General features: G+C 41.4%; 2 protein-coding genes across 2 annotated transcripts; both read right to left on the reverse strand.

Moving 5' to 3' along the window:
- Positions 1-24944: 24944 nt before the first annotated feature.
- LOC110502797 (inward rectifier potassium channel 2) lies at positions 24945-34081 on the reverse strand. Its single transcript, XM_021581081.3, has 2 exons — positions 33893-34081; positions 24945-28723 (listed from the first exon to the last, which is right to left on the reverse strand). Exon 2 carries the CDS (start codon positions 28442-28444, stop codon positions 27167-27169), a length of 1278 nt encoding a protein of 425 aa, XP_021436756.1. The 5' UTR covers positions 28445-28723; positions 33893-34081; the 3' UTR covers positions 24945-27166.
- Positions 34082-36921: 2840 nt separating this feature from the next.
- Positions 36922-60711, reverse strand: LOC110502798 (inward rectifier potassium channel 16). Its single transcript, XM_021581082.3, has 2 exons — positions 60564-60711; positions 36922-40447 (listed from the first exon to the last, which is right to left on the reverse strand). The coding sequence occupies exon 2, from the start codon at positions 40435-40437 to the stop codon at positions 39199-39201; it is 1239 nt and encodes a 412-aa protein (XP_021436757.3). The 5' UTR covers positions 40438-40447; positions 60564-60711; the 3' UTR covers positions 36922-39198.
- Between the last annotated feature and the right edge of the window lie 237 nt (positions 60712-60948).

Below are 60948 nucleotides of genomic sequence, written 5' to 3' on the forward strand. Positions count from 1 at the left end.
CCAGGATCTGCCGGATCTAACCACCTGCCTGAGCTTCTTCTCAGTGCTGAGCTTCTTCTCAGTGCTGAGCTTCCTCTCAGGGCTGAGCTACCCATCTGTCCCGAGTTACCTCTGTCCCGAGCTGTCCCTCTGTCCCATGTTATCATTGTGGTGGGTAACCTATTTAGGGACGTTTAGGAGGGGGATTAAAACTGTCATGGAGTGGGGTCCACGTCCAGCGCCAGAGCCGCCACCGCGGACAGATGCCCACCCAGACCCTCCCCTATAGGTTCAGGTTTTGCGGCCGGAGTCCGCACCTTGGGGGGGGGGTACTGTCACGCCCTGACCATAGTTTACTTTGTATTTTCTATGTTTTGATTGGTCAGGGTGTGATCTGAGTGGGCATTCTATGTTTCATGTCTTGTTTGTCTATTTCTATGTTCAGCCTGATATGGTTCTCAGTCAGAGGCAGGTGTTCATCATTGTCTCTGATTGGGAACCATATTTAGGTAGCCTGGGGTTCACTGTGTGTTTGTGGGTGATTGTTCCTGTCTATGTGTTTTTCACCAGATAGGCTGTTTTAGCTTTTCGTTACGTTCATCACGTTCTTTATCTTGTAGTGTTTGCATTGATTCGTGTTTTACGTTTGTTCATTAAAACATGGATCGCAATCTACACGCTGCATTTTGGTCCGACTCTCCTTCACATACAGAAAACCGTTACACAGATACCCACGTGCCATCTCCTCATTCATTATACCCACGTGGGTGATTGGAAGATTAACTGAGTTTGGTTGGTCGTTGTGGTAACGGCAATTGCCATATAAAGTCCAAAGAAGAAAAAGCCTGGAAGGAGGAGAGATGACTAGAAATGATTTGGTTGACCGTTTTGTGTGGATTAATTGTGCATTTCAGGTAAAATACCTCAACGTTTATATCCCAGGACAAATTTGCTAGCAACAGCAAGCTAGCAAAATAGGACAAATTAGCTATCAACTGCAAGCTAGCTGGCTAAATTGCCATAAATGTTTAATGATTTTTGACCTGTCCCCAAATTAATAAACTAAAAAAGAAGAGTCCTCTCACTGTCAAATGTGTTTATTTTCAGCAAACTTAACATCTGTAAATATTTGTATGAACATAACAAGATTCAACAACTGAGACATAAACCGAACAGGTTCCACAGACATGTGACTAACAGAAATGGAACAATGTTTCCCTGAACAAAGGGGGGGTCAAAGGTGACAGTCAGTATCTGGTGTGGCCACCAGCTGCATTATGTACTGCAGTGCATCTCCTCCTCATGGACTGCATCAGATTTGCCAGTTCTTGCTGTGAGATGTTACCCCACTCTTCCACCAAGGCACCTGAATGTTCCCAAACATATCTGGGGGGAATGGCCCTAGCCCTCACACTCTGATCCAACAGGTCCCAGACGTGCTCAATGGGATTGAGATCCGAGCTCTTCGCTGGCCATGGCAGAACACTGACATTCCTGTCTTGCAGGAAATCACACACAGAACGAGCAGTATGGCTGGTGGCATTGTCATGCTGGAGGGTCATGTCAGGATGAGCCTGGAGAAAGGCTACCACATGGGAGAGGAGGAGGTCTTCCCTGTAACACACAGCGTTGGGATTGCCTGCAATGACAACAAGCTCAGTCCGATGATGCTGTGACATACTGCCCCAGACCATGATGAACCCTCCACCTCCAAATCAATCCCGCTCCAGAGCACAGGCCTCGGTGTAACACTCAATCCTTCGATGAGAAACGCGAATCTGACCATCACCAATGGTGAGACAAAACCACGACTCAGTGAAGATAACTTTTTGCCAGTCTTGTCTGGTTCAGGGACGGTGGGTTTGTGCCCATAGGCGACGTTGTTGCCGGTGATGTCTGGTGAGGACCTGCCTTACAACAGGCCTACAAGCCCTCAGTTCAGCCTCTCTCAGCTTATTGCGGAGAGTCTGAGCACTGATGGAGGGTTTGTGCGTTCCTGGTGTAACTCGGGCAGTTGTTGTTGCCATCCTGTACCTAATCCGAGGTGTGATGTTCGGATGTACCGATCCTGTGCAGGTGTTGTTACACGTGGTCTGCCACTGCGAGGACGATCAGCTGTCCGTCCTGTCTCCCTGTAGCACTGTCTTAGGCGTCTCACAGTACGGACATTAAAATGTATTGCCCTGGCCACATCTGCAGTCAGCATGCCTCCTTGCAGCATGCCTAAGGCATGTTCACGCAGATGAGCAGGGACACTGGGCATCTTTTTTTGTGGTGTTTTTCAGTGTCAGTAGAAAAGCCTCTTTAGTGTCCTAAGTTTTTATAATGGTTACCTTAAGCTGTTTGTGTCTTAATGACTGTTCCACAGGTGCATGTTCATTAATTGTTTATGGTTCATTGAATAAGCATGGGAAACAGTTTTTAAACCCTTTACAATGAAGATCTAAAGTGAAGTAAAGTAAAGTGATTTGGATTTTTACGAATTATCTTTGAAAGACAGGGTCCTGAAAAGTTGATAATTGGTTCAGAGTGTGTTTTGATTTTTTAACCTGGGTGTCGTGATCACATTTGGTGTGGGGGGACGAAATCCATTCATGCATGATAGCACACGTGCGCTGCCGGTTTGGAGATCACTGGAGATCACTTTGTCATGCTGACTGAGTTCGAATAACAGATTGGAAGCTTCAAAAGGAGGGTGGTGCTTGGAATCATTGTTCTTCCTCTGTCAACCATGGTTACCTGCAAGGGAACACGTGCCATCATCATTGCTTTGCACAAAAAGGGCTTCACAGGAAAGGATATAAGATTGCGCCTAAATCAACCATTTATCGGATCATCAAGAACTTCAAGGAGAGTGGTTCAATTGTTGTGAAGAAGGCTTCAGGGCACCCAAGAAAGTCCAGCAAGCAAAAGGACCGTCTCCTAAGGTTGATTCAACTGCGGGATCGGGGCACCACCAGTACAGGGCTTGCTCAGGAATGGCAGCAGGCAGGTGTGAGTGCACAGTGAGGCAATGACTTTTGGACATGGCCTGGTGTCAAGAAGGGCAGCAAAGAAGCCCCCTTCTCTCCAGGAAAAACATTAGGGACAGACTGATATTCTGCAAAAGGTACACGGATTGGACTGCTGAGGACTGGGGTAAAGTCATTTTCTCTGATGAATTCCCTTTCCGATTTTTTTGTTGCATCCGAAGAAAAAGCTTGTCTGGAGAAGACAATGTGAGCTCTACCATCAGTCCTGTGACTTGCCAACAGTAAAGCATCCTGAGACCATTCATGTTTGGGGTTGCTTCTCAGCCAAGGGAGTGGGCTCACTCACAATTTTGCCTAAGTACACAGCCATGAATAAAGAATGGTATCAACACATCTTCTGGGAGCAACTTCTCCCAACCATGCAGGAACAGTTTGGTGATAAACAATGCATTTTCCAGCATGATGGAGCACCTTCCCATAAGGTAAAAGTGATAACTAAGTGGCTCGGTGAAAAAAGCCTCATAAAGAAGGGCATTGATTGGTAGATGGGTAACAATATCAAATCAAACATTGAGTATCTCTTTAAGCGTGGTCAATTTCTGAACTGAGCTGCAGACAGGAATGAAACTAGTCAGGGATGTTACCATGAGGCCAAATGTGATTTTAAAACAGTTACAGAGTTAAATGTTTGATGGGAGAAAACTGAGGATGGATCGACAACATTGCAGTGACTCCACAATAATGACTTGAATGACAGAGTGAAAAGAGGAATACAAACATACAGAATACAAATATTTCTAAACATGCGTCTTGTATGCAACAAGGCACTAAAGTAATACTGGAAGAAGGCAAAGCCTTATGATTGGGGCAAATCCAACACAACACATCACTGATTAACTGCCTCCTTATTTTCAAGCATGGTGGTGGCTGCATAATGCTATGGGTATGCTTGACATCGTAAATTTTGGGGATTTTTTCAGGATAAAAAGAAACTGGAGCTAAGCACAGGCAAAATCCTAGAGGAAAACCTGCTTCAGGCTGCTTTACACCAGACACTGGGAGATGAATTCACCTTTCAGCAGGACAAAAACCTACAACACAAGGCCAAATCTACACTGGTTGCTTACCAAGAAGACATGGAATGTTCCTGAGTGGCCAAGTTACAGTTTTGACTCAAATCTTCTTGTAAATATATGGCAAGACTTGAAAATTGCTGTCAAGCCATGATCCCCAACATCTTGACAGAGCTTGAACAATTATGAAAAGAGTAATGGGCTAATATTGCACAATCTACGTGTGTAAAGCTCTTAGAGATTTACATTAGATGTCTCAATGCTGTAATCGTTGCCAAAGGTGTTACTAACGTGTATTGACTTAGGGAGCTGAACATGTATGCAACAACAATATTTTATTTATTGACTTATAGCAATCTTATAACAATGTTAAAAATGGTCTTACACTTTGACATTAGAGTATTTTGTGTAGATTGTTGACCAAAAAAGTACACGTAAATTCATTTTAATAAATACAATAACATTTGAAGAAATCCAAGGGGTATGAATACTTTTGCAAGGCACTATAGTTTGAGTGCCAAAAATGACTTTTGAAGTACTTTCTGAATTTCTATTCAGAAGAATGTAGAGACAGTTGACAATGATAATTATTATTTCCACATAAGGAAACATGCGCAGCTGAGAAACATGCTTTAAGAGACTGTAATTTTTCTCAAGAAAATATACTTTTAAGTATACTTTCAAGAAAGTATATTTAACTTAAATGTCCACAAAATGTATTTAAAGTGTACTTTCAAATAATCATGTGCCAAAAATGTGCACATTATCCAGCATCCTTTTCTGCAGCTGAAGTTTTTATCTTTAATATATTGTTCCTCACGTTTAGCTTATTTCTACATTTTGATGTTCATGTTCAAACTGAATAATGTTGTAATTATAATTACACATTACGTATTGCACATTTTTTTTAAAATGTGAATTTGTCACAGTAATGAGAACAACTAAAGTGTGAATTGCCAATGGTGCACAGTTAACAAATACATCACTTGTAAATTGCTGTTCCAGCCACACCTGCTTTATAAATGGTGTACTAACATTGGCGGAGAAGAAGCCTTGGTCGATCAAGGTAACTTCTACATGATTACAATATCAAATGTGGATAATGAGTAGAAGTCTATTTGTAAAAGTAGAATCGGAATACATTATAAATGCACTTTAAAAAAAAAATAAAATACAGGAATTCTAATTCAAATACCATTTTAGTATACTTCAAATATGAGGAATATACATACGGTGCCTTGCGAAAGTATTCGGCCCCCTTGAACTTTGCGACCTTTTGACACATTTCAGGCTTCAAACATAAAGATATAAAACTGTATTTTTTTTGTGAAGAATCAACAACAAGTGGGACACAATCATGAAGTGGAACGACATTTATTGGATATTTCAAACTTTTTTAACAAATCAAAAACTGAAAAATTGGGCGTGCAAAATTATTCAGCCCCTTTACTTTCAGTGCAGCAAACTCTCTCCAGAAGTTCAGTGAGGATCTCTGAATGATCCAATGTTGACCTAAATGACTAATGATGATAAATACAATCCACCTGTGTGTAATCAAGTCTCCGTATAAATGCACCTGCACTGTGATAGTCTCAGAGGTCCGTTAAAAGCGCAGAGCATCATGAAGAACAAGGAACACACCAGGCAGGTCCTGGCCATTTTGTTTGTGTTCAGCCTATGTTTTTTGCCACACACATGCCAGCACCCACACACAACCCACCTGTTAATGAATATTTGTTAGTGGTTAATACTCTGTTTGATTTAGATGTGTGGGGTCTTTTTATTTTGTTTCAATGGATTTTTCACGGGTTAGAAATGATGCTGTACACAAATTAAAGTTTCCATTCTCAGATGTTTTATTTGCACACATGTAAATTCTCTTCATTAGAATAAATGTACTGAAAAACCCAATGTAAACCTGATACACAAAATGTTTAACATTTTTGAAATATCTTAAAATACTCTCTGAGGTACAGGAAAACAAACAGTCACTTAATAGGGCTGACTGACCTCTGACCTCTGTTCTGACTTCCTGGTGAGGCCTGTTCACCCTTAATAGGAAGACAGGAGACATTATTTTTTTATATGTAATATAAAAAATATATGTAACATAATGTATATGTAATATAATGTATATGTAAAAACAAATAATTAAGAAGAAGTTTATTATTTATCAATAGTCCTATGTGTGATTTGGACCACGAGAAGGACAGAGAGTGAGAGCTGTCTCTAGTCTATTTTACCATTACCTTATGCGATACAATTATTTCCTTATGGAGTTATCAAGAGATCATGTAATTTGATTTATTCTAATTTGTTTATTTTTGATTTAAGGCAGTTTTGTTGTTTTTTCAGATGTATGAATCACAATGTGAGTCCAAAGGGGGAATTACCAGTCCCCTGGGGCCCTTTGGTAAATATGCAAATTGATTTCTTCATGTCTGCCTGCAAAAGGAAAAAATAGATGATAGTAATGGATGACAGCTACTCCAAATGAATGGAAGTTTTCCCTACTTCGAGTGATATATGTGTATTGCTGTTGTTGTTTTGTTTTGTTTGTATTGCTGTTGTTTTCTTTTCTTTGTTTTTGTCCTGCTTCAATAACATATCTCACCAGATTGGGTCTGCTGGATGGTTGGGACTTCTCCCTAAGGATTAGCCCTCTGACTCCCTGACCTGTAACTCTGCAGTGAGATCGCCAAGATGATAGGGGAGTATAAGTTAATTTGGCGGGTGGGATGGTTTCAATGGTGTGTTGTTATTTTAAACTAAACTGTTGTTCTGGTCTGTCCTCTCTCGAGGTAATGGCAAAGATGGTATATAGATGCATGGAAGATGATTCGGCCGATGAACAGCCAGCAACAAGTACACAACAGTCGAAGCTATCAACTGCCTTTTCTCTCATGCTTTTTCTCTCAGGAGTGCGACATTGGGTCCATGTGGAGTGAGCATGGAGAGAGATCCAGTCCAAGCTTCTCTCATGCTGCTGGTTTACTGGTAGGAAAATGGACAAAGACATTATGACTGTAAAGGTAAAATACATTATCAAGAGCCATCCACTTTGAACATGTGCCATTAAAAGGACAAACTGAAACATTACCTGAAGAAGAACATGAAACGCCAGGAAAGAAAGAATGAGTGCCGTGAAGGGGGTGGTCAACCGTGCCTGTAATTTATTTAAGCTTATCCAAAATTGTTTATTTGATGTATCAGGTTGATTGTGAAGGTCTGCACACTGCAAAAATGATAGTAAATTTAGACCAAGAAGGCATTGGTATTTCAATCTGTCATTACCACATGTGATGAGAAAAGTGAAGGTCTTAAATTTAAATGATAGAACCAGCGTGAAGCACTAAGAACTGTCATTCTACATTTGGGTTAGATAATTTATCAATAGTTATAATTATGATATGGAAAGGCAAGGCTTCTAGAGACAGAGCTGTCCCCCCCAAAAAGGAGGAGAGACACAAGATTATAGTTTGGGCTAACCTTGCAGCAATCTCATTCTTAGCAAGGTTGGTGTGAAACTATTATAACATGTGTTCACTTTCTCCTCCCTGTGAAATGTTATTAACATGCTGTAAGGCAATGTGCCTCTCTGGCTGATTTCAGCAGCTAACTTGTTTTCTACTCCTCCAGAAGATGGTGAAACAGATGTCAACTCTGGATGAGCCCCCATTGCCCCCTGTAGTTACAGACGATAAGTAATGATTAAAGGTTGATTTCTGTTAACAACTTGAGGTTCGGTCATCTAAACCCTTAAAAACTTCTTGCGACTATCAAACCCGGATCCGGGAGCGTAATCATAGCCTCAAACGAATTAGCATAACGCAGCGGACATAAATCTTCCTACAAAATCTTCCTATTCATGAAAATCACAAATAAAATATATTGAGACACAGCTTAGCCTTTTGTTAATCACACTGTCATCTCAGATTTTCAAAATATGCTTTACAGCCAACGCTAGACAAGCATTTGTGTAAGTTTATCATGGCATAATGCTATGCTAGGCTCTGCTGGCAGCAGGCAACATTTTCCCGAAAATAAGAAAAGCAATGAAATGAAATTAAATAATTTCCCTTTGAAGAACTTCGGATGTTTTCACTCAGGAGACTCCCAGTTAGATAGCAAATGTTCCTTTTTTCCAAAAATATTAATTTTGTAGGCGAAATAGCTCACGTTTGTTTGTCACGTTTGGCTGAGAAATCGACTGGAAAATGCGGTCACTACAACGCCAAACCTTTTTCCAAATTACCTCCATAATATCGACAGAAACATGGCAAACGTTGTTTAGAATCAATCCTAAAGGTGTTTTTCACATATCTATTTGATAATATATCCGTCGGGACAATTGGTTTCTCATAAGAAGCGATTGGAAAAATGGCTACCTCAGTACTTTACGCAAGATTTTCTGCGGGAGCCATCATGTGACCACTTGCTCAATGTGGTCCCTTACGGCTATTCTTCAACATAAATGCGTAAAAAGACGTCACAATGCTGTAGACACCGTGGGGAATACGTAGAAAACGTAAACTCATTCATAGCTCATTCACAGCCATATAAGGAGACATTGGCATGAAGCGGTTTCAAAAAATGCGGCACTTCCTGATTGGATTTTTATCTGGGTTTCGCCTGTAACATCAGTTCTGTTGCACTCACAGACAATATCTTTGCAGTTTTGGAAACGTCAGAGTGTTTTCTATCCAAAGCTGTCAATTATATGCATAGTCGAGCATCTTGTCGTGACAAAATATCCCGTTTAAAACTGGAACCTTTTTTTATCAAAAAATTTAAATACTGCCCCCTAGTCGTAAAAGGTTACATTATGTGGAACACTGAGCTCATGAGCAAGCACCAACCTTTTGAAGGTCTTAGCAGAATTGTTAAACAACAGAGTTTTATATTTTGACTACGTTGATGTCCCAGGGACAGTTAGTGAAAACATAGGTCAATGCAACCCGACTGTGGTAAGAAATATGGAAACAATGGTTAACATTGATAGATCTATTCACCTCTGAATCTATATAATCTAAATGCTTACATTAAAATGTTATGATTATAATCACACATAGTGATAAGAGGATGGAATGTAATGGGAATTTTAATAGTTGTGCTGTTCTATAAACCAATTTATGTCTTTGTGCAAGTGGTTGACTGAACAAATCCTTCTCTTATCAGTAACTGCAATTTGGCAGCACGCCCAGACCTTGTTTTGCGAACAAACAAAATATATCTCAGTTTCAAGGTCTCAGCTTAAAGGGTAGAAGCCTCGTGAGGTGTTGGTCTGTCACATGTTATGAAACAGTATTGGTCAGTCACATGAATAAACAAAACGGTAATGATGAATTAATTATTCTAAATCATGCAAATATAACTTGTCTGTGTATAGCCGTATATAAGACAACTACTGAGTCTACCCAGGGAGAGCTCCTGATTGACATGTGTACTATGATGCATTGAGTTGGTTGGAACATCTCCAGCGTGCTGACAAATATACAATGATTCATTTAAGATTGACTTCGAGTGTCCCTGTGTAAGAATTTCCACGGCAACCATATAATGTGTTCCCTACAGGCTATAGAAAAGAGCAGAAGACCCCAGTTCCATTTACAGTTTATGAGAAATTTGCTCTTTTAGTATTTTCTCAGTAGGTTTCCTGGAGGTGAAAGCCTTCACTTTGATGTCAAAGATAATAAACCACTACAGTAAATACTAAGGTATACTAGTCTGCAACACTACATTTTAATTTTATTACTGGAGTTATACTATAGTTAACTGTAAATACTACAGTATACTACAGTAAATACTACAGTCCACAAAAACAGACTTTAGTCTACAAAAACACTACAGTGAATACTACAGTAAAGTCATCAAAACACTACAGTGACTACCGTACATTACTATTACTATGCTATTGTATTTTTTCATGTCGCTAAGAAGTACAGGGATATTTATTTCTCCAGCATTAATTGTTTATTTCTATCTTTCATTACAAACCCTGCATCATAATGCTTTTCATTTATACCCAATCTCCACATACAGCATACCACACAACACAGTGCAGTAAGCAATCTGAAATGGTGCTATTCTATCCCTTACATTCAGAAACATTATCAGGTGCTTAATGAAAAACAAAACAACAACATATGGCCTGATGAATGAAGGAATTGTTTTAACAGGTCAAGTAAGGTAATGTCAGCAGCAGCTGTAGTAGTAGTCTAGTCGGCATCTGAAAATTCTGTCGGGTGAGTTTCAGGCAACTGTATTAGGGTAAAATAAGGCCTCATGAGATATGTAATGTATTGTTAGAAAGAGGTTAACTTTTTATGATAATATTAGCTTAGGAACTTACTTGGTGAAGGCCACAGAACTGAAAATGAAGGAATTCAATGACCATGTCTCTGTCACTAACAAATACAGTCATTGGTGGTAACTCTACAATTCACGCAAAAAGGCAAGGCACACTGGGAAATTATATTGGATGGCTTAGTGGGGGTGTGGCTTTCAGTTAGCTATTTTTGGTCAACCGTGGGTCAGTCGCTGGACCAGGTTCAAGTCCAAGGTGGGGTTACCTACCAAGTTCCTTATATTGGTGTCAGGAGTGGGATGTTAAAAAGCTGTGTACACGTGAGGGACTTAATATATAGAGAAAGGGTACATTTTTGCCACTAAAAAGGAACAAATGGCTTTGTCACTGTGGTGGTAAAAAGGCACATTTGTACCTTTTCTAAAGGTATGCTTTTGTATCTGTGGAATATATGTAACTAAGGTACTATCGCTGCACTTCTAACTAAAGCTACAATTGATGTACCTTACTGGGTGCCACTACAGTGACAAGTGTTTGTACCCTTTTAAGTACAATTCACAACTTTTTTTTTGAAGAGTGCACACACTTGACCTCCCACACGTGGCCACACCACACATTGATTGTGAAAGCTCTTGTGAGGTCTAAGGCAAACGCTGTCACTAAATTCCGTATGGATATCAAGCTTGGTCCCATTTATCATAGGAACCGGAAACTGTCATAACACCCCATGGCTGTGAGACGATGTGGTGCGGGAGCTGTTGTCATAGGACATGTGAAACAGATCGATACAGGGGGAGAACATCCCCTGTGTGTGTGCATGAGTGTGTGTAAACATCACAGTCGGTCGGTCGGGGTGAAGGATGTGGATCTGCCAGCAGTGTGCACTCAGCACAGCACGCTGCAGTAGGGTTGGTAGGTGTGTGTGTGCCTTGGTAGAGCATGCCATGGCATGTGACAGCCAGCCACCTACTCCCCCTATAGCCCTCCCAGTTGCTCCCTCCAAGTCTCCCCAGCCCCCCTTCAGCCCCTCTCCAATCCCCCATGGAAAGTCTGACAGGTTCAGGTCAAGGCCTCTCTGTAAAGCATCTAATGTGTTAGAATGCCACTGGACTGCATCCCTGTGTTCCCATGGATCTTCCCCTACTCTATTTATATGCTTTATTGGGTTTCCATTGTATTGCTTTATTGGGTTTCCACGTGCCTATATTACTTCAAAGCTTAATGGCGTGATTTTCACAACCCTATTCTATTCTTCTTTCTCGTGTGGAACAAGACATACTGTACGTTAGCCAGTCCATCTCTGACATGGTGGATCTGGGATTCGAACACATGCATGACACAATGATCTCCAATAGCACCCCTAACACCACTGACCTACAAAAAGCATTTCTGAATCTGGGAAAGTGGTACACTATTCCCTATATAGTGCAATACTTTTGAGCAGAGCCCTATACCATTTTAAGAATGGACATGAGTCTTTGGCACTAGCACAGCCACAACAACCACAACAATTGCTGTGGTAAACAGTAACACATCAGCATACTATTACATTTTATTCACAGACAGACAGGACAAGCTCCTGATGATGGAAAAATCCCAGGCTAATGTGTCTGACATTCCTAACCTTTCATATCCGTCTGTACCTCTTCTTCTTTTGGTCCTGGCACCTCTACTCACCCCTACTCTGTCTAAGCTGGACGCTAACAGCTGTCCGAGCCCTGGGTGCTGCTTTTGGGAATGTTGCTGGCTTTAGATGGATGGTATTGGGTAACAAAGTCTGCCACCTGGAGAGCTAATGGGAAGAGTGGATATTTTCAACCACAGCCCTGCTCGTCAAATCTCTAAGGTCTCCTAGGAAACATTCAACAAGGCTTGGTAAATATTTAGTCAATTAAGGAAGAAGACAGGTACTGTTGTATAATAACCTGCTTTGCTTTTTTTACTCTGAGCCATCGATATTGCATAATTGTATTTATCTGTCTAATAGGTGCCTTCCCTATAGGCCTGATAGCCCTCTCAGATTTGAAAACAAAATTCAATAACACACACAAAAAATATATATATAGTGCCAAATAAGGGTTATTTGGCTTGTAACTATAGCAGAACCCTTTTTGGTGCTACAGAGAACCCTTTTTTGAAGGTTCTATCAAGAAACATGCTCACAAAATTCTAAATTGAACCTTTATGGTGCTATAAATAAACATTTCCTAAGGTTCTACAAAGGAACGTAAAAAAGGTTCTATATAGCACCAAAAAGGGTTCAGTTATGGTAGCAACCCATTTTTGGTGCTGTATGGAACACTTTCTTTTGGTTTTTAATATAATCTTTACAGAGAATGTTTCTACAAAGAACTTCTCTCAATCGCAAATGTTCAAGAAACAACCTTTTGAAGAACAGTTTTTTAAAATTCTGGTTAGCCATATTGTAAAAATTATAATTGTATTAATTCACAAGTTGAATCAGGTGTGCTAGCTCTGGAACGGCTGGGGTCCCTGATGAGAGAATTGAGAACTACTGATTTAGTCAACAGTTCTCAACTGACACAATGCCTCACACACTGCCATAGCTATATTTGACAAGTAATGACATAACACAAAAGATTAGATAAACTGTAATGACACTCACTCACAGTTCCACAAAAAGAGCTGTGAGCAAACCAGACCCCTTTTCTGAATGGTAAAGAACCATTTAATAAGGGCTCAAAGGGTTATTTGAGTCATTATGGTTCTGAAAAGAACCATCATACTTCCGAAAGAACCCTCGAGGAATCCTATTTTCTTAGTGTGTAGACTAAAACAATATTATGTAGGCCTATTATTTTTACTCTTTGCACTAGTATCAAATATGCAACTAGGCCTACATGAGTGTGCAGCACTCGCCAACCAGGCTATGTTGTTTTCTCTGTTGTTGCTATTACTCTCTTGCTCCTTTCTAGATTTACATGGTAGAAATGACAGAAGGAAAACATTACATTAGATTTGCAGACTAATCACTCATGTTTGTAGTGGCTATGTCATGTTTCTAAGAAAAGGGTGAGTGAGATAAGATTGAATTAACCAGAGGATCTAGCCGTGTAATGATGATGATGATGACGACGATATGAATGCTTCCTAATTAGGTGTTATTGTTTACGGTTGTCAGTGAGGAGAGGCAACGTATCCTGGTATCCAGACCAGTATTTGTTTCCTTTTAAACACTTTTCAGCCTTTTATTGAGCCTGCCTGATGGGTGGGGGTTGCACTTTTGGTATTATTCTAATGATTTCATCGCATCAGGCATCTCAATCAAGCGCAGATAAAGTATTGGAAGTGAAAACAAATGCTATTTTAAAACAGAGGGGTGTACTACAAAGCAGGATTAATGAGTTAGTCAGCTAACATCTAAATATTCTGAAATATATATATTTGAAGATAAGCTTGAAATGGGTATGATCTAATTGACTCAACAACCAAAAACATATACTTAAGTTCAGCTTTCTTAATTAACTTAAATAAATAGTTATTTTTGGTTGTTTATCAAAGTTAGCTGGCTAACTCATTGATCCTCCTTTATACTATACCCCTCTGGTCTGATTCAGACCACGAAGCAGCTAGGCACAAACCATGGACTCGTCACCCTCCCTGATGCAATGTCATTTAGATGTGGTACTCCACATTAAACCACATAATTATTTTGTTATTACAGCGCTGCATTGCAATCCCTTTTTCACATTGATGTACTGTCTATTATGCTAATGAGAGTATAATTAGAATAGAATCGGTATCATTAATCCAAGATTATGATTACAGTTAACCATAGCACTTTCTTCAACAGCTAGTTTATTGTGCACATTGCTGATAACATTATGATATATTTACTCAAGGTAATTTTACTCAAGGTAATTTGAATGTACAGGATCAGCCATAGCCTTTTGGGGGCCCTAAGCGAGATTTGGTTTCCCCCGCCTCACAGGAAAATATTTTAAGTGGACCCCTCTTGATGACGGATAGAACGTTTTTAGTTGTAATCTTAATTTCCTGCAATTCTACACATTTTGTCATGGGGTGGAGATAAATGTTAGCAGTTTTAAAGCAAATTTTCTGAAATTCTACCCGTTTTGCAAAGAGTAATGTCATGTTAATTGGTAGAGGCTAATTGGAGGAGCTATAGGAGAATGGGCTCATTGTAATGGCTGGAATGGAATTAATGGAAAGGGATCAAACACATCAAACATATGGAAACCACACGTTTGACTCTGTTCCATTTATTCCATTCCATTCATTACAATGAGCCCATTCTCCTTTTGCTCCTCCGACCAGACTCCACTGATGTTAATAATGATATCTGAGTGAGAGTGTCTAACACAATCAATGGGGCCCCCCAAAGGTCAGAGCACATGGACACATGCCCAGCATGCCGGTCGGTATTCGGCCATGATTACCACAAGTTTAGATAGCTGGCTAGACTAACTTACAAATCTAATAATCGTTAGCTGATATTGCTAATTGAGTGAATGTCAGTAACTGACATAATAACATAATAATTGCTGATGCACAACCAAATTGTTAAATTGCACCTTGTGTATTTTAGTGTTCTAACTCTCAAAAGTAAGTTGAGACCCAGAATGATTTTGGACGGGGGCTCTAAACGAACGCTTATGTCGCTTATGCCTGGAGCCGGCTCTGTGACTGTATTTTCTTACAAAGCCAGGAATTCAGGGATGCGCCTGCCCCTGAACATTTTGTTTGTGTTCCAATTGGCACCCTATTCCCTTTATAGGTCTAAAGTAGTGCGAATAGGGTGCCATGGGACGCATGCATTGAATTAACTAGACTAGAGTGTTTGAAATTTGTTTTGTCAATTGTAGTTCATGGTGTTGTAATGGAAGGTTGGTAGGTCTGGGGTTTAACTTCAGACTGGACTCCAGTCTAGAATGGCTAGAAGAAGAGATCTCAGTGACTTTGAAAGTTGGGTCTCAAAGGAGCATAGGGGGTTTAAAGTGTGTGTGTGTGTGCTCAACCCAATTTAACACTTATGGGAGATTCTGAAGCGGCACAAGAGACAGCATTTCTAACCCCATCAATAAAACACTGAATTGTGGAATTTCTCGTGTTGCATCCCTCTGAGTTCCAGACACTTGTAGAAGGTATGCCAAGGCACATTGAAGCTGTTCTGGTGGCTCTCTCGGCTGGTGGTGGCCCAACGCCCTAGACACTTTATGTTGCTGTTATTTTGGAAGTTACCTGTGTATACAGTGCCTTCGGGAAGTATTCAGACCCCTTTACTTTTCCATATTTTGTTAGGTTACAGCCTTATTCTCAAAAGGATGAAAAACATTTTTTCCCTCATCACAATACCCCATAATGACAAAGCAAAAACTCCACCAAAAAATTCCCCAAATGCAGGTGTGCAAAATTTTATTTTTTGTTTTAAACCTTTTTTAGAATAAGGCTGTAAAGTAACAAAATGTGGAGAAGTCAAGGGTTCTGGATACTTTCCGAAGGCACTGAATGTAATGTGCCCAGACTTCCCCCTGTAAAGTTTCCACTGAAATTGTTCAAGATGAACTGGCTAGCTAGCTTGATAAACAGTGCTGACAATTCCCTTTGAGCTAGCTAGCTAAGATATGCAGCCAACATTTTGTTTATATTGATGCTGTCACAATAACCAAACAGTTGAATAAACAAATAATTTGTGACCATGATGAGATGTATGACAGTTTCCTGTCAAAGACGTGGACGTCGATTAAGGCAGTCCCCCGCACCTTTCCGATTCAGAGGAGTTGGGTTTAATGCAGGAGACACGTTTCAGTTGAATACATTCAGTTGGACAATTGACTAGATATTCCCCTTTCTCTTCCCTTTCCCTCCACGTGCCATTTGGTGTGGTGCAATGGAACACTAGGGTGTTGGGTCATTTTTCTCTCATTGACCAAAGAGAGGAAAGAGGCCACCCTCTCTGTATCTATTTGACTGAAATGTTTGTATAATCCTTTCAGTCTGATGATTCATTCATCCCATTTTTACCAGATGCTCTTATCCAGAGTGATTTTATAAATGCTCCTACTGGACCCTCATTGGAAGTGAACCCACAACCATTACATTGTTGTGCCACAGACTACCAACTGAGCCACACGGGAACACCATCTCTCATTAGACATATACAGGCTTCAGAAGCTTTTTAAAAAGTTGTACTAAAATGGCCTTTCCAATAAATACAGCATCAGTCATTCAGTAGCTGGTGTTGTTCCTCAGTCGTTCAGTAGCTGGTGTTGTTCCTCAGTTGTTCAGTAGCTGGTGTTGTTCCTCAGTCGCTCAGTAGCTGGTGTTGTTCCTCAGTCGTTCAGTAGCTGGTGTTGTTCCTCAGTCGTTCAGTAGCTGGTGTTGTTCCTCCGTCGTTCAGTAGCTGATGTTTTTCCTCAGTCGTTCAGTAGCTGGTGTTGTTCCTCAGTTTCATTAGCTGGTGTTGTTCCTCAGTCGTTCAGTAGCTGATGTTGTTCCTCAGTCGTTCAGTAGCTGATGTTTTTCCTCAGTCGTTCAGTAGCTGGTGTTGTTCCTCAGTCGTTCAATAGCTGGTGTTGTTCCTCAGTTTCAGTAGCTGATGTTTTTCCTCAGTCGTTCAGTAGCTGGTGTTGTTCCTCAGTCGTTCAGTAGCTGATGTTTTTCCTCAGTCGTTCAGTAGCTGATGTTGTTCCTCAGTCGTTCAGTAGCTGATGTTTTTCCTCAGTCGTTCAGTAGCTAGTGTTGTTCCTCAGTCGTTCAATAGCTGGTGTTGTTCCTCAGTTTCAGTAGCTGATGTTTTTCCTCAGTCGTTCAGTAGCTGGTGTTGTTCCTCAGTCGTTCAGTAGCTGATGTTTTTCCTCAGTCGTTCAGTAGCTGGTTTTGTTCCTCAGTCATTCAGTAGCCGGAGTTGTTCCTCAGTTTTTCAGTAGCTTCCTCATTTATGGGTCATCACCCTGCTACCAATTTATTTTCTTGTTTATTACTTGCGGCTGCATGGTCTAAAACAAAATCCAGTGTGTTGTCCATTCAGATTTTGCCTGATGGCTTTCTCTCTTGCTTGACCCTGAAGTACATACTGTAGAAGTAATTGTATCACCCAGCACCACCGTCTTTTCTATGTGCAGTAACTTTAGCAGAATGCCCTATGAGGAAAATTAGTTGCTCCTTATTCTCTGTAATCAGTGTGGAGTGTAGAGGGTAAGAGAGAGCGAGAGAGAGAGAGAGAGAGAGAGAGAGAGAGAACTTCTTTGAGTGTAATTTATTATGTTTATTATCTACTTCACTTGCTTTGGCAATGTTAACATATGTTTCCCATGCCAATAAAGCCCTTGAATTTAATTTAGAGAGAGAGAGAGAGAGAGAAAGAGAGAGAGAGAGAGAGAGAGAGAGAGAGAGAGAGAGAGAGAGAGAGAGAGGAGGGATAGAGAGAGAGAAGGAAAGGAGAGAGAGAGAGAGAGAGAGAGAGAGAGAGAGAGAGAGAGAGAGAGGAGGGATAGAGAGAGAGAAAAAGGTATTAGGTGAACAATAGGTAAGTAAAGAAATAAAAAACAACAGTAAAAAGACAGTCAAAAATAACAGTAGCGAGGCTATATACAGTAGCGAGGCTATAACAGTAGCGAGGCTACATACAGGCACCGGTTAGTTGGGCTGATAAAGATAAAGAGGGGGGGAGAGGGGGGAGAAGGAAGGAGAGAGAAAGGGAGAGAGAGGGGGGGATATAAATGGTGAGCAGACCATTTGTCACTCCTCTACGGGCTCAGGTTTCTGTGACCAGCTGCAGTGCCACCCTGGACCCTGTACCTAACCCTCCCTTAACCCCTATATCTGGCCCCTCACCACTGTCTGGTCTAGGTTGTGCCTGTATGTCTGCCTGCATGTGCCAGGTTGAGTGTATCTTTATCCTTTAATCCAGGTCCTTTGCAGGACAAAGGAGAGGAGAGGACATGAACCAAATATATACCATGTTTACAATACCTTCCCTTACGTGTATAATGATTGCATTAAAAAACAAAACCACATTTGTCTTTAACACTGCATTGTTGGAAAGGGACCCGTAAGTAAGCATTTCATTGTTAGTCTACACCTGCTGTTTACCACACATGTGACAAATTTGATTTGTGATTTGATTTGAGGGTTGATTGTTCAGACTCAAAGAAAAAGCTATCTAGTTTCAACTAGTCTTCTCTTATACTTTTTGCCAGCTGATAGTACCTTATACATACTGTAGGACAAGAGTACCAAGATCTTACAAGATCCTCTAAGATCTTGAACAAGATTGCTACCAGGGTAGTGGCTTATTCGCTCATTCAGGTCTGGGTAGAGTTACCATCAAGACATACTTGGGATTTTCGGTTTTACACAGGGGCATGTGCTGTAGTGCTATGCGGTTTGAGTCTTATGTCTCTGTGTGTGTGTGTGTGTCTGTTGCCTGGGGCCGCTGTCAAACAGCAGATGCAGGAAATGGAAACAAGTCTTTTGGGTATTAAGAAAAGTATTCAGCTGGTCTGCTCCACAGTACCGGATAGTTATTTCAGCCAATAGAGGATAACTAACTCAATGGGAAGAGAGATAATTATTAATTATGCAGTGTGATACAATAGCAGTAAAACTATTTAAAAAATGTATTCACTGATTTTGCCCAGTTATAGAAGTACAAAGCTACAAGTATCTAACACATTACCCTGTTATGTGAAAAGTATTATGTAACATTATGCATAATTCATGGTGCAAGCCATTCATTTCAATACTTTTGAAGTTAAGTTAGCTTTGTACAATACAAGACATAATGGATTATTTTCCACCAGGTACAACCATGGTGTGCACATTCCTATTTGAAATGAATGCATTACACAGATCATATCTCTGGAGCTATAAATGTCATGACTTGCTCTATAACTTATTGCTCCCAATCGACAATGGCAATCAATGACCGACCCATTGAAAGATGGAATGATGTGGGTGGCGTAAAGGTTTCTGGGACACAAGCTCAATTTCACTCTGAAAGTGGACTCCCTAAACGTGGGCATTGTGCGGCTGTTCGGCCATGGAAACCCATTTCATGAAGCTCCAGACAAACAGTTTTTGTGTTGACTTGCTTCCAGAGGGAGTTTGGACGTGTTACGACCTTCAACACTCTGTGGTCCGTTCTGTGAGCTTGTGTGGCCTACCACTTTGCGGCTGAGCCATTGTTGCTTCTAGATGTTTCCACTTCACAATAACTTACTGTTGACGGGGTAGCTCTAGCAGGGCAAGAATTTGACAAACTGACTTGTTGGAAAGGTGATACTGCCACATTGAAAGTCACTGAGCTATTCAGTAAGGCCATTATACTGCCAATGTTTGTCTAGGGAGATTGCATGGCTGTGTGCTCAATTTTTTTTTTTACACCTGTCAGCAATGGGTGTGGCGGAAATAGCCGAATCCACTAATTTGAAAGTGTGTCCACATACTTTTGTATATATAGTGTAGCTAGATGAGCCAACCACATATCCACATATGACAGTCGTAGTAAGTACATTTAGCAACTTAAGTGCTAGTACGAAAAGAACAAGACTTTGTGATGTGGTTTGTCATGTTTCTGACTGCTGCTCTACAATTTGAAAGAAAAAAAGTTTTTAGCGCACTCTTGTTACAGAGTGGCTTGTCTCTGATGGTGACTGTGCTTGGCATGACACCAAAGAGAAGTCAACTGTATCTGGCAAAGCTTCAAAGTCGGCATTGAGGAGTCAGAGCTAGTTAGGCTTTTGAAGCCCCTGGACTGTCCGGTTCTTGAAAATGTCCTCTATCACCTTGCTAAGTTGTCTGAATGGCTCTGATAGGTAGCATCACAAAACAGTGTATTATCGACCGCTGGTATGAGCAGGCGTATTTCACACATTTGATCATCAAGATCAAATATACAGACATCTATGTCCACATATAAAACATTTTTAATGCTAGATGCCAAAGGATAAACAAAGTTATCCACTGCGTGTAGTTGACCGACCCAGTTGCCCAACTATCATCTTGTTGTTGTCTATCATTGTGAGGTACATACAGTATTTACTTGCCCCATCTCCCTCTTCGGTAGACCCTGAGATATCCTCATACTTGGAGGTGCAGTTATTTTTCAACTGGGTAGGTATTTTCTAACCCCTATTTTCTAACATCCGTCATTCAACTGTATTATAAATCACTGCAACCTTCGACACTGTCACATACTGTCAACACGTTCAGACAGAACAGGTCAGGAACTCTGGTCCAAGACCATGAGCACTAACTGAACTGACCATTGGGGCATACCAATGATACATGGTTAAAACTGGTTAAAATTACATCATTATACATTTAAAACCAGTTTTTGGTGCATTTGTAATCTGGTTGTAAGGGCATCACATTGTCTTTTAAAAACAAATCTGCCAAAAAGTATTTCGATTTGACCCTGACGTCCCCAAAGCAAAAGGGAACCTAGCTAACCCTGCTGCTCTTCTGAGGCAGGTTTTGTCTGGCAGATTCAATCCAGCAAACACCGGAGGGATCACAGGTCTGGAAGAGAGCTGGATCTGTCTGAAAAGCTAAGTTCCCATTCAGGTTCAATAGCAAGAAAGGGTGTTTCCGGTCATATTTTGCTTGGGGAGGGAGGTGGATTGTTTTGTGTTGTTGCCTCCATTTTATAGCTCTAAATTGTTGTCCTTTGATTCAGATTTTGGAAAATCACAAATATTCAAAACATTGATAAATGGTTGAGCAAAAAAAGGGTCCAATTTTGTTAGATTAAAGATTATCGAACTATAAACTGCTGCTAACACCTGGTCTCTGTCTCTTATGGGTTTGCATAATGAAAGTTAGTCCAACATTTCTTATTGGGATGTTTGTTTGCTCATATACAACTTTGTTGTTTGCATAAACAGGTGAGGTGCGGAGGTGGAGAGTGGAGGGTTGAAAGGCACAATAGAAGAACAGAAGCTCACCAACAGTAGCCAGAACCGCTACTCTGCTACACTGCAACACTGCAAGGCACTTAACAATATTGGACTATTATTTCCTTTTGAACAGGAAGTAGCCTCAATGTGCCTTTCCTAGTCACTACTTTTAAATTAATAATTCAATGAATAAATGGATTATTAAATGGTGTAACCAGAAATGGATTGACTCCTTACTCCATACTTTCTCACCAATGTCCCCTTCTGTGTCTCACTTTTATTGCCCTCCTCCCTTAGCGGTACATACCCAGCCAACATGACATTGGCATGATGTGGGCCCAATATGGGCTAAAATATTGGCCCCACGTAGGCTTCCCACATTGGGCCGATGCACCTTTGCTCGTACGGCTCCACATTGGCCCCCAAGGCATTGGCCCAGTGTGGCACATTGTGGCATTACATTGCATCAGAAAGAAAAAAGAGATGTTGCTATATACATATTTTTACCACTTAAACGTTTATCTTATTTGACATGCACTTATCTAAGTCTTTTTACAGACTTCATCAATGGCAGTGTTTATCCTCTTCGGTGGAGTTTAACGGCGTTTGGCATCCAATATTAAAACCCAGCACCTTATTACACTACTTTAACCCTATCTGATCCTACCCCAGGCCAATGGCCTGAGAGGACGGAACACTACCACTCCACACACCATGTAACTCTTCTGAAGTCAAATATCGTACACCTAAGTACTTCTCTGCAGCTGCCACCACAACATCTATTTTCTGTGACATACATTCCATCTCTGCAGTACAGTTGATAACCATTGCTATGAACAAGAAGAAGCTAACCTTACTGAAACATATATCATTCATTGGCCTATCCCTCTATTCTGGCACAGATCTACTATTCACAGGGATCCTCTCAGAGTCCCTCAACTTTGATCCACCCTCCTCTACTTTCTTCACTGCCTCAGCATAAGATATCTTCTGCACTACTCTGACCCTGGCCACCTCAACCTGCCTCTCTCGCACCAGACACTTCCGATCTCCAGCAACATTGGCACCCCTATAGTTGACACACACAACTTTTCCCACCGAAACTACACATTCCTCTGTCCCATGTCCTCCTGCACACTTCCCACATCTTGGAATCTACCTCCAACACACTCCTGCGACATGACCATAAACATGACACCTATAATACCGCAGTGTATTCGGTACAAAAGCTCTAACAGCATAACTCATATAGAGACTCTGAATAGAAGCTCAAAATAACAGACTGTCATCTCGGTTTCACCATGCTCCCCACCGGATATGCGTTGGACCAAATAGCGGGCATCACAAACACCAGGAATTTCAGCTTAAATTGCTCCTCCTCCACACACGCTACCACTAAAATCACTCCCTTCAACAGAGCAAAGCAAGAAACAGGTATTTCCCCAAGTTGAGTCACACATTGTCTTCTCCCTCTGATCTGAAGAAACAAACAAACATCACAAGTCCACTTTGGGTTTTAAATTATTGTTATTATTATATGTTTTTTGACATCACACAACAAAACACTTAAACTGGAACGACACTCCAAGAGATGTTCACACAAAAATTGCTTGTGACCTTAGCTACAAGGTCATATCTAAAAAATACGATTCCAAGATAATTTGGAACGCTCATTGGCTTGAATGGTTGGAGTATATGTTGAAACCACGGCCTCAAATTTTCGAATGAGAACCCGCCTCTACATTATGACGTAGCTGGGCTGTGCTGGGCTTGGTGTGGGCTAGCCAGTGCTGGGCTTGGTGTAGGCTTGGTGTTTTTGGCGCCCACCAAATACCCACATGTGGCCAATAGCTTCATGTTTGCTGGGCAGTGTCTTCATCCCAAATAGCATCCAAATTGCTATATAGTGCACTACTTTTGACCAGGGCCCATAGGGTTTTTGAATAATTCTTGACAAATTAGTCGATTCTTAGAACAGAACTGGAGTTATTATCAAACTCCATTTCTCTCTCTTCTGCCAGTTTGATAGGAAGTTAATCAGATCACTAAGCTGCCAGAATACATCAAACACAAACACACACACACACACACACACACATACACAAGCACACACGCACACACGCACACACACACACACACACACACATCCACACACATCCACACACATCCACAGCACTGACTCCAGAGTCAAGACTCCAGAAGTTGACATTAGTGTCAATCTTCATGAACTGTACACTTAGGAATTTTCCATGGAGCTCGGTTTTCTCCTGTTTTTCTCCATCATCCCTCTTCTCTCTTGAACACACGTGCAGGGATGGAGGGTTATTGTCATCCGTTTCTTTTTGCTCTCTTCCAATACTGGATTTTGTCTTTGTGACATGATGACATGGCAATTACACAAGACACTGTTAAAAAGTGTCAAACCATGTTTTTTTTCTCTCATTCATTTTGTATTCAGAGCAGACCTGTGATTTAGAGCACTCCTATAGATTCCCGGTTTAACCATAATATCTGTCACTAATGAAATATTGCTTTGTATCATTGCACATTTCCCTGACACTATAATACTGTCTGTTGTGCAGAGATCATTGAAAGAAATGGACTATGTTAGAAACTTAAATTATATACATTTGTTAAATATCTTGGAGAATAAAACCACATTTTCACTCAATGTCACAGTTGAGATACATGTAAATGACGGGATGTAGAGATAAATCAGTGATAAAAACACTCAAAACCGTGGAGGATTGAAAAGTAGCCCAAAGTCTGACCATACTCTGGTTATACTTGAAATACAGCAATCCATTCTCATGGTCTGGGGAGTTACAGTAGCTGAAGTTGATTGGAAACCACAGATTGACACTCATCTATGAATAATAGACTAATTGTGAAGAATTGGAACACTCATTATGAGCAGCACAAAGATCAATACAATTACAGTGGACTGGAAGACAAGATGAGCGATGTACAGAGCAGGAAAGTGCCGGGGAAAGTGTGTCGAAGCAAGAGAAACTGAAATAGATGGATATACTGTAGGTGGAGTGTGTCAGAGTGAGAGAAATAGAAAGGGGTGCTGCTAATCCCTATTGGCTTAATAATAATCCCTAATGCGTTCTAGGAAGTCGACAAGACGTAGGACAGGGGTGCTGCTTAGTATCGCAAGCTAAACCACTACTGTAGAAGGTAAGACTTCTGACGCACATGTACAGGGTCCCTTCAAAACATACTCTACCAGAGCTGATCCACTGGCCCTTGGCCAATTCTGTATTTTTCCATATTGCATCCCAAATGGTACCCTACTCCCTATATAGTGTACTACATTTGACCATGGAGCAGAGCTCTGGTCAAAAGTAGTGCATTATGTAGGGAATAGGGTGCCATTTGGCAAAGACATATCTGTCTTGAGGATTGTTCATATTCTCAAAGAGGGACACTGAGATGTTCTCATAAATATATCACAAACTTTGTCTGGTTTATTCAATGGCTTGTTGCCTTAGTACTAGATACAAGATAAGGGGGGAGTTTCACAACATCCTACAGTAACCCCAGAAGCCTGATGATAGATATTTAACATATTATTTCCCTGATGGAAGATAATACTTTTGTTTTTACGTGACCTCAATAACAGATTTTTAGGTAACTTTAAATCATTGGTGGTTTACTGTGTTACTGTATGTCAATATCTTAAATTATTATAATCATTATTACAATGGCAATGAACACAACATCATTTGATCATTCATTGAGGTTTTATTGAAAAAAGTAACAATATAATAGCATGTACAATAACAATAATAACATTATTAATAATATAAAATCTTTACATTCCATTGTTTTGCAGTAAAACTGGAAGACTCTGATACAAAATTACTGCAACAGGGAGGGAGGGGGTCTATGTACAAGAACGGGAACATTTTAGCCGAATGGCCTTCAGTCAAAGAAATAGGAGATAGATTTGCCGTAATGCAAATTCTATAGGCTTTCAATATATCTTATTAATATGCCTAGGTTACAGTACTGTTGGCTTAGTTTAAACCATGTTTTCCAATCCAAGATACCCAAGTAAAACAATAAACAACTTAAAATGAAAAATAAAATCATATTTGATATCAAGGCATGGTAATCCTTAGGCATACTCTGGATATAAGTACACGTTCATGAACAGCAAAGACATTGATAGGGTATGATAGAGGGGTAGTTGCATTGTATTTTATACTCTCCTTATTTAAAGAGAATTTAGGAGAAGATATTCTCTTTTTGTGATGGCAGAATTGTGGACGACCTAAGTACTAAGACGAAACTGATGTTTTGTTGTTTTGCTTAAACATATCTTTTACTGAAAAATAACTATTGTAACACTGCACTTGAGTTATTTTCTGAGCATGTGCTAAAACCTAAGAAAAACTGTTAAAACATGTTGCTGATCTAGTCTAGTCTGGCTTAGATCTTTGGCTTTGAATATGAAAATGACGGTAACACTTTACTGAAAGCCTCTCATCATAACTTTGCGTATCATGACTGTATCACAGTGAGATTGATTACGTCTTATGCTGAATGAGTTCCAATTAAGTGCTGTGAACACATCTAAAAGGAGTGTTGGAAAATAAATATTTCCTCTACATTTTTTTTTACTTTTGAAAAATGCTCTACTTCTACCATTAACAAATGGATGAGACACTCAACAATTATTATGATGATAATAATACTCTTTGGCTTCATCTGTTATCAAACCCTACAAAATGCAACAACATAGCAGCACTTTTTCAGAACATCTGTATGCTCATTTTCACTCCCCCTTGTCTTGTAGGCATTAATTCAGTTATGCTAAATTTCAATACTAATACCACCCTGCTCATTTCCTTCACACAAAACAGAAAACAGGCATGTTTCTATTGAATTGACCAGCATTGAACGGCCCTTACATGTACAGTATGTTATGTTGTATGTCTGTTATGAGACCAGCTCAAATAACAAAAGTCCATACAGGTTCAAATATCTGCTTTGGATAAGTACTGTATTGAAGTAGCAGTTCATATAAAAAGGTATCAAATTGATAATTTAGTTGTTGTTTTTTTTAAGGATTTGTTCCGCTACTTTACAACAGCTGCATAGTATTTTCTCCAATAGGTTAAAGCTACATTTCCTTTGGTGCAATTCACTAAAGCCTTCAAAGATCGCCCAGTTCACTGCAACATGAGGCTCTAGTCAAAGCCAAAATCAGTTGTGCATTCACTGGAAAATTGGTGATAAATTCCAATCTCATTATAAAGAAAAAGGGCTGAATTACAGCTTAATTGTTTGGATAAACATTAAATAACTTTATAGTACTTTGGAGATGGTTGCCCATGATCAATTAAAAAGTGCAAATTAGCTAAATAAAAACATATTTGGTTTTCACTCTGAAAGAGCAGAACTTTCAAAATGTCTCTCTTACTCTGTGGGTGGACATCTTTGTTTGTTTTTCCCCAGTTCCTCTGAAACGAGAAAGTAGAGAATTTGCATATAGCAGCATTTTTCTTTTCAACTTAAGGGCAGTGAATAGAAATCAAAACTATAGTTCTTAAAACCATCTTGTTCATTATTTGCTGGACAGATACACAGAGACATGTCTGCTAATTTCAAGTCATTATATCTAACATCCCTTCCAATATTATATAGATGCTAAAGAGATGTATACTTTTAATTTTCTTGTGGGGACCATTTTTCAAGAACATTTTCCTTCATCTATGCACATTTCATAGTGCTGTTTTTGTTGTAATATGCAATTACATTGTTTTAAGAAACTATTACATACAAGTCCCCGGCTACCCCGTTCCCACAGCAGTACCTTCGCGCATGAATCTGTCCTTTACACAAGGCCCAGCTCAGCTCAATGTGCCTTTTGGAACAACAAGACGTGATTCTAGAATCAGAAACTTCTTCTCTGTGAGGTGGTTTGAAGTCTCTGCACAGTTATATTTCAGATTCTCGCCTCAGGGGCCTGGGCTCTAGTGGCACAGTGGCCTGGTGACGTGCAGAGTCTGAGATATTGTCTGTGTGAGTTACGTCTGGGCCCACGCTACCCCCGTTCCCCTCGTCCGTCTCCTCTTTGTTAGTCAGCGCCACCTCGTTCTCGTAACAGAAGGAGTTGGAGCTGGACAGGATGTATTTTTTCTCTGCCAGGTCTCTGGCACTGCACAGCGGAGTGCTGGGCACCTCGTAAGTCTTATGAAAGCGAGAGTAGTCCACCTTGTAGTAGCTCTTCTCCTCGAAGAGCACCGGGTCAAAGCGGTGGCCCCAGAGGATCTCGCTGGCCAGGTAGGAGCTGCGGCACTGGGTGGTCATGGCCGTGGCCTCCACCATCCCCTCCAGGATCACCACGATCTCAAACTCGGACGTCTCCAGCTGTTGCTTGCTCATGTCATAGAATGGGCTGTCCTCGCTGATCTCGTGGACGATGGTGATGGGGGACACCAGGAAGATACGGTCGACTCCACTGTCGAAGCCCACGTCGATGTCCACTTGGTCCAGAGGGATGAACTCCCCCTCTGCAGTGGTGCGCGACTTGAGGAGCTGTGCCCGAACGTGGGCCTCCACCAGGTGGCTTTTCCTCAGGTTCCCCACGCGCCACATTAGACACAGCTTGTTGTCCCTCATGGCCACTGTAGCGTTGTGGCTGAACACCAGCGTCTCGTTCCTCTTCTTGGGCTTGGCCATCTTGGCCATGACGGCGCCGATGATGAAGGCATCAATGATGCAGCCCACAATGCTCTGGAAGACCACCATGAAGACCGCCACAGGACACTCGTCGGTTACGTAGCGGTAGCCATAGCCGATGGTGGTCTGGGTCTCGATGGAGAAGAGGAAGGCTGCAGTAAAACTACTAACGTTGGAGACACACTTCTGGGCGTCGTTCTCCAGGTCCCCATGGAAGATGGCGACCAGCCAGAAGACACAGCCGAAGAACAGCCACGACAGGAGGAACGCCAGGCAGAAGATGACGAACATCCACCGCCAGCGGATGTCCACACAGGTCGTAAAGATGTCGGCGAGATAACGCTGGCCCTTCTCAGAGACATTGATGAACTGCACGTTGCAGTGACCGTCCTTCTTGACAAAGCGGCTCTGGGGCTGGTGCCTCGTGTGCACCTTGCCCTTGCCGTACCCGTTGGGCACTGCCACAGTGGCCAACTTCATGCCGTGCTCCTCGGTTGACACTATGCTGTAGCGGTTGGCTCGCACACTTCCCATCACCTCGTTCTGGTGGGAGGGCTGTGGCGCTGCTTCTGCTTTGGAAAACAGTCTGAGTTTTTGGAAAAAGCGTTGGAGAAACAGTTTTGAAACGCTAAGGGGGACCAACTCAAGCAGGAAATGGGGTGGTGAAGTGAGGCGGACAGAGGGACGGAGGGAGGAGGAGACAAAGCCTCTCTCTCTCTCGGTCCTTGACAGCCTCTGGTATCCACAGGGCTGAGGATGATGAGTTGATCAGCGCTCTCTCATCGGGCGACCGGACCCCAGCAATGACGTATGCTGAGGGAAAAAGAGAGAGAGAAAGGTGTTAGACTTACTGACGGTGTCAAAGAACGGATACAGAGGTAAAAATCTGTTAGTAATGATACGAGTCATGATAAAAGCAATATGAATTCAATGTCCTTATTTAATGGTAACAGCTTCCAATCTGAACTCTGTACATGAAATAGTCACCAACTGCCATGAATTATTATATAATTATCCATTCGATTACCATGTAGTGTGTGCAGCCAGAGAATACCATCAAATGCTGTATACCCAAGAGCAAGAACAAGTACGTCTCCTCAAGCCAACAATATTTCATTCAGTTATGACAAAATAACAACCGTATTCACAACCCCGATCCTGGCTTTTCCACTCTCCACTGAGAGAGGTCACAGAGTAATAGGAGTAAGGTCCCACTGATGGTCATTCACAAAGCATACTTGTTTTTGTTGGCCTCAGTGTCGACAAGATAATTTCTTGTTGGATTGTGGGTTACAGTGTTTCTACGGGATCCCATGGATGGGATTCTTTGGACTTTTTTCAAGTTCTTGACCTACCGTTACTGTTAACTGATGACTGATCATCGTCGGATGCACATGTACCTTCAAAATGTTATATTTACCAGCACTTTTGTTGCAACATGGAAGAGGAAATAACAGTCTTGTTAAAGCAGAAAATGAATGATTGGTTTAATATTGCTTAACAAGCAGGCCCGTCACTTCCACTCTGTGAAGTAGGGTTGTCAGTAGGCCCGTCACCTGTCAAGTAGGCCCGTCACTTCCACTCTGTGAAGTAGGGTTGTCAGTAGGCCCGTCACCTGTCAAGTAGGCCCGTCACTTCCACTCTGTGAAGTAGGGTTGTCAGTAGGCCCGTCACCTGTCAAGTAGGCCCGTCACTTCCACTCTGTGAAGTAGGGTTGTCAGTAGGCCCGTCACCTGTCAAGTAGGCCCGTCACTTCCACTCTGTGAAGTAGGGTTGTCAGTAGGCCCGTCACCTGTCAAGTAGGCCCGTCACTTCCACTCTGTGAAGTAGGGTTGTCAGTAGGCCCGTCACCTGTCAAGTAGGCCCGTCACTTCCACTCTGTGAAGTAGGGTTGTCAGTAGGCCCGTCACCTGTCAAGTAGGCCCGTCACTTCCACTCTGTGAAGTAGGGTTGTCAGTAGGCCCGTCACCTGTCAAGTAGGCCCGTCACTTCCACTCTGTGAAGTAGGGTTGTCAGTAGGCCCGTCACCTGTCAAGTAGGCCCGTCACTTCCACTCTGTGAAGTAGGGTTGTCAGTAGGCCCGTCACCTGTCAAGTAGACCCGTCACTTCCACTCTGTGAAGTAGGGTTGTCACGACAGTAGGGTTGTCTCAATAACAGTATCGCGATACTACGAAACCTAATTTTCCATGGATAAAACTCTTTGGTCCTTTAAGAAACCTACTGTAGGTAACATATTGTGTGCTATAGCTTGGAAAATAAACATGATTCTGGTTGGCAACATAAGGCTGCTCGTTTCCATCATTAGAACATTTTCCTTGCCACGATACCTCTGAGTATCGCAATTCTTTTACTGTGACAACCCTACCGTGAAGACGGCCACACCAGCCTGTTTGTCACGTTGCACGGTGCATGCACCACTCTTCCTGACTCATTGCCCACTGGTGCATTCTTAATGTCCATTTTCACATACCTTGCTAATCACAACCATACCCATTAAAACCAGTAGATGTCGATAGCGCTGACTTCATCCATGCATTCCAACTGAAAACTCCCAACGGCTCATGAAGCCGGAAGTATTTGAATTTGAAGTGCTCCATATTGCTGAATGGGGCTGAGTGGCACCAACAAAAACAAAAAAAATTGCTAAGGATCATGGAGAAAGTGGCCGTAACTAACAATGGATCATGGTCGATGTAATCGTTTTCATCATGCCTGAGAGTCAACTCAACGCTGCTAGATGACGTTGGCGTCAATAACGGAAGTCCCATAGACATTGGTTAGCCCCTCCATCTCTACTTGACAGGCTCGTTGAATCTGCGCTCTCACCGGGAAAGCACATCACAACCCCTGAGTTGCACGTGCAACGAGTGTGCATAAGGGCACAAGCCTCCTCGTAGCCTGTCAGTCTGTGATTGGTCTGTGCCAGCACGTGATCCTGAGTGACAACAAGTGTAGTCAGAATGGATCACCATTTAATTAAATATGTTGATTTGTAGCAAACGTTTTAATAATTAACTGTGTGGATTGAACTTGATCATAATAAACAAATTTTACAGGCCAAAATGGCCGTCAACATTTTTTATTGTTTGGCTGTTCCGGCTATCATAATTTACACAGGCTTTCTAGGGCAGACCAGGGCTTTTGGCACCGTGTAGTGGTGCTTGGTGTTTTCAGGTAGTAATGATGCGTTTTTAAATGGGGTGTCAGTGGTACAGAAATAACAGTTATTCCATTTGCTGTGTGACTTGACTACACAAATGTTTGTGGAAACTTTCCTGATTAGTGGGGAAATGTGAACATGAAAGTGTACACAGTATCCCTCTTTCTCTGGCTCATGTGTGCATTTGAGGGCATCAACGTAACTTGTTGACACAGAGTCCTCTGGGACTTCATCTTCTCTCAGCAGCAAAATGGCTGTCCTGTGAGGGCTCTAACTCTGGCACTACTGTAACACCACTCATTAAAAGAGAGCCCTTCCTGCCTGTGTCTGCTCTGTTATACATGTCCTAGCCATGGTTGCAACGGACATTGTGAACGCTTTTGTTTTGTTTGGTAGGGGTTTTTCCATTTACAAGAAATGTATTGAATTTAGTAAAGACTTTTGGGAGATTTTATGATATGAGAGTCAATTATGAAAAGGAACATGAGTGCGTCAGGAAAATATATATTTTCTTTGTGTTCCCTTGCAATACTTAAATCCCCAAATATAATTACTTTTACTCAGAGTAAACACATCAGAGATGATTAGCTATGATTAAACTGCAGTCTCTCTTTAGTTAATTTACAAAAGTTTCTGTAGTGTGTAGACTGACTTCAGATATTTATTTTCATGTTTCTAAGTAAGTTTAAAGATAGAATCCGCACTAGGGGAAACAGCACCACTGTTCGCCCCATGGATGTTATTGTTTTTGTTGACGAAACAGAGGTGGGGGGCATTGTGCATCAAGAAAAAAAATGGCAGTACATATGCTTATCCAGCAGCATACCACTGCTGGCTTGCTTCTGAAGCTAAGCAGGGCTGGTCCTGGTCAGGTCCTGGATGGGATACCAGATGCTGCTGGAAGTGGTGTTGGAGGGCCAGTAGGAGGCACACTTTCCTCTGGTCTAAAAAAATATCCCAATACCCCAGGGCAGTGATTGGGGAAACTGCCCTGTGTAGGGTGCTGTCTTTCGAATGGGACGTTAAATGGGTGTCTTGACTCTCTGAGGTCATTAAAGATCCCATGGCACTTATCGCAAGAGTAGGGGTGTTAACCCAGGTGTCCTGGCTAAATTCCCAATCTGGCCCTCAAACCATCATGGTCACCTAATAATCCCCAGTTTACAATTGGCTCATTCATCCCCCTCCTCTCCCCTGTAACTATTCCCCAGGTCGTTGCTGCAAATGAGAGTGTGTTCTCAGTCAACTTACCTGGTAAAATAACAAATAAATAAAAATGCTGCTGTTCTATAACACTTGCAATGACTGTTTGAGGGGAAAAAATATTGTTCACTGTTTGCAGTAACCTCTTTGTTGTTGTAATATCACAAAAGGACGTGGACGTTTCACTATTAAGGATTCGATCTTTAAAGTGTGATATCTGCAGTATCAGCTCCTAGAATTAGTCCTAAAATATCGTATTAAATTGGATCTCAAATAGCATGTTGGTGATGAGTGGAGTTAAGAGCACCTCATTCATCAAACTTGGGCATTATTTGGGGAAGTTTGCATTGTTGGCAGTAATCAGTAATATGACATGCAAAGTCAGTCAGCATTACAACCTCTCCTCAATGAATATCAATTAGGTTGATTGTCTGGTTTACACAGTACTTGAGTAATAGGAAGTTTAGTGTCGAAATTGAATAGATAAGGCTGTTTTGTTTCCTTTGTTTATTTAGATTTTGTGGTTTGACAGGATCCTTAATTTTGTGTTGCTTTTAGGAAGATCAATAGATTCTAAACAGCGATATTCCTATCTGTTTCTATGGGACCATGGTAACAGAATGGAAAAGTATAACTGTCTATTATTCTATTATTACAGACCCTTTTTGATCAGTGGGATAATTATGCTCTGCGGCAAACGGAATCACAGTACTCATGGACTGGCCTAATCTGAGAGATTTATATATAGTGCCAACATTCACTGGAAACAATGTCATGGTTGAAGTTTCTCTGCAGACACAGAATTTACAGAATTTACGGTAACCCTGACCTACTGCCAGCGCACAGTTGTTCACGAGTGCCTAAGGGATGGTCTTGCAATTGTTACAGTGCTACTATACTTCTGCAGCCACACACACAAAAAAATATATTTTACAATGTTTAATTTACGACTACCATTTTAACATACAATAAAATATGTATCTACAGCCAGGCTCCAAGCGGCACTCAAAATAAGGCAAATGCCATCTACAAATACGAACAGGTGCGGCCTAAAAAATGGGAACCAACTGCGTCTTTCAAACATTCAATTCAGACAAGTTAGAACTGTAGGCCTACAAGCATATATGTTTACATTGATAATATAGGGCCTATGACTTACAATGATTGCATGGCAAATGTAAAATGTTTGTATTGCATATATTTGCAAGAAGTGTAGCCTATTGCATCATACATGCATGAATCAGCCCACGCATAAACATGACATGTTTATCGCACTTAAACGTATTATGCTGGGTTTAAATAGTTTGATCAAATGATTTAAATTCATAAACAATGATGAATAGCAGTTATATTCTCTGCAAGCTATCAGCCACAGTGGATATGACTTTGTCGTGTAAATCGCCCGTATCCCTACTCTCCTGCGCCGCGCATCCATTCAAGTGCCACTGTTCCACGCTTTTCAAATAGGCCTAGAGATCAAATAAAATAAAACGGAGTCTATTGAGTTGGCTAATAGTTATGTAATAGACTCCATTATTCTTCCATGTCATGCATTCAGCATCATCAACTTCCCCAAAAGTTTGATACGAATTGCTAGAAAGAGGTTTTTAAACCTACCAGTTGCTCATTTGTAGACCGGATCAACGGACAGTTTAAATTATATTCCAGAAGTTATGTTCTCTGGTATCCACACTTTTTAAACCGTTTGTTTCTGTTTGTAAGTAGTTGCCTTGTTATGATGACAGCGATAACCGACAGTCCCTCATGTCACTAAAATGACTGGTCTTGACAATGTGGTTCGCAAATAGTTCGCCAGAGCAATTTAAATAGCGTATACCGCCATGCTCCGCCTTCTGGTCCATACCCAGCCAATAGTATTACAGAGACGAAAACGCGCTAATATAGTCGGTTGATACACTGACACTGCTGTTTGAAACTTGTGAGAAATTCCATAGACTATAGAATGAAAGTGGTGTTTGGGGAGACATGTCAGGGGTTTGGATAAGGACGGTCGTGCTTAACACCAATTTGGTAGTTTAGTGGTGTTAATTAATATTGATTATCGATAATTCGTTTTAGAGTTGCCGGGGATGGTGGGTTCATTTTAAGCAGAACACAGGAACATAATTTCACCGAAAGGGTATATTTTTATACTCTAAACCCCTCCGCCGGGACAAGTTATAAAACTCTCCTAAATGTTCTACAATGTTCAGGCAATAATGTTAGGCTACTGTCAAAGAATAAAGAGTTGTTAGAAATTAAAAGAATGAATCAAACTTTTTATGCACTGTTGGCTTCAAAAGTGCCCATTACCTATACACAAGTTGAAACAGTTTATCTATTTGCCTGCTGCTTCACATTATCCCATCTGAAGATATTCCCCTAAATCTGACCCTCTCAATAAAATACACTTACATATACATTATTCTTGATCTGTTTATCTAGGATATTTCCATGGTATCTAGAGCCTATGGTAAAATGCAAATGTATTTAGTAGGAAAAAGTTGTTCTAACTTCCAATGTTATATTTTGGTTATCTTCCTCCACTATAAAAGTTCTGAGGATGTTTATGCCTCAAAAGTTTAATTTTAGGTCAAGATCTGTCTGTCTTGCTCCACAGCTGTTTCAGTTGGATGCCATAAGAGCAGGATGCTTACTAATGATAAGCTCTGACCCTTATCCTACCTCCTTTTCTGCACATATTGAACTGTTTATTTGTGCTATATGTCAGTGGCTCTATTAATAGCAGGTCATATATTTAGCTACCCGAACTTGCTGTGTGAGTTCTGAGTTGGCCATCTGCACTCAGCGCATGTTTGCTTTTCATGCCCAATTTACAACTACAGGAGTCAGAAGAAATAGTCATGCTGCTCAGGGCCACAAGGTGGAGAGCACGAGACTGATGTTGGAACATGATTGGTCCCCACATGAGCTCTCCTGTGACGCTGTGGGGAGGAAGTATGAGTGAGAAACATGGAGAGATGTCCATCAACTTACATTCACTCTATATTAACATGGTGCCATATCTGTGTTCATGTTTGTACCTCTCATATGATTGTATTATGACTTAAAGAAGATATTGGCTAAGTAGGCCTATTAATCTCAATGTTCCGCTTGCTGTATATGAGCCATCATGACAGTGTAGTTACAGTAACTGTTGTAAATGTTACACCACATGTTTTGTATATCTTGGATAATATTATAGTTGTTTGATAGATTTATTATCCTCTTAAAAAACATTATACTGCCTTAATGACATTATGGCTTTAAACATCCCTGTAAAATCAAAGCAACTGAAAGGCACTTACAGAGACAGTGTAATCTGCTTCCTTCACATCAAAGTTCCCTTGTCGTTCCTCACCTTTGTACTTACAGACATGGACCAGATTCATCAGATGCCAGGTGCTGCTCTGCCACCAATGACACGGAGGTGGACACTATAAATGGCAGGTATTGTGCAGGGCATTGGGCTGCAGTGTGGGTCCAGTGGAAATAGGCATGCCAGACTAACAAGTGTTTACACCACAGTGACCACAATATGTCTCCAAATAAAAATATACCCACTCAATTCCAAGTTAAATAACACTGATGATTCTTCAGTAACGTATTAAGAGACAAGGTAACACGAGTCATGATTATTACTACTTTCTGCATATTCAAGGAAATATATTTAGTCACTCATGATTGATTTGTCAATGATGAAACTACCAACAACAAAACACCCCCACCTTCTAGTAAAAATAAAAATAGAGAGTGTTCAATTTAACAATGTTCCAGAGTCTATACAGGTCCACACTTTCCAGTGTTAAATTACCACACTGCTTAGTGTAAAGCCTTATTTATTTTTACCTTTATTTAACTAGGCAAGTCAGTTAAGAATAAATTCTTATTTTCAATGATGGCCTTTCAGTGGGTTAATTGCCTTGTTCAGGGGCAGAACGACAGATTGTTAGCTCAGGGATTCGATCTAGCAACCTTTTGGTTACTAGTCCAATGCTCTAACCACTAGGCTACCTGCCGCCCATATATTTGCCTTTCGAGTGAAATGTAGAGTTTACCACCCATTACTATATTTGTTAGTGACAGAGACATGGTTGTTGCGTTCATTCATTTTCAGTCCTGTGGCTTTCATCAAGTGACGTCCTAAGCAAATATGTTATCATTCCAATTTTATTTTTAAGACAATACATATTTCATAGAGCCTTATTTGGAGGGCCTAGTTTTACCCTAATACAGTGACCTGAAACTAATGGTTTTCAGTCCAAATCAGGCCTGCATGTCACACTATGCTGGCTTGCAAATTTCAAGCCAGCTAGAGTGGGGATATCCAATGTTTATTCACCTGTAACCTGCATTCAGAATGACTGCCAGGGTTGAGGAGACTAAGCTACAGTCTGAGACTAAACTGGAACCAACATTTCAGTAACGTGTAATAAATCTAAGTTACGGATTGAATTAGTTTAAAAAAATGTATGTTATTTATATTTGAGTAGCTTAAGATAAATTAATCAATCATTGTACATGCACAAACATAGATATTGAAACAAACAATTCTAAAATTCAACCTGCAATAGGGCATGCTGGTAAATATTATAATGATGGATGTGGTTTTGGTTCAACTCTGGTTATTAACACAAACACTGGGATTATTTTACACCACTGAGTTTTAATTGAACTCTTGCGGAGTTACTTTAATTTCTGAATCAACACTAGAAATGTTACATTGAAAAATCAACACTAATTAACACTGGTCAATTTGCTGTGCAGTGAATCATTTTAATGATCAGTTTATAAAAGCAACAGATGTAAATGTGTATTGAACACAGCGTGTGCGCCTTAAGTATCATGTTTTAAACGAACCACACAACAAGCAAAACACTTCATTCCACTGTGCTCAACATTTCTGTAATGTGATGGTACATCATTGTGTTCAACATACTCACAAATAGTGCCGTCAGAAAGTATTCACACCCCTTGACTTGTTCCACATTTTCTGTTACAGTCTGAATTTAAAATGGATTAAATTGAGATTGTGTCACTACAAACAATACCCCATGATGTCAAAGTGGAATTATGTTTTTAGACATTTTTACAAATTAATTAAAAATTGAAAGCTGAAATGTCTTGAGTACAAAAGTATTCAACCCCTTTGTGACAGCAAGCCTAACTAAGTTCAGGAGTAAAAAAGTTCCTTAACAAGTCACATAATATGTTGCATGGACTCACTCTGTGTGCAATAATAGTGTTTAACATGATTTCTGAATGACCACCTCAAAGACCAGGGAGGTTTTCAAATGCCTCGCAAATAAGGCATCTATTGGTAGATGGGTAAAAATAAAAAAAAACAGACATTGAATATCCCTTTGAGCATGGTGAAGTTATTAATTACAATTTGAATGGTGTATCAATACACCCGGTCACTACAAAGATACAGCGTCCTTCCTAACTCAGTTGCCAGAAAGGAAGGAAACTGCTCAGGGATTTCACCATGAGGCCAATGCTAACTTTAAAACAGATTTGAATGGCTGGGATAGGAGAAAACTGAGGATGGATCAACAACATTGTAGTTACTGCACAATACTAATCTAAATGACAGTGTGAAAAGAAGAAAGCCTGTACAGAATACAACGATTTCAAAACATACATACTGTTTGCAATAAGGCACTAAAGTTGTAAAAAAAAGTTGTAAAGATGTAAGAAATTAACTTTATGTCCTGAATATAAAGCATTTTGTTTCAACAAATCCAACACAACACATCACTGAGTGCCACTCTTCACATTTTCAAGCTTGTTGGTGGTTGCATAATGTTATGGGTATGCTTGTCATCGGCAAGGACTAGGGAGTTTTTTAGGATAAAAATTAACGGAATAGAGCTAGGCACTGGCAAAATTCTAGAGGAAAACCTGGTTCAGTCTGCTTTGGGGGACAAAGCACTGGGGGACAAATTCACCTTTCAGCAGGACAATAACCTAAAACACAGCCAAATATTCACTGGAGTTACTTACCAAGACAACAATGAATGTTCCTGTTTAGCAGTTTGGACTTAAATCGGCTTGAAAATCTATGGCAAGATTTGAAAATGGCTAGCAATGGCTAGCAATGATCAGCAACCAACTTGACATAGTTTGAAGAATTTTAAAAATAATAATGTGCAATATTGTACAATAAGTTATGCAAAGCTCTTAGAGACTTACCCAGAAAGACTCACAGCTGTAATCACAGCCAAAGGTGATTCTAGCATGTATTAACTCAGGAGTGTGAATACTTATGTAAATTTGATATTTTTGTATTTAATTTTAAATAAAGTTGCAATCATTTCTAAATGCTTTCACTTTGTCATTATGGGGTATTGTGTGTAGATGGGTGAGAAACAAATATTGAATCCATTTTGTATTCAGGCTGTAACAAAATGTGAAATAAGTCAAGGGGTACTTCTGAAGGCACTGTACATATTTTACAAAGCACTCACAAAATAAAAAAAGCATTTTATCTCACACATCAAAACATATTCTGAAAATAAATGCATCTCTATATAGTACTTTCTGTTGTAGATGACAGTACTAAGTTACCATAACCTCTCCATAAAAATCATGATTATCTTATTTTTATTCATTTTCTGTATCTCTTTGATTTCAGTAGCCTATCTATCATATTGAGGAGCAGACATTGTATAATTGTTTGATTTATATATTGTGACTCCACCATAGATAGTAAAAAAACTTAGCAAGCAACACGACAGCAGTTTCCACATTTGTGTGTGTGTGTGTGCGGGTTGGGGGGGTTACTTCCTGCAAGAAATTCCACTAAGTACACAGCCTGCTCTTACTGTTGCCTATGAAGAAATGATCAAATTGTCCATGAGTTCATATGTTTCTGAATGGCCATTGATCACTGTGTTGGCATCATCATATCAGTAGAACATCTATGTCAGAACGGGGTTCCTTGTAAGACACAAATGTCCGTGATCCTCACAAACTGCTGCAATAGTGGCAACCATGGCTACATGTTCCTTTGGTTCTGGGGTGCCGTTCACCAGTTCTACAGTCACAGTCGGGGGTTTGCGATTAATGCATGGGCGCTTGGGGCGCGGCGAGTTGCGTGGGTAATGCCCAAGCTTCATTTGCTCGTACTCTTCTGCACTGACCTCCGGAACCAGGACCTTAGCAGTGTGGTGGAACATGGAGTAGTCTACCTTGTAGTACCTCCGGTTAACATTCAGCATCTCTTGGAACAGATGTCCCCAGTGGATCTCGTCGGGCGTGTAGGAGGTGCGGGTCTGGTGCAGGATGCCCGTCGAGTCATCTGTGTAGGTGAAGGACACCACCAACTCAAAGTCATCTTTCCGAAGCTCCTCTAGGCTCATGCGGTAGAGTGGACTACTTGGCTCAATAACGTGGATGATGGTGGTTGGTATCGCTAAAATTAAATCACTCTGTTTGATTTCCAGGTCCTTGTAGTTGACATCTTCCGTCCCTGTGGCGTGCATGTTGGGGCGGAAGATTTGGGCGCGAGCCTTCCCCTCCACCATGTGGTGCCGGCGGAAGTCCCCAATCCTCCAAGACAGGCACAACTGCCCATTTTGCAAGTTAATGACGGCGCAGTTGCTGAAGCCCACCGTCTGCGCCCGTTTCCGTGCCGATGCCATCTTCGCCACAGCGATACCAATGACAAATGTGTCAATAAAACAGCTGATGACGTCCTGCACAGTCACAACGATGATCGCCACCATGCAGTTCTCCGACATCCCTCTAAAACCATAACCGATCGTGGTCTGGGTCTCCAGTGAGAAGAGGAAAGCCCCAGTGAAGTCCCTCACCTCGTACACGCAGGGGGCGTTAGTAGGGTCCTTCATGTCGCCGTTAGCCATGGCAATCACCCAATAGATGATGCCAAAGAAGAGCCAGGAGAAGATGTAGGAGAGGGCAAAGATGAGGAACATGACGCGCCATCTGATCTCCACCAGCGTGGTGAAGATGTCGGTGACATACATGAGCCACTCCTCAGGAACATGGCGGAACAGGACATTGCACTTGCCATCTTTGCGGACGTAGCGGCACTTCTTGCGCTTGTAGTCGATCTCTGCCTTCACAGTGGACAGGGTGGTGGTGTAGGCGTTTACGGAGGGATCAGAGGGACTGACCTTGGTGTACTCTTTGTTCATCCTGTAAGATCTGGGAAGAAGAGAGACAAGAAAATAATGTTTAATGATTGTATTTTCTACTGTATAACACTGAACATGTTACTGTTATGAATTGTAGTCTCTAGAACTGGTGGCCAAACTGAGATTTGGTTCTGGGTTCTGAGATGATAAATTAAGAATTAAACAAACATAATTTACAAAATATCTGAACAAATATATTTACTAGAGTATGTTGGCATTTGAAGGACAACAGTTTTACAACAGCACACTCCATCCAGATACATTCACGTGGTTTGTTGGTGGGTCATGGTCATTTTGAGTGTGTGGATTTGAGTTGGGTGTTTGTGTGTTAGGGAGGAGAACACTTATGTGGAGAGGTTTTGCAATTCCATCATTATGATGGAACATTTCTGCAATTGGAATCAACTTGATGGTGATTTGGGAGACTTCTCTCTGAGATTCATTGGCAAAAAAATGTTTAGATGGAAAGCAGTTGAGTTGAAATGTGGTTGCTCTCTCTCTGACCCCAATTTGGTATTGATTTCAAAGAGACATTGTCTATCAAGCAGTAACATGTTTATTTTATGAACGTTTTGGAAGCAATAAAGAGTGATGGTCCACACTCAAAAAGGAGTAGCGGTGAAGCTTATTTCATTTTTTCAATATATTTACTTTCAATGATAGCTGTAAAAGCATCAAGTCTATTGTCATCACTGGCTTATACTATCATCAGACACCTCATTCAATTCTAACTTTCAGAATCCACACTTATTTAACTACGAACGATAAAGAAATCTATCAAACATTTTGGTGAAATGTGATGTACAGTATGTCATGAATAACGATGAGTGAGAAAGTTACAGACACACAAATATCATACCTCCAAGACATGCTAACCTCTCACCATTACAATAGCAGGGGAGGTTAGCATGTATTTTGGATGGTATGATATTTGTGCGTCTGTAACTTTCTCACTCATCATTATCCACGATTCATTCAGGAATATCATTAATCCTGGTAGCATCCACATTACGTAGAAGTGTTTAGAAACATATTCTATACTTATTTATAATAGAAACGACTACAAAATGCCACAAAATATTATTTACCATTAATTTCTATTGGGTACAAAATAATCTGAAACAGAACCAAAACAAACAGTAAATGCAACAAGTTTGTAGAGTCACAAGCTTAATGTAGTCATTGAGCGCTAGGAATATGGGACCAAATACAGATCTTTTGACTACTTTAATACACATATGTATACGTGAAGTTGTCCCAATACTGCACTTTCGGTCCCCTAAAATGGAGGGACCAAGTACAAAAAGTGCTGCAATTTCTAAACGGATAATCCGAAATGGATGAACATTTGCTCAAATTAAAGATGACAGTCTGCACTTTAACCTCATAGTCATCAAATCATTTCAAATCCAAAGTGCTGGAGTACAGAGCCAAAACAACAACTAAATTGTCACTGTCCCAATACTTTTGGAGCTCACTGTATATCCCTCTTTATATCTCCCTCTGTATATCTCTCTTTGCCGCACAAGCAAATGGGAAGTAGTCCATTTGTGACAAAACTAGAGCCTGTATGGTCGACTGAGATGTACAAAAATATATATCTATCCTGATTAGAAGCACCTGCTGCTAACCAGTTCCCCATAAATGCTGTTTTGAATGACAAAAAACGTATACATACAGTGCCTTGCGAAAGTATTCGGCCCCCTTGAACTTTGCGAACCTTTTGCCACATTTCAGGCTTCAAACATAAAGATATAAAACTGTATTTTTTTGTGAAGAATCATCAACAAGTGGGACACAATCATGAAGTGGAATGACATTTATTGGATATTTCAAACTTTTTTAACAAATCAAAAACTGAAAAATTGGGCGTGCAAAATTATTCAGCCCCCTTAAGTTAATACTTTGTAGCGCCACCTTTTGCTGGGATTACAGCTGTAAGTCGCTTGGGGTATGTCTCTATCAGTTTTGCACATCGAGAGACTGACATTTTTTCCCATTCCTCCTTGCAAAACAGCTCGAGCTCAGTGAGGTTGGATGGAGAGCATTTGTGAACAGCAGTTTTCAGTTCTTTCCACAGATTCTCGATTGGATTCAGGTCTGGACTTTGACTTGGTCATTCTAACACCTGGATATGTTTATTTTTGAACCATTCCATTGTAGATTTTGCTTTATGTTTTGGATCATTGTCTTGTTGGAAGACAAATCTCCGTCCCAGTCTCAGGTCTTTTGCAGACTCCATCAGGTTTTCTTCCAGAATGGTCCTTTATTTGGCTCCATCCATCTTCCCATCAATTTTAATCATCTTCCCTGTCCCTGCTGAAGAAAAGCAGGCCCAAACCATGATGCTGCCACCACCATGTTTGACAGTGGGGATGGTGTGTTCAGCTGTGTTGCTTTTACGCCAAACATAACGTTTTGCATTGTTGCCTAAAAGTTCAATTTTGGTTTCATCTGACCAGAGCACCTTCTTCCACATGTTTGGTGTGTCTCCCAGGTGTCTTGTGGCAAACTTTAAACAACACTTTTTATGGATATCTTTAAGAAATGGCTTTCTTCTTGCCACTCTTCCATAAAGGCCAGATTTGTGCAATATACGACTGATTGTTGTCCTATGGACAGAGTCTCCCACCTCAGCTGTAGATCTCTGCAGTTCATCCAGAGTGATCATGGGCCTCTTGGCTGCATCTCTGATCAGTCTTCTCCTTGTATGAGCTGAAAGTTTAGAGGGACTTGGTAGATTTGCAGTGGTCTGATACTCCTTCCATTTCAATATTATCGCTTGCACAGTGCTCCTTGGGATGTTTAAAGCTTGGGAAATATTTTTGTATTCAAATCCGTCTTTAAACTTCTTCACAACAGTATCTCGGACCTGCCTGGTGTGTTCCTTGTTCTTCATGATGCTCTCTGCGCTTTTAACGGACCTCTGAGACTATCACAGTGCAGGTGCATTTATACGGAGACTTGATTACACACAGGTGGATTGTATTTATCATCATTAGTCATTTAGGTCAACATTGGATCATTCAGAGATCCTCACTGAACTTCTGGAGAGAGTTTGCTGCACTGAAAGTAAAGGGGCTGAATAATTTTGCACGCCCAATTTTTCAGTTTTTGATTTGTTAAAAAAGTTTGAAATATCCAATAAATGTCGTTCCACTTCATGATTGTGTCCCACTTGTTGTTGATTCTTCACAAAAAAATACAGTTTTATATCTTTATGTTTGAAGCCTGAAATGTGGCAAAAGGTCACAAAGTTCAAGGGGGCCGAATACTTTCGCAAGGCACTGTACACACTGAAGAAGGCTGCAAAGCTGAAATGTCTGTGTACACTATCTCTGATGCAGTGAAATGTATTTAAAAAATGAAAAAGAAAGTAAGCATTATGCTACATATTTTTCATTGCAGACTCATCACACGTTTTTGCTTCTTTGAAATTACGAGAGGTGTCATGACTTCCGCCGAAGTTGGTGCCTCTCCTTGATCAGGCGACGTTCGGCGTCACCGGCTATTCTAGCTGCCACCGATCTACATTTCTTTTTTCTAGGTTGTTTTGTCTTGATTGTACACACCTGGTTCCCATTACGTTAATAGTATTTTCCCTATTTAACCCTCTGGTTCCCAATATGTTTTGTGCGTGTTTGTTCCTTGTTGAGTGTTAGACTGATGTGTTATGGTGTGTTTTCCCTGCGTGGAATTTATGTTTGTTTCTTTTCGAGTAAAGTACGTCATTTTATTCAGTTGTGTCCTGCGCCTGACTCCGTCCTCACCACTGCACACTGACACTTGACAAGGTGGGCTCCTAACATGTGGAATTGTTTTAAGCTGGACATATCAAGGATTATTTATATATTGTATTTAGAATTTTAGGACCACTTTAGGTATCAAAAACATATATAAAGAAAATAATTGATGAAACATAGAATTTTGCCTTACTGTTATTAGCCCATAGTAACATATTGAATAACAGATTCATACATGGAAAAACAGATAGTCAAAAAATACATCAAAAGGAAGTTTGTTTTAAAGTGTCTGTCCTATATCTGAGCAATATAAGAAAGATCTTACATCTACCCCACTGTAGCTCGGCCACCTTCCAGCACAGATGTGGAAGGCCATCGGTGGATTAAGACGCAGCTCATGCAAAATTACTTTTTTTGAATAATGCTAATTCGATTTTCTCGGGGCACGGACATCGACTCTAGTTAACCTTTTATAAAACAAGTAAATGGTTTAAATGCTCAAAAATAAGCAGATTTTAAAAATTGTTCACACATTTATAGTCAAATGTGATGTAAAAAAACATATGTTTTCGTATGTTTTGTTATGTTTCTAACAGTTTCTAGCAAATTATTTTCATGAGCATGTCTGTTATTTATTCAAAGTGTTATTTTTCTGTGATACTTAGAGTCTGAGATATTGGTGATTGAGCTAATCTGACATACCGGTACGACCAAAGATGGCTTCTAATATGGGTGATATGGGCACCGGTGCCAACAGACTTGTAGCTCTAACTTTAGAATGCTATGGGCTGTCAGCTCAGTTCCAATTGAATCTCAAAGATGAGAGTCTCACCAGATACATTGATTTAAGGCAAAATATGTATTTCAATTCCTTAGTTCTTTTTTTGTTATAGTGACTGCAATGCCCCCCAGGGGCCAAATCTGGGGTGGCTACATCTTTTCAGTCTGCTTGCATTTACATCTGTGCCAACTTTGGTGCTTTTATCACGAAATGCACAATTTAGTATTTTTGCTTAGTCGCCCCACTAGTGCACAAAAGTTAGATTCATTTTCATTCCTCCAAATGACACAGAAATCATTGTCAAGTGTGTTTTTTTGTTGGTTACTGCAGCTTGACAAAGTCATAACATTTCAGATTGGTCCAACAAAAATATCTGCGCTGCATGAAACAATTTCAACGATTTTACTGCGTTACAGTTCATATCAATAAATTAATTAGGCCCTAATCTTTGGATTTCACATGACTGGGAATACAGATATGCATCTATTGGTCACAGATACCTTAAAAAAAGGCATGGATCAGAAAACTAGTCAGTATCTGGTGTAACCACCATTATTCTCATGTACACTTGACACATATCCTTTGCATAGAGTTGATCAGGCTGTTGATTGTGGCTGGTGGAATGTTGTCCCACTCCCCTTCAGTGGCTGTTCGAAGTTGCTGGATATTTGCTGGAACTGGGGCACACTGTTGTACACGTCGATATAGAGCAGCCTGACAAAGTCCTAACATTTCGGAAGGGTCCAACAAAAATATCAGCGCAACATGAAACAATTTCAACGATTTTACTGGTCAATGGGTGACATGTCTGGTGAGTTTGCAGGTCATGGAAGAACTGGGACATTTTCAGCTTCAAGGAATTGTGTACAGATCCTTGCGACATAAGGATGTGCATTATCATGCTGAAACATGAGTTGATGGCGGCAGATGAATGAAAGGACAATGGTCCCTTAGGATCTCGTCACAGAATCTCTGTGCATTCAAATTGCCATTGAAAAAATGCAATTGTGTTCATTGTCCGTCACTTATGCCTGCCTATACCATAACCACAGCGTCACCATGGGGCACTCTGTTCACAATGTTGACATCAGCTAATGCCATGCACGCTGTTTGCCATCTGCCCCGTACAGTTGAAACCAGGATTCATCCGTGAAGAGCACACGTCTCCAGTCTGCCAATGGCCATCGACGGTGAGCATATGCCTGCTGAAATCGGTTACGACGCCAAACTGCAGTCAGGTCAAGACCCTGGTGAGGATGACGAGTTTGTGGAGAAATTATTTGTGCAAACCCACAGTTTCATCAGTTGTCCAGGTGGCTGGTCTCAGACGATCCCTCAGGTCAAGAAGCCGGATGTGGAAGCCTGGGCTGGTGCGGTTACACATGGTCTTGTCACGCCCTGACCATAGAGAGCCCTTGTTTCTCTATGGTGTTGTAGGTCAGGGAGCGACTTGGGGGTATTCTAGTTTATAATTTCTATGTTGTTTTCCAGTTTATACTTTCTATGTAGGTGTTTTGTATGATTCCCCATTAGAGGCAGCTGGTAATCGTTGTCTTTAGTTGGGGATCATATTTAAGTAGCTATTTTTTCCACCTGTGTTTGTGGGATATTGTTTTGTGTTTGTGCATGTGCACCACATAGTCACGGTTATTGATTTATTGTTTTTTCTTTAAGTTTCACTTTGCAATAAATATGTGGAACTCAACATCTGCTGCGCCTTGGTCCCGTACTTACGACAGCCGTGACAGGTCTGCGGTTGTGAAGCCGGTTGGGCATATTGCCAAATTGTGTAAAATTACATTGGTATAGAAATTAACATTCAATTCTCTGGCAACAGTGCTGGTGGACATTCATGCCATTTGCGCTCTCCCTCAAAACTTGAGACATCTGTGGCATTGTGTTTTGTGACAGAACTGCACATTTTAGACTGACATTTTATTGTCTCCAGCGCAAGGTGCACCTGGGTAATGATCATGCTGTTTAATCAGCTTCTTGATATGCCACACCTGTCAGGTGGATGGATTATCATGACAAAGGAAAAATGCTCACTACCAGTGTTGTAAACAAATTTGTGCTCCACATTTTTGAGAAATACCTTTTTTTTTCTTGCATATTTTATTTCAGCTCATGAAACACGGGACCAACATTTTACATGTTGCGTTTATATTTTTGTTCAGTGTACATGCGTTTGTGATTAGTGCTCGAGAGAAGAAAGCTAAGGACGCTTTTTTGTTGACAGTGAAAACTTTGAGACAAGGCATATCGACAAGGGGGAAGAGAGAGAGGAAGGGAGTGGCAGACACTTTATTGCCTACTTTTTTCCACAGCTGGTTGTTCATAATTTCATGGAAGTGGTTTTCTTTTTTTCTTATTGGTTCTTCTTCATATTTCGTCTTTTCTCCCATGGCGCACTTTTCTGCTCTCAAGATGCAATTTTAAAATGTTAATCTGGGAATGTTTACCATCTATGATTCCCTTTTATCCTGCCTCCATGCACTGTGTCAATACCGTTTATCATAATGAGGCAGTTGCCTAGAGATGCAAAAACCCATGGCAACAGACCCTGTTGGCCCCATTAATTTTCTGTGGTGTTTTCAGCTACTTGGAAGTATCATGTGGCATGATTATGCAGAGGTGTATTTTTCCCTACTGCAGTTTGTTTCTATTGCCCTGCCGCTCACAGGGCTTCCTGTAACTTATATATTTTGTCTTACCAAGGTCATCTAAGGAGAAACACGTAACACTTACAGTAACTAGGGTAGTTTACATTTTGTGACATGTTGATTGTTTGTAGAACCAGCAAAAATACACGTTTTGAGTCAAGTGCCAGTGGTTGGATAGTATTACTTTCAGATTACTAAATCAATGGTAATTCGATTTTGCAGTGTACTTGGACAAATAATTCTGTACTCATCTTAAACCTGTAACTCGAAATGGATGAGGTTGTGCATGCAAGGCAGTGCATGGCCCACTGTTGAAGTGACTTTTATTTGGGTGGAGTCAAAAGTGTTGTGTTGTCTACAAGCCAGTAAAGGAACGCCACAGGACTGAATTGGTCTAGGTTAGACTGAGGCTGAGGAGAAGAATTAATGTGGAAACTGGAACGATCATGGGCAGAAGAAGGCTCCATCACAGCCAAACCACTGAGCGCATCCTCTTTACTCACACACACACACACACACCACTGAAAGCATTCTCTATTTTTCCGTCTGAGTGCAATCACTCCTATTCTCCGCCTATCTGAGTCAACAAGACTTTATGGTCTGAAACTCTTGTTCGTTCGGTGATCGAAGTCACCGGCTTTCTAGCCATCACCGCTCCATTTTTCATATATCCATTTGTCTTGTCTTGTTTCCATACACACCTGGTTTTCATTTTCCCAATCAATCTACTTGTATTTAACCCTTGGTTTCCCATCATGTTTGTGTGTAATTGTTTATTGTCAAACAATGTCCTTTAGCGTTTTACTTTATTGTTCCGTTCTTTTGAGCGAGTTTGTTTTGTTGTGCTCCCGGTTTGGAACTATAATAAAGTGCGCTTTATTTATCATACTCTGCTCTCCTGCACCTGACTTCGCCTTCATACACACCTTGACAGCTTCCTCCTGGCTAAAAATGTAGCCCCCATTGCCAGAATATAAGGTTATACAGAAAAAAGGTTCTACTAACTTTCTATAACCCGTTCTTCTCCAAAATGTAAATATCTTTAAATTAAAGAAGGAAACAAAACATAATTTTGGAAACCACAATATTAAAATTCTGACAATAATATACTATTGAATGGAAACTCCTGTATGTCTGAGCATCATCTTTACATTACCACAACTGCCTCCTTTTGAAAGTTAATCCTCCTTCTGTTAGACTGTTATACGGTATAATAACACTAATTTTAATCACATTTCACAGGTCATAAAACTCTTAATCACAGCAGTATATTCTATGTATTTTGCCTAAAGCAACACATATTTACACTGACTATGGTCAAGATGTTCAAACGGAAAACAAAACTCACAAATCCAAATGGACTTAACACAACATACTGTATAGTAAATGAGGTTGAAAGTGCTTTATGACGAAAAGGTTTTTTACTGCTATAAACTCACTGTTAAGACAGTTGTAAGCTGTGTACACACTTAGCCCCAGCTACGATATGTTGTGACCAGCCCTAATTTGATCAACCTACATTACCCATTAGTCGTCTTAAATGGCACCCTATTCCCTATATAGTGCACTACTTTTGATCAGAGCCCTTTTCCATTGTTCAAATGGGCCCTGGTCAAAAGTAGTGCACTATACAGGAAATAGGATGCAATTAGGGATGCAACCCTCAGTCAGGTTCAATATTGCTTAATTAAGGCCCATACTTCCCAAGACAATATGGCGAACAAGGAAAGAAGTTCACAACAGCCCCCTTCAAATATGTTAAGAGTGTTTTGTTCCCTCCCAATGTTGATAGTTTCATACAAATAGATTTCCATGAGTAAAATCTGTTTATTCATCTAAATCTATTAAAACAAGTTTAGTATTGCATTTGAAAACATGTTTAGTGATGAAGCTAGGAATATAGGAAGGAATCTACAGCACACTGGTGAGAAATAGGCAATAAAACATGAGTAGCCTATGCACCAGAATAAAGGTCTTAATTTCAGTTTAATTGAATCAAGTTACACTGTGGTCAGATTAAGTTTCACACTTTCTCTTTGATTTCTATCCAGTTTGCACTGTTCTCTATGAAGCGTCATAATAGGGTATTTCCACAGAGGCCGAGTAGACTACCAACCATATACAATGCCTGACATTTATGTCAAGTAGGTTTATTTTTCTGTTCATGTTAATTTGATTATATTATATCAGAGATCACATACAATAAGTCTATATAACATAATAATAATAATATTATAGAATAATATATAATGCATTTACAGCTGAAGTAACCCAGTTGTCCTTGTGGACATAGGCACCACTCACAATATAACTGTAGTTGCTTTAGGCCACAGGTATAGAGAGACACACACACACACACACACACACACACACACACACACACACACACACACACACACACACACACACACACACACACACACACACACACACACACACACACACACACACACACACACACACACACACACACACACACACACACAGAGAGAGAGAGAGAGCATCGTGTCTCAGGGTTATCCTTAGAAGACACAGGAAGGCGTTGTTCTCCACACCACCCATAAGGAGAAAAAAAAACATTTGGGCATTTTGTTTTGTTTTTAAAGTAGGATATGTGAAATATTTAAAGGTCTTGAACAGTCAAAATCATGTTTTTCATGAAATGGGATGATATTTGGGTGAAACCAGATCAAAGTATGATGACCAAAGGATTAAAAATGACTGTTGCTTCTACATTGATAAAGTTTGATCATAAAGTTACAGGTCCCCTCCCCCATGTCAAACACTTGGATTCAGGAGTCGGGATTATTAACGGGATAGGATGACATCACCCTAACGCTCCCATTTTAAAACACCAACGGTAACATGATATTCTCATACTTCTCTTACTGTCGTGTAACCAACACTGCAAAGGTGTGTTTCAGAGGGGCGTGGTTTATATAGCTAGAGAGCTATTCTACCGATGTGAAAGCTTTACTGTAGGGTGTCAGAAAATATAATTAAAAGTTTAACCTATTAATCTACAGTATGTGAAGATGCTTATATGTTTCCCCTTTCATCTGTGTCTGGTGTTAGCTAGTTACTGGCTAGCTAAGTCTTCAGCCAGCATGGAACAAAAGGGCGGTTGGTGGGTGGGTGGGTGGGTGGGTGGGTGGGTGGGGGTTCAAAACTCTGATGCAGTTGTCATGTCAACACATCTGTCAGTGCTGCTGGGAAATGCATCACAAGAGACATGCCAAACAGGAGATGTATGTGAACCAAATTGACATTATTAATGCAATTTCTGTGTTTTAGTTGTATTGTGTGTCACCAAATCTGCTTGAGATGATTTTACTGCAACACTGCTCACTGCTTCCAAGTTGCTTGATGAAGGTGTTTCAAAGAACTGTCAGTCAAGGTGAGTTCCTGAATATAAGTTCCCCGCCCACTTAGCCTGTGTTTTCAAACTTCCTGGGAGTTAACCATGAGAGAATTTGGAACATTTAGATCCAAAACAAATATTATGTGTGATATTTCAGTGACTGAACAGGCTTTTTTTACATGGGAATCCGAATTACTGTTCGGGACTTAAAATTTGTTTTATATATTTTTTTATTTCACATTTATATAACCAGGTAGGCAAGTTGAGAACAAGTTCTCATTTACAACTGCGACCTGGCCAAGATAAAGCAAAGCAGTTCGACACATACAACGACACAGAGTTACACATGGAGTAAAACAAACATACAGTCAATAATACAGTATAAACAAGTCTATATATGATGTGAGCAAATGAGGTGAGATAAGGGAGGTAAAGGCAAAAAGGCCATGGTGGCAAAGTAGATACAATATAGCAAGTAAAACACTGGAATGGTAGATTTGAAATGGGAGAATGTGCAAAGTAGAAATAAAAATAATGGGGGTGCAAAGGAGCAAAATAAATAAATAAATAAAATACAGTAGGGAAAGAGGTAGTTGCCCAAATTGCCCAAATAACTTATTTAAAAATTAAAAATAAAATAATGTATATCATAATATATGTTATATGCATCAGAATGAATTGGTCTTTTTATTTCAAAATACAATACATTTTGAAATACATTAAAGAAAGTACTTTAGAATATATTTTCACATGCATATATCAATTTGACAAGAGCATTGCAACCAACATCCAATGGGTAGGACTTAACCTGTACTGGGTCATTCCTCGAAATATGTGTCTTTTGAATCCCTTTGATATGTTAAGTAGAAATGATGCACCATTATTGAATTTTAAAAGCCTGTTATATGAAATCCCCTTTAGTACAGACCACAGGGAGAATTCAACAAATCAGATTTTCAATATTAATGAATACTTGCTAAAGTGCCAAAATTCTGCATTTTCAAATGTCCCTCCATTCACCCTCTGTGACTTCTAGGAAAATGTTAACCCACTAAACCCCCAAAATACTAATTTTTACAATAATTGTAAAGACCAAGAAATGTAGCTGCTTTTAGATGACCAAGAACACAATGATCACTCTGACAGAACTACAGAGTTCCTTGGCTGAGATGGGAGAACCTGCCAGAAGTACAACAGTCTCTAAAGCACTTCACCAATCTGGGATATATGGGGGAGTGGCCAGACAGAAGCCACTTCTGAGAAAAAGGCACATGACAGCACGCCTGGAGTTTTACGAAAAGGCACGTGAAAGACTGAGAACATAAGGCAAAAGATTCTGTGGTCTGATGAGACAAACATTTTACTATTTGTCCTGAATTCAAATCACCATGTCAGAACAAGAATGTGAAAGTTCTTGAGTTGCTCAGCCAAAGCACAGATTTGAATCCCATTGAAAATCGGTGGAATGTATTTTGGGGGGTTAGTGGTTTAACGTTATCTTAAAAGTCACAGAGGGTGAACGGAGGGACATTTCAAAATGCTGAATTTTTACACTTTAGCAAGTATTTATCCATATTGATCCATATCCATATTAATTTTGTCATGTACTGTCATGTTGTCTTGTCTCTGTCCTTTCCCTTCACCCTGTCTCCCTCTGCTGGTCGTGTTAGGTTACCTTTTCTCCCCCGCTTTCCCCCAGCTGTCCCTTGTCTCCTCTAACTACCCATTCACCCCGTTCCCCACCTGTTCCCTTTTTCCCTCTGATTAGGTCCCTATATCTCTCTCTGTTTCTGCTCCTGTCCTTGTCGGATTCTTGTTTGTTTGTGTCATTCATGCCTGAACCAGACTGTCGTCATGTTTGCTGTAACCTTGTCCTGTCCTGTCGGAATCTGCCGGTCCATCTGAGCCTACCTATGTTTGGTAATTAAAGAAGCTCTGTTTAAATTGATTCGCTTTTGGGTCCTCATTCACGCACCGTAACAGAAGAATCCGACCAAGAATGGACCCAGCGACTTCGGATCCTCTCCACTCAGCCGTCGAGATCCAGGGAGCGATGCTAGGCAGACACAAGCAGGAATTGTCTGCTGCTCGACATGCCGTTGAGACCCTGGCCACCCAAGTCTCCAACCTCACAGAACAGGTTCACCATCTCCGCCTCGATCCACCGGCCACTTCCAGGGCTTTCGAATCTCCGGAGCCCAGAATCAATAACCCGCCGTGTTACTCTGGGGAGCCCACTGAATGCCGCTCGTTCCTCACCCAGTGTGATATTGTGTTTTCTCTCCAGCCCAACACTTACTCCAGGAGCACTGCTCGTGTCGCCTACGTCATATCTCTCCTTATTGGACGGGCTCGTGAGTGGGGCACGGCAATCTGGGAGGCAAGGGCTGAGTGTACTAACCAGTATCAAGACTTTAAGGAGGAGATGATACGGGTTTTTGATCGATCTGTTTTTGGGGAGGAGGCTTCCAGGGCCCTGTCTTCCCTATGTCAAGGCAATCGATCCATAACAGACTACTCTATTGAGTTTCGCACTCTTGCTGTCTCCAGTGGCTGGAACGAGCCGGCCTTGCTCGCTCGTCTTCTGGAGGGTTTCCGCGCAGAGGTAAAGGATGAGATTCTCTCCCGGGAGGTTCCTTCCAGCGTGGATTCCTTGATTGAACTCGCTATTCGCATTGAGCGACGGGTTGATCTTCGTCACCGAGCTCGTGGAAAGGAGCTCGCACTCTCCGTCGCCTCCCTCTCCGCATCACTACCATCTTCCTCTGCCGGCTCGGGTGCTGAGTCCATGCAGCTGGGAGGTATCCGCATCTCGACTGAGGAGAGGGAACGGAGAATCACCAACCGCCTCTGTCTCTATTGCGGTTCCGCTGGTCATTTTGTCACTTCATGTCCAGTAAAAGGCCAGAGCTCGTCAGTAAGCGGAGGGCTACTGGTGAGCGCTACTACTCCTGTCTCTCCTTCAAGATCCTGCACTACCTTGTCGGTCCATCTACGCTGGACCGGTTCGTCAGCTTCCTGCAGTGCCTTAATAGACTCTGGGGCGGAGGGCTGTTTTATGGACGAGACCTGGGCTCGGGAACATGACATTCCTCTCAGACAGTTAAAGGAGCCCACGGCCTTGTTCGCCCTGGATGGTAGTCCTCTCCCCAGGATTCAGCGTGAGACGCTACCTTTAACCCTCACTGTTTCTGGTAATCATAGTGAAACCATTTCTTTTTTAATTTTTCGTTCACCTTTTACACCTGTTGTTTTGGGCCATCCCTGGCTAGTTTGTCATAATCCTTCCATTAATTGGTCTAGTAATTCTATCCTCTCCTGGAACGTCTCTTGTCATGTGAAATGTTTAATGTCTGCTATCCCTCCTGTTTCCTCTGTCTCTTCTTCACAGGAGGAGCCTGGTGATTTGACAGGGGTGCCGGAGGAATATCACGATCTGCGCACGGTGTTCAGTCGGTCCAGGGCCACCTCTCTTCCTCCACACCGGTCGTATGATTGTAGTATTGATCTCCTTCCGGGAACCACCCCCCCCCCGGGGTAGACTATACTCTCTGTCGGCTCCCGAACGTAAGGCTCTCGAAGATTATTTGTCTGTAGCTCTTGACGCCGGTACCATAGTCCCCTCCTCCTCTCCCGCCGGAGCGGGGTTTTTTTTTGTCAAGAAGAAGGACGGGTCTCTGCGCCCCTGCATAGATTATCGAGGGCTGAATGACATAACAGTGAAGAATCGTTATCCGCTTCCTCTTATGTCTTCAGCCTTCGAGATCCTGCAGGGAGCCAGGTTTTTCACTAAGTTGGACCTTCGTAACGCTTACCATCTCGTGCGCATCAGGGAGGGGGACGAGTGGAAGACGGCGTTTAACACTCCGTTAGGGCACTTTGAATACCGGGTTCTTCCTTTCGGCCTCGCTAACGCTCCAGCTGTCTTTCAGGCATTAGTCAATGATGTCCTGAGAGACATGCTGAACATCTTTGTTTTCGTTTACCTTGACGATATCCTGATTTTTTCACCGTCACTCCAGATTCATGTTCAGCACGTTCGACGTGTCCTCCAGCGCCTTTTAGAGAATTGTCTTTTTGTGAAGGCTGAGAAGTGCACTTTTCATGCCTCCTCCGTCACATTTCTCGGTTCTGTTATTTCCGCTGAAGGCATTAAGATGGATCCCGCTAAGGTCCAAGCTGTCATTGATTGGCCCGTCCCTAAGTCACGCGTCGAGCTGCAGCGCTTTCTCGGCTTCGCGAACTTCTATCGTCGTTTCATCCGTAATTTCGGTCAGGTGGCAGCTCCTCTCACAGCCCTTACTTCTGTCAAGACGTGCTTTAAGTGGTCCGTTTCCGCCCAGGGAGCTTTTGATCTCCTCAAGAATCGTTTTACATCCGCTCCTATCCTTGTTACACCTGACGTCTCTAGACAGTTCGTTGTCGAGGTTGACGCGTCAGAGGTGGGAGTGGGAGCCATCCTTTCTCAGCGCTCCCTCTCTGACGACAAGGTCCACCCATGCGCGTATTTTTCTCATCGCCTGTCGCCGTCGGAACGTAACTATGATGTGGGTAACCGCGAACTGCTCGCCATCCGGTTAGCCCTAGGCGAATGGCGACAGTGGTTGGAGGGGGCGACCGTTCCTTTTGTCGTTTGGACTGACCATAGGAACCTTGAGTACATCCGTTCTGCCAAACGACTTAATGCGCGTCAGGCGCGTTGGGCGCTGTTTTTCGCTCGTTTCGAGTTCGTGATTTCTTATCGTCCGGGCTCTAAGAACACCAAGCCTGATGCTTTGTCTCGTCTCTTCAGTTCTTCAGTAGCCTCCACTGACCCCGAGGGGATTCTCCCTGAGGGGCGTGTTGTCGGGTTGACTGTCTGGGGAATTGAGAGGCAGGTAAAGCAAGCACTCACTCAAACTCCGTCGCCGCGCGCTTGTCCTAGGAACCTTCTTTTCGTTCCCGTTCCTACTCGTCTGGCCGTTCTTCAGTGGGCTCACTCTGCCAAGTTAGCCGGCCACCCTGGCGTTCGGGGTACGCTTGCTTCCATTCGCCAGCGTTTCTGGTGGCCCACCCGGGAGCATGACACGCGTCGTTTCGTGGCTGCTTGTTCGGTCTGCGCGCAGACTAAGTCCGGTAACTCTCCTCCTGCCGGCCGTCTCAGGCCGCTTCCTATTCCCTCTCGACCGTGGTCTCACATCGCCTTAGATTTTGTCACCGGACTGCCTTCGTCAGCGGGGAAGACTGTTATTCTTACGGTTGTCGATAGGTTCTCTAAGGCGGCTCATTTCATTCCCCTTGCTAAGCTTCCTTCTGCTAAAGAGACGGCACAAATCATCATCGAGAATGTTTTCAGAATTCATGGCCTTCCGTCAGACGTCGTTTCGGACAGAGGTCCGCAATTCACGTCTCAATTTTGGAGGGAGTTTTGCCGTTTGATTGGGGCTTCCGTCAGTCTCTCTTCCGGCTTTCACCCCCAGTCTAACGGTCAAGCAGAACGGGCCAATCAGACTATTGGTCGCATCTTACGCAGTCTTTCTTTTCGCAACCCTGCGTCTTGGTCAGAACAGCTCCCCTGGGCAGAATACGCCCACAACTCGCTTCCTTCGTCTGCGACCGGGCTATCTCCTTTTCAGAGTAGCCTCGGGTACCAGCCTCCGTTGTTCTCATCTCAGTTCGCCGAGTCCAGCGTCCCCTCCGCTCAGGCTTTTGTCCAACGTTGCGAGCGCACCTGGAAGAGGGTCAGGTCTGCACTTTGCCGTTATAGGGCGCAGACTGTGAGAGCTGCTAATAAGCGTAGAACTAAGAGCCCTAGATATTGTCGCGGTCAGAGAGTTTGGCTCTCCACTCAGAACCTTCCCCTTAAGACGGCTTCTCGCAAGTTGACCCCGCGGTTCATTGGTCCATTCCGTATCTCTCAGGTCATTAATCCTGTCGCAGTGCGACTTCTTCTTCCGCGATATCTTCGTCGCGTCCACCCGGTCTTCCATGTCTCCTGTGTTAAGCCCGTTCTTCGCGCCCCCGCTCGTCTTCCCCCCCCCCCCCCATCCTTGTCGAGGGCGCACCTATCTACAGGGTCCGTAAAATCTTGGACATGCGTCCTCGGGGCCGTGGTCATCAGTACCTAGTTGACTGGGAGGGGTACGGTCCTGAGGAGAGGAGTTGGGTTCCCTCTCGGGACGTGCTGGACCGTGCGCTGATTGATGATTTCCTCCGTTGCCGCCAGGTTTCCTCCTCGAGTGCGCCAGGAGGCGCTCGGTGAGTGGGGGGGTACTGTCATGTACTGTCATGTTGTCTTGTCTCTGTCCTTTCCCTTCACCCTGTCTCCCTCTGCTGGTCGTGTTAGGTTACCTTTTCTCCCCCGCTTTCCCCCAGCTGTCCCTTGTCTCCTCTAACTACCCATTCACCCCGTTCCCCACCTGTTCCCTTTTTCCCTCTGATTAGGTCCCTATATCTCTCTCTGTTTCTGCTCCTGTCCTTGTCGGATTCTTGTTTGTTTGTGTCATTCATGCCTGAACCAGACTGTCGTCATGTTTGCTGTAACCTTGTCCTGTCCTGTCGGAATCTGCCGGTCCATCTGAGCCTACCTATGTTTGGTAATTAAAGAAGCTCTGTTTAAGTTGATTCGCTTTTGGGTCCTCATTCACGCACCGTAACAAATTTAATTATCTCTGTGGTCTATATTGAAGGACACTTCATTTCACATAGCAGGCTTTTAAAATTCAATATTGCTGTTCACCACCGCTCCCCATCTAAATGAATAGAACTTGAGAAAATCTGCATGTAAAATTGTGCGAAAATCCCTAAATCCGCATGTGCAAAGCTGGTACAGACATACACAAGAGAACTCAAAGCTGTAATCGCTGCCAAAGGAGTTCCTACAAAGTATTGACTCAAGGTTGTCAATACTTATGTAAATTAGATATTTCATTTTCAATAAATTAGCAAAAATGTCAAAAAACATGTTTTCACATTATGGGGTATTGTGTGGGTGAATTAAATATATATATATTTCGAATTCAGGCTGTAACATAAAACGTGGAAGTCAAGGGGTATGAATACTTTCTGAAGGTGCTGTATGCATCTCTGGAAGACATTTTAAGGCATTAGACGCAAATGTTATATTTTTATATTTTTATATGATGTTAAATATATTGAAACCATTTTTTTTCTTATTTTGTGCACCTATTTACTCCTATCATCTCTGATTGTCCTTGCTGTGCACAGTGCACACACATCGCTTGCTTGTGTGCAGTAATATTACGTAAAGCTGGTGCCCTTCCAGAATGCATGTTTGTGCTGAAAACCTTTGCCTTACTGCACTCAATGCCTGCACAATTCACCTGCAATTCAGCCTCTACCCTGTTGCTGGAACTGATGCCTTTTGTGTACAAAACAGCACAGCTGACTCGACACCTACATAAAGTACACACTGCCAAAGCAAAGCAGGCTGTGCCCTACAGTAAACTTTCCTCTAAGACAGATCCTAAGCAAGCAGCAAGTTCGCATAAAGCTTCGCTCAAGCCTCATCTCAGATCTGTCATTGTCACACCAATGGCAAGATTTGGGGACCAGGCTAGTTTAGCCACTGTTCCACAATGGCACACAGCTGCGTGTCAACGATTCAGGGACAACTGGACTAGAGGGATAAAACAAGGGAAAACACTTTGGCCAACAAACAGGGTTTATTTCCTGTACCGCTCAGGGCCCTTGCTTACAACTCCATTACATGCTCACTTAATATTCAACTAATAACATTCTGCCACCCCATCCAGGGTTCACTGGCACAGAACGGCACTTCACGCAGGTGGCCCCAGCCCCCTATTCTGCCCTGGGCCCTATGTCACCCCTTTTAACCTTCAGTTCCTCTGAGGCCAGGCAATCTAGAGCATTCTAGAACATCATATTACTAGGCGTGCAAGACCCGTATTCATAAAGCGTGAAATCTTTCCTGTGGTTTAGTGACAAAGAAACAAATGGCAATTACTGTCATTCACCCAGAGAGGTATTAACATAAATACTTGTTTACACCTTTCTAGATATTCAGACAAAGTACTTACTGTATGTACCTTGATGTAATAATTCTGTTTACTTCTCTTCTTGTCTGTCTTGTTTTTTTTTACATCTCAGAAATGCAACAACATGTAGGGGCTGATATTCTGATACTTACTATAGATTTTTCTTTAACCTTGAATAAAAGTTCAAAGGAAGACATTTGAGCAACAAAACTTTACCTATCACCCTTGACAACTACCTTTTTTTGTAAAACCAGTCATGCATGGTAGGTCTGTAATTAAATAGCTTAGATTACAACATGTTCTCTCTCAGGTTTTCCTTTGTTGTTGTTGTCAGCAGATCTTAGTTGTCAGATCCTAGTTGTCAGTTTACACTTTAGCCTTACTTGGCTGTTGTGTCTCAACACTTAAATCTGAAAACAAAACGTTGACACCCAACAAACACCAGCACTAATCTGTGTATAGATTTGCTTTCTTGGTGAAAAAGTAGTAAAGCACAGATACATGACACCAATATTTAATTGACACTATTATATGAAATGAAGTGCCCTTTAATATAGACCACATGAACAATTCAATACATCGGATTTTCAATATGAATAAAGACATGCTAAAGTGCAAAAAATGCAGCATTTTGACATGTCCCTCCGTGCACGCTCTGTGACTTCTAGGAAGATTTGAACTCCCTAACCCCCCAAAATAGGGCGGCAGGTAGCCTAGCTGTTAGAACATTGGTCACTGGTTCAAACACCCAAGCCGACAAAGTGAAAAAGCTGTCGATGATCCCTTGAGCAAGGCACGTAACCCTAATTTGCTCCAGGGGTGCCGTACTACTATGGCTGACCCTGTAAAACAACACATTTCACTGCACCTACAATGTGAATTTTTTATCATATATTTATTTTATTAAATGCTCTTACGTTTTCAACAAAATTGTAAAGCCTAAGTCATTTTGTTGCTTCGACAAAGTAAATTCTGAAGATTGTTATTTATTTAATGTGGTTAGTAATTCATTTATGTCTGTCCCTCCCTGATTTTAAGGTCAATCCTGTTACGGGAACTGAACTCTCCTTCTAAAATGGTTTAAATATTTATTTCAAAAGAAACATTGATACATTCAAAAGAAACATTCAAAATAAATATCTGATAGTCAAATCATAGTGTGAAAGCAGGTGAGCTGATTCTAATCTTTTTGGCAATTTTCTGGTGTTTTGTGGTGAAAACCTGAGTGTGTTAAGCATAACATTTCACCCTGTTACCCATAGATAGACAGGCCAGAAATGTTTAAATAATTAAACGTTTTGGGAATATTGCATTAAATTGCCCCACCCTGTTGCACACAACAAGCTTCCATTCCCCATGTCACAAGGTGATTCATGTCTGATTTAAGAAGTCAAATTAGGAACCACTTTGGCCACACTATAGACTAAATGTCATAGCCATGCATTTCTGGAATATTATATTAGCAAAGATGCAAATGTATCTGAAGTATTTATACATGTGACGTTAAATATATTGACATGTATTTTTTTCCGTATGGGACTAAAACGAGAAAGAGAGAGAGAATGCATGGTTGTTTCATACCTGTTACATAAGTAGTTGATGAATCAGTGTCCGGAGTCCGTCAATCTGTGAGTGAGACTGCTACCAAAGCAGAGACTGGCACAGGTGCAACAACGTCCGTGCCTGCAAGAATGAATCAACCCACCTGTAGCTGCACAAAGTAAAGAATAACACCTCCCCTAAGGTGTGTGCGTGTGTGTGTTTCAAGGTTATTATTGTAAACTAAAAACAAATCATTAAAAAAACGATTTACTAAACTGAAATAAAATAACAAATCTGTTTGAAAAACTAAAACTATACTAAAACTATTATGTTTGACTCCAAAACGAACTAAAATAAAATAAAAACCATCATTAATTATTTTGTATTTTTCGGGGGGCAAAAATCTGATGGGGTTATCAAGCTT

This window comes from Oncorhynchus mykiss, chromosome 23 (genome assembly GCF_057628025.1).
Source record: "Oncorhynchus mykiss isolate SJ-2025 chromosome 23, ASM5762802v1, whole genome shotgun sequence".
NCBI lineage: Eukaryota > Metazoa > Chordata > Actinopteri > Salmoniformes > Salmonidae > Oncorhynchus > Oncorhynchus mykiss.

What these genes read in the sequence shown, in the direction of transcription:
- LOC110502797 (XM_021581081.3), bottom strand. Translation starts at nt 28,444, where the DNA reads ATGGGAAGTGTGCGAGCCAACCGCTACAGCATAGTGTCAACCGAGGAG.
- LOC110502798 (XM_021581082.3), bottom strand. Translation starts at nt 40,437, where the DNA reads ATGAACAAAGAGTACACCAAGGTCAGTCCCTCTGATCCCTCCGTAAAC.